At 44.9% G+C, this 72089-nt stretch overlaps 1 protein-coding gene across 1 annotated transcript; it reads right to left on the reverse strand.

Moving 5' to 3' along the window:
* Nucleotides 1–2255: 2255 nt before the first annotated feature.
* On the reverse strand, nucleotides 2256–18896 carry Siah2 (siah E3 ubiquitin protein ligase 2). The gene is made up of 2 exons (XM_051157199.1): nucleotides 18353–18896; nucleotides 2256–3679 (listed from the first exon to the last, which is right to left on the reverse strand). Exons 1-2 carry the CDS (start codon nucleotides 18773–18775, stop codon nucleotides 3122–3124), a joined length of 981 nt encoding a protein of 326 aa, XP_051013156.1. The 5' UTR covers nucleotides 18776–18896; the 3' UTR covers nucleotides 2256–3121.
* Between the last annotated feature and the right edge of the window lie 53193 nt (nucleotides 18897–72089).

The raw sequence follows: 72089 nt of genomic DNA on the forward strand, positions 1-72089 counted from the left end.
CACTGCAGAGATGATTTCCGCAGAGTCAGCTCTGAGGCACTGTTGTAAGGAAGTTAGCTGTGTGCTGCTCACACACCCCTGGCTGTTCTTCACCTGGACACACTGGCTGGGCCTGAGATTTGAGAATCCTAGCTAGTTGCTGGCTGAGGAGCTTCTCGGGTGTTTCTGTCATTCCTACTGGGAAGCTAGCTTCTAAGTCCTAAAACCACACAGCCCGGTTCCTCCCCAGTGACGATGATGGTGCTAATAGGGCAACTCCTGTTCTCAAGGTTGGTTTCTTAAAACAAAACAAAACAAAACAAAACAAACCAAAAAACCAGACTGAAATATTTTCTTCTAGACTCCTTTGAGAAATTTGCTACAAATGGATTGGAATATCACACAACCCTCCCTAGGCCAGATCCACCACTCCAATCAGCCAGGTTTTAATCAAGGGCAGGACAAAGAAAAAAAAAATCTTACATTAAAAACAAAAAACAAAAAACAAAAAAACTAACAGCCAATAGATCACACGATGCCTTTTTGGCAATTATTCTACATACTGTTTAAAACTGTACTGGCAGTTGGAATTACGTAAGAACCAATTTTGACTTACATCTTTTTCACTGTTTTCACTTCCTCTTGAAAATCAAATCTGGGGATTCTCAGGTTATTGTTGTTGTTGTTGTTGTTTTCTGTCAGAAAAATACCATTTCAGGAAAGCCAGAGGGTAAAGGTCATGATTAGTGATCTCCAGTCCAGTCAGGTTATGGGCCCTTCTAACTGGAAGAGCTCAGCTGTGCTGTCTGTGGGTTTACTGACCTTCCTTAAACCCTACACTAGGGCCTGGTGATTTAGAGCACCTGAACTCCACGCCGCCGCTCCTGTCACTAGCCATCTTGGCTACTCCTCTTTACCTCTTTTGCAGATCTGAACTGTGCTTTTAAAAGGCAGTGTTTCTACCCTGTCCTCCTTTCAGGTCTTCTTTGTAGCTCTTTCCCTGCAGTGTGGATTCCAGGTAGAGTCCTGACTTCAGGTGTAACAGGAAGGGTTAGCTAGGAAGCAATGCTGCCGGGCTCAGATCCTTTATACTCACACTGCCTGGGTACCATGGGACCACCTGAGAGCAGATGGGTCCTCACCTGCTCCTGGACGCTGGCTCACTTCCACCAGTGTGACGTGTGATGTAGTTAGTGCCAACAGTGGTTCTTCTTCACTTGCAAAATGTATTGTGAGTACCTAATTTTGTACATAACAAGTCTTTTTTTTTTCCTTTGAAGAATAGCCTAGGATTTACCTTAGCAATGGGTTAGTTAGGGTTTCTATTGTTTTAATAAAACACTGTATCCAAAGGCATCTTGAGGAGCCAAGGGTTTACTTTTCTGCTTCCACACCAGAGCCCATCACTGAAGGAAGTCAGGGAAGTAATTCAAGCATGGCAGAAACCTGGAAACAGGGAAGGGCTGATGAAGAGGCCACAGAGGAGTGACTCTTATTGGCTTGCTCACACACCTTACGGCACCCAGGGGTGGAACCGCCCATGATCTGGGCCCTCCCACAGCATCATCTGTTGTGTGCATTTTCTCAGTTGAGCGTCCCTCTTTCAAAATGACTCTAGCTTGTGTCAAGTTGGCATAAAACTAGCCATCACAGGATGTCCTTACTTGCCAGAATTCTGTTACATAGCTTAGCATGTGTCTCACAGAGACTGAAGACAAAGCCATCACTTCCAATGGCTGTGATGTTAGCTTAACCACTTCACTGAGGGGACACTGAATTCTCTAACCAAGTTCAGGGCCAACCTGAATTCTTTGATTTCTTCGGGCTTGGAAGGGGAGAGTGTGGCACCATGAATGGGCCTCAAGATTTCTGGTCTCGAACTGTGCCTCTTGTTTTTTATTGTGGAAAATGGGAGGAGTGTTTTTGCAGGTGACAGCTGGCAGCCAGACAGCAAACCGTCCTGGAGATGAGATTTGCACCACTAATGACAACTCATAGCATAGACAGGGGTTTAGACACAAAGTTTGCCCCCAACCTTGGACAAGGGATTTGTCCTCATGGAGGCACAGTGGACGTACCAGCTTAGAGGTAGTAGTGTAGGTTTTATTCCATCCGTATACAGTAGATGCTCTGTAGATATGTATGACTCAAGCAGGAAAATAAAGCGTAACATTCATTTTTTTTGGAAAAAATTTTATTAAAAAATTAAAGTGAGTGTGGAGGTGGGGAAAGAAAAAAACAAAACAAAACAAAAAAACAAAACAAAACAAAAAAAACCAAACCCACACAACTGACACATGCTTTTAGAATAGCAAGCATGTGACACTGGTTATAGAGTTTTCCCAGCTACTGATCTAGTCTTTCACATCAGTCACAGTCAAGGAGGGCTTCCAAGGGAAGCTATATGTAAACAGGTCATCCATACTATGGTGAGCAAGAACTATGTGAGAACCCCCAACTCTCTGAAAGCCTGAGAGCGACCACACCTCAGGAGTGCGTCCACATGGAGTTAAGAGTTCTGGTTTGGATGTGGTGTGTACAGAGGTTGTGGGAGGAAAACAGTAGAGACCAACATTGTCAGCAGAGGATGGCCTTAAAGCACCTTTAGATCCTGGACCCTTTGCCACAATTCAAGCCAGCGATCCTCATACTGAGAAGATGAGGCTGGTCAGCTTTAAAGGTTCTCTAAAGCTCTGTGCTGGAGAGGAGTGCTACAGGTGAGTCTGTGTAAACTGGTCAGCCACTTGGCCTTGGCCTGAAAGGTAGTAAAGCAATCCCTGCCTCTTAAATATAAAGGGGATCTCATGAAAGCCATGGCGCTTTTGTGAGCTCAGGATGAGGCAGGTGGGAGGCAGCCCTGAGGAATCTGTCAAGAGCTGTTTCAGGAAGTAAATAGAATAGAGTTGATTTGAGAACACAAAACAACTTCCGAATTACTAACAGGCCAACCCCACTTCTAACAGTTCAATGAACTTTCTTTCATCAGTGCCAGACAGGAAGCTGCCGTTCAAACAAAATATAGGACAGTTGCGGGTCCTGACTTGGGAAGACGTACTGAATAAAACGTATTAAAAAAAACTTTATTAAACATAGAGCACTATGCCCAAATAACTTCCCAGGGTTACGAAAGCCTCCTGGAGCCTTACTGACAGCATGTGGATATTGTGACATTGATTCCAAGGTTCCCGTTATCTGCAAAGAGATGTGCTATGGCTGTGTCAAAAACAAGGCAGTCACTGTTCATGATGGCCGCAGCCACGCCATCGTGAATGGAGCGGGGTGTGGCCTCCCAGGTCAGTCTCCGCCGGTTCCCGTTCAACTCCAGTCTGTAGGCAAAGTTCTCAGCTTGCTTGCGGGTGCCGATGAGGAGGACGATGGCGAAGAACTGCTGGTGACCTTCGTACTTCTCCTGCTTCTCAAGGACCAGCATGAAGTGGTGGCCGAAGCAGGACTGCATCATCACCCAGTCCACAGCCCCTGGCAGGTTAATGTCTGTGGCTAGAAAGACAATGTCCTCTCCCTGGAGGGTAGTGATACTCTTGTGTGCATGCATGAGATGGGACATCACGGCTTCCAGGGACCCCTGCCACTTGCAGGAGGCACCAGGACAGGGACAGGAATAGGGACGGTATTCACAGATGTCTTCGTGCTCCGGTTTTTCCGTATGGTGGAGAGTCAGGGAACAGCCCGTGGTAGCATACTGCAGAGAGAGAGAAAGGAACATGCTGCGTCATGGCGTCTTCTCGAAACCTCCTCCTCCTCCATGCCAACATCTATGCATACCCACCCACACAAGCTTCCTGGGCTCAACTTCTATCTTTATCTAAGCTACTTTTGTTCAAGGAGAGTTGACTATTTAATCAATTTCTACTCGCTGTCAATAGCATCGTGCCTAAAGTCCCTACAACGGTAAAGGATGAGAATTAACATTCTTTTAAGAATGTCAAACAAGCAGAACTACTGAGAGTACATGGCCCCTTTCTCATTTTCGATAACCCCGACTCCTTTTAAGAATTCAACTACTTGGAAGTGGGGTGGGCAAGGAATCCTGCATTACCCCTAGGCTTCTCCTGCGAACAGATGACTTGGGTGATAGCACAGTCTCGCCCCACTCCTTCCTGACTTAGAATGATGGAGGTCATCCAGTGGAGAAGGGTCCCTTGTGGCTCCGTGTTCTCAACCACTAGCATGGCCAAGCATGGGTGGAGGAGGCTGGAAGGGGGGAGCAGGCTTGCTGTCTCCTTTGTACCTACTGCCCTGCAAGTGCTGTGCCTACAAGTTTTTGTTTTGTTTTTAAAGAAATCACATTTAAGACTAGTCAAGGTGAAGGGCACCTACTCTCTCCTTAAAGCCCACTAGGTTTCCCTGAAATCACTGACCCCCTCCCAGCCCCGTGGTCAAGAGCACATCTCTTCCTGATGAGGTTGGCTCGGTCCTCCTTCCAGGCTGGGAATGGGGCAGCTGGATCAACCTGTAAACACTCTGCCCTTCAGATACTCCTTATTCGCATAGGAACAACATATTTATTTTCCTTCCTATTCAAGACACTCTTAGTAGAGACATCCTGTCTGTCATGACAGAAGGCCAACTTCATAAGAACAGCAATGATCTTTCTAGTTGCTAGCGAGAGGATCAGTCCACAACAGATACCTACCCCGTGCTCTGCACTGTGGTCACAGAAAGAAGCAGCAGCAACCATTCTTTAGGTAAGAGGAGGAGTTAGCCTCCAATCCTTGGAGCACAGCACAGCAGAGCGACTGTGTAGCTTGCTGCACTGACTCTCCAGTCCTCCCTTGAAGGGACTGCACCAGGCCATCTTTCTAAGATGCTAACAGGGAAAAAAAGCAAAACCACTAGCGAACTCGCAGTTGGTTCTGCTTCTCCTTAGCCTGACTTAGACGCCCCTTATCAAATTAGCACAGGTCCATTTCCATTCCTTACAGAATGTCTTTCTAGCAACCGTGTGTTGTGTGTGTGATCTCCACACAGGACACCAAGCTGACGTCTCTGAGAGGATACAGAAGCCAAGACAACAACAGATTCTCCCCATGGGGAACTCAAAGACACTGGAAGAAATATAGCACACGGGAGTGGGGCATGGGGGTGTGTGTCTGTGCGCCATTGCTATGGAGGGTGAGACAGAAAGCTTCTGTGCTTCAGGCTCTCCCTAAAACACACAGAACTCTTTCAAAACAAAACAAAACAAGAAAACAAACAAACAACAACAAACAAGCAAAAATTAGCTCATGCGTCCACCACCTTGGGTGAAGTATCTCTGTTTCTGGTTTGCTGAAAGGAACTGCTTGTTCACATTTCAGAACAGTGGACTAATTTTAAAAGTTCAGTTAAAAAAAAAAAGTCTTGGTCAGAAAGAGAATTAGAGTTACCCATTTCTATTTACATTCTATGTGCTCAACTTTTCAAAGCCTTATAAACAAGTCCCTGTGAACTGTTTTAAATCCGGGGTGTGGGCAGGACACGGAGCCTCCTGGTGGCCTCCTGTGGACAGTGGGTGAGGCACTTCAGCCCAGAGTTTGTAAAGCACACAGAAAGACAACAAAAATAGCAAGATCTTCTTCTAGCCTGGCTCAGTGTTTGGACCAGAAGCCGGCTTCAGAATGGGCTGCTGACCTTAGCTGCCAGGGTGAAGCCCAGGAAGGAGACAAAGTTTGGCACAGAGCATCCTGAAGAGCATCTCCTGAGCCTCTCCCCACAGCCTCAGACCACTCTACCTCCCACAGCCAACACCCACAGGGAGTGTTTCCACCCTAGCGCAGCTGGGAACTTGCCCTGCTCAGGCAGCAGTATTTACGTGCTTTTACTTGGTTTTCACACGTACAACTCAGGGTAGCTCCCCAAGTCACCCAGAGAGAAGAGGCATCTCCTTACAGCTGCATGGACAGTGGCTTTCTGAAGAGAAACTGCTATAGCCTCTACTAACTTAAACACGCTTTTAAAGCCTTGGGCGTTTTATTCTGTTTCCTCTAATCCAGCTGAACTTCAAGATCAATCTGTTTCTCTCATTTTACCCTTGTGGTAGTTTAGGATCACTGAGGCCATTTCTATGGTAACTGGATTAAAGACGATCTCTAAGAAAACACTCAAACTTTGTTTTTGTGGTGTCTGCGTAAGTTGCGTCACCCCGCTGTCTGGCTTATCCATGCTGTAGTGGCTGCCCACTCCACACAGTCACGGCTCAATGATCTAGCGCCATTTGAAACAAACGATTCTCTTCCTGATATTTGGGGTGAGAGGGCTTCTGTTTACAGGCCTGGTTCTTTCCTGTACCCAAGTGTTGCTGAGAGGGGCCCCAAGGCTCCTTTGCAGAGAGGCTCCTGTGTCCTGGGACACACCCACAGCTATAAATGAGATTTCTCCTTTGGGAAAGATGTGCTCATTTCCCCCAAAGGACGGGGGTTATTTTTAAGTAAACCTCTCTAAAGAAGGGGGGAGGGAGGAAGAGGAGAACATAGAGATGGGGGGTGGGGAGGAGAAGAGATGAGAGAGGACCAGTGGGGAGGAGTGAAGGAGAAACAAATGCGGACATCAGGCCTAGGACATCTTTGTAGCATCTGTCAGGTGCTGCCATGCAAAGGTTTTGTGCAAATACGCTCTGCCATTGAAAGGCTGTGTGTAACCTGCGGCTTTGTGTTTAAGTCTTTGCAGAAAGCAGTAAATATTTCCCATTCTTTTCCAGGCAAGAAGTGTACAGGCTGTATTTAGGGTGGAATTTAGGCAGGGTTTCCCTTTTTGGCACAGAAACCCTTTCATATACAAATACAGAACATGTTCATACACAAATACATATAATGAGAAACCATGACATATTGAACACTAGACATTTATTTACCTATAAACAGTAACACTATTTGTTTATAAAATGAGCCTATAAGCTAAATACTCTTCTTCTCAGCCAGACTGCCAATGAAGGCTGGATGCTGAAGAAGGTTTAGACCTACTCGTTGAATCTGTTTCACTACATTTGACTCTGTGTAATTGCAGTGTGACACATTGAACAACGACAATCAGGCATCACCGACAACTGAGGTGCCAGGAGCTCCATGGCAGAAGTCGGTTCCTCTGGGGCGCCACGAGGTAACTGCCCTGCCTCCACCTGCTTACCTCCAAGGAAACAGCTCAAACTCATTAGCCGACTACCTGCCAGTGTCTCAAATGAGAATGTTTCAAACAAATACAAACTAAACCATAACCGATAGTCTACTGTTGGATGTGAATCAAATCCACGAAATGACCCTTTTTAGAGTAAGCACAAGGAAAAAAGCATGGTGCTCCAACGTGAATAAGCTGCAGTGATCACAAAAGGCACAATGACTCTGCAAAGGCCATTTCTAGGACAGCCACTGAGCGAGCTGCATGCACTGCAGACTGGAGCCCAGCCTCTGCTGTCTTATTTCCTGATTCCGGGAGAAGATGTCCTAGATTTTAAGAGAGACACAAGGAGAGACTTGGGAGTCAGGCAGGGTGCCTGCAGCTTACATTTAAATGTCTAACAATATAGGTCTGAGTTGAAAAAGCATAATGAAAACACACACGAGGAAGAAGGAACTAGCGACTCTAGATAAAGGCCATTAGGAATGTTTCCTTTTTACACTAATACTGCAACCTTTCACACCAATACAGCAACTGTTTTCTATGCTTAAACCGTGTCAAAATTTAAAATGTAGGAAGGAATCCAGAAGAGATGTTCCCATGTTTACATTTTAAGGGATAAAGGTTTCTAATGAGTTGGTTGAATAAATTGAACTTTCTCTTAGTGTTTTCCTAGCATACAACATCTATGTGGAAATAAAGCAAAGTCACTCATTTCTCTTTTCTTCAAGGTTCAGTTGGACTCATTGTGGTGAAACAACATAGTTTTGCAATGAAGAGATAAACTGTTATAAAACCACCAGCACCCCCACCACAACACTGCTTCTTTGGTCCTCATAAATGACAAGCATTCACTGTCACTTACTGATCCTTCCGAGGCTGGAAGTCCCTGCTGGTTTGTGGCCTGCTTTGCCATTTCTGGCCACTCCAGTTGCATCATCACCAGACAAGTCTGATCCATTCTAAGACCCCATCTAAAAGGTGAGTTCCAGGAATGAAATCAGCCCAGTCCACCATTTTCTCTCACAGGCCCCAGTGAAGTGTGTGAGTTCAGCAGGAGGGACCTGTAAGTTATGAGCGACCAGCAGATATGCAGGGAATACCCAGCTGCTGTCCGTCTTCTCAACACTCTTCAGAGCTGAACCCATTATAGCATGGTAAGCCCAGCATGGCCAAGAGGCCTTAGGCTTACCAAGCTGGTAACCCATACTGGAGACTGGACGAGGGCCCCGTCCACATGAGGCAAATGACATACTCTCAAAGTACATGTCTAACCTCAAAATCACCATTTTAAAAAACACAGAAGATGTCTAGGGCCTGGAGAGACAATGCAGTGGTTAAAAGCACTGGTTGCCGTTCCAGAGGACCCAGGCTCAAGCTCCAGCACACAACTTACAACTGTCTGTAACACAGTTTTAGGGGGATCTGGCACCCTCATACAGACATAGAAACAAAACAAGGTGGCGCACGCCTTTAATCCCAGCACTTGGGAGGCAGAGGCAGGCGGATCGCTGTGAGTTCGAAGCCAGCCTGGTCTACAAAGTGAGTCCAAGACAGCCAAGGCTACACAGAGAAACCCTGTCTCAAAAAAAAAAAAAAAAAAAAAAAAAAAAAAAGAATAAATCATTAAAACATTTTCGACCTTAAAAACAAAAGAAATCTTCTAGCAATTCAAACTAGGGGTGTGTGTATGTATGTGTGTGTATGTGTGTGTATATGTGTGAGATTAAAATGTGATCATAGATTACTGCTCATCTTTTTATAGGCCTAATCATTTTGTTTAAGTTCTGACTTTACTGGTTCTATTACCTGCTCCTCGCCTACCTGGTACTCATTGATAAATGAATAAATATTAAGTTTATTTTAGATGATGGACAGTCTCCCACCTTGTTGATTTTAACTCCAATTGGAAATCTTACTGTAGGTTTTAGTATTAAAGAGGGATTCAGTAGTTTTGGATCATGTAAAAAAATGTTCATATTTTTCAATGTCATAATTATAGGTTTCTTCTATCATTTTTGGTAAAGATGTTTCACATATTTTGTTTATATAAAGGACTAGAGTAGGTGTTTATAACTCTTCTGAAATGTCCCACAGACTAGAAACAACAGTGCTGCTGTCCTTCTGATGGCTGTATGCCGCTCTTGAACTAGATTTATAACCACGGGTGGAGTTATCTGTGTTTAGAACGCCAGTCCTTGGGCCCCGTTTGACCCTGAGCCTGTTAATATGATTAACAGTGAAAGAGTGTGTACTTGTCGAGTTCACCCTTGAACAGAAGGATAAAGTGCAGTTGTCCAGCCTGTGTCTGGTTAGATCCTCCTCTGAATATCCCTGCATGCTCCCATGTAACTCCAATGGTAAATTCCTCCCCTCCCCTCCCAAGGCAGGGTGAAGCCATGATTATCAACTAGTACGGCAGTAATGGCTTCACAGACAATAAATGAGAAGACTCTATTACTCAACCCCAGAACTGCCACACAGTGCCATCAAACACTAGTGAGCCTGATACACTGATAATGTGACAAAGCTCATTTAGAGGAAGACCGTTCTCATTAAAATCTTGGGTTCACAAATCTCTCCTTTGTTCCTGAGACAAAACAGATCACACGCTACAGATAGTTTTCTTAGTAAGTGGTGTGTTGGTGGGAGATTTGGGGGGGGGGTTGGTAATTACTATCTCAGAGATCTGAGAACATTCTGTGTTGGAGGCAGGGAATGTGTGGCCTTGCACATGTGGACATGTGGTCAGCCACAGTCCGGTTTTAATCTCAGAAACTTTGAGCAAACGTTGACTCCTGACCATCTTGTTTCCCACCTGCCCACAGGAAGAGTTAGTGAACAAGTGCACACTGTCACTGGGAACGGCTGGGCGAGATCCTTTTGGTGCGGACTAAAGTACTCGAACAGACCGCCAGAGGCAAAGGCTTTCTGCCATGCTGGGAGCAACCCACCCAGCCCCTTTCAGTGCCAGGTTCCCACTTGCACAGTTCTACTGACAGCACGGGCAGGCCTGGAACTGTGACTCTCCCTTACCAGTCTTCTATAGTCTAAGAGAGCAGATTCGTCAGACAAGGAGCTAAAATACAAGGTGCCCAGGATATCTCCAGGCATTAAAATAAATAAATAAATAAATAAATAAATAAATAAATATATATACATATATATTTATATACACACATATATATGTGTGTGTGTGTGTGTGTGTATTTATACCTCCTTCCAGAATTATCTGTTGCTTAACTGAAGCTCAAATTTAACTAGGCATTCTGAATTCGATCTGGCAACCTTGGAAGAGGACCCTTCTGTTAGCACAGCCATCCCTCCCAAAGCCAGCGCTTTAGTCTGCAGTGGAGCCAGGCAGAGTGAATGGAAGACAAGACAGGTGGTTGTAAGAAAAAGCCACCGCTTCAGACCCGAGTCTGTGTTGTCTGGACCAACAAATCCAAGCGTATGCGTATCTTATGAGGCATGCTAATTGCGTCTTGTTTTCTTCTCAAAGAGGTTAGGAGGACAACAGCAGGCAGCACACCTGTGAGGCACCAAAGAGGAAGCAAGCAGCTGGCCTCCCTGGAGTCCACAGGTGCAAAGTGCAGCCCACACCCCTGGTGACTCCTCTTTGTTCCTCTGTTTCAGGAGGGCACTGCTGCTCTGCTAGCCTGTCTGTCTACTCCAGGAGGGAGAATGCAGACAATGGCAGGTGAGGCAAACAGGCAAGTCACTGAAAGGAAAGGACCTGGGGTGCAGGAGGATGTCAGACGTGACTGAGGTGACTAAAATTAAGTGGGTCATGAGCACCAACCAGCTCAGGTCTGAGTTCACAGGAGGGAGCGCTGAGTCACCAGCAACACTAAGGCTGTAAAGGATGACACCACTGATGGCGATGACAGAAGAGATGGAACTGCAAACACATTTCAAGGTCTAGACTACTTTGGCTTTACCAACAAAGACTTGACCCTTTCTCATGTACTACATGAGAAACCCTAGAAACAGCATCTTTAGGAAATGGTCATCTTATGCCCATGGACTCGGGTTAGTAGTAATTAAAAAACATCATAACAAGGAAAGGAAAGTAAAAATGACTACTAAGAAGAGCCCAACTGAACAGTTCTGGTGCTGTTAGGGAATGGCAGTGCGATGCAGCCAGCGCACGTGACCTCAAAGGGTATTTATCAGTAGATCGGAAAAGCCAAGAAACAGCATGAAAACCTGCATTCTCATTTGTGTTGCCTCTTCTTGTTGGAGGAAGGTATGAGTGAAAGAAACCATTATGTTACAGGCATGTTTGCAAGGAAATTTACAGAATGGTATCATGGTTATTTTTTACCAGGGGGAAACTATTGGGCATTTTGATTTTATATCATTTTCTGTTCAGTTGTACATTTGAAAGGAAGGAGCACTGTTTCCCCGATAATAAAAATGCAGATGAAAGTTATAACATAAAATGTGTAAAATGAGATATGTAAACTAAATATATATATATATATATATATATATATATATATATATACTTAAAAGTGATGCCTAACCAAACCAGGCTTTAAAAGATTAGAGATCTTGTGAACAGTGCCACATAAGTAGGAAGGCCTTATCTTTCTCAACTAAACAAGGAAGGAAGGAGAGAAAGAAAAATAGATTACAGAAATTAGAAAAATGAAAAAAGTCTCATTCCATGATCTAATGTCAGGGCCATGTTACCTGCCTTTAGGAAGCCCGTTGATGGGCGGACACCATCAGGAGAAAGTGAAAGAATCTGTGGGAGAAAATGATTCTTTAATTTTTTTTTTCTTTCTCACGTTTATACCAGCCTGCAGTAACACTCCACCCATCCTTTGCTTCCATTGAGCATCTGACTGTGCGTGTATTTAGTGCCATGGCAGGCCTCGGTGCTTTGCATGAATTATTACCACCAACTCCCAACATCACCTTATTTCACAAATGAGCCACCATGGAGGGGCTTAGGGCAGTCACCAGTCATCCACAGTGGGATGGAGTGAAGACGTAAACCAGGTTTGATTAGGGCCTATTGTTAAAGCTATCACAGCCAGGGAGCTCGGCTGTAGGAGGGACCAAAGATAGCGCCTTTGTTCACTCCAAGTTTTAGAGCGGCACAAACCCACATTTTGCCATGGGAATACTGTCCATTCTATCTCTATGGCAACTTTTAATCCCACAGATGCACACAGTCTAAAAAGTCATTGCATAAAAATCTTTACCAAGCTGGAAGTGAGTAGTAAAAACTGATACCTGGCCAACTGTCAAGGAGCCAGAAGGAAGAGGTGACTGATGCAAAGTTAACGGAGTACTACTAGGTCATTTTCAGGAGCTCCAATAAGACCCGGAAAGAACCGTTAGTATGAAGACACAGGTGCAGAATGGAAGCTCATTCGAATATCCCAGGGATAATCGCATCTCACCAGCAGTACCTGGTGGTGGTGGGCGCTGGCATTCAGGTGAGCAAATGCACAGCCATCTTGTGCCTTTCTGAAGTGAAGGCCTTACAAATTGGAATAATAAGTGCTACTTAGCCTGGCCTTCATACGGTCACACCAGCATGACATTTTGCACAGGGCTTACAGGAAAGAGCTGTGAGGAACAAGGACAGACTCCAGTTCAATCTCAAGCTGCCACTGCAGAGGCCAGATTTGCCATAGCTTCCGGTTGGCCTCTAGGCTGGCTGTAGTGACAGTTTACTCCAGTTCCAGATCATGGCGACCCTGGTAAAATTCTTTGGTTGGCTCCATTAGAATCAACATTAAACTTTAGCACAGCTATGCAATATTCTAGCACTTCAGTTTTATTGGACATTCAAAAGCTGTACTGTCAATCTTGTTCTTTAAAGTACTGAGCCTTGGAGTAATGGGCCTGGGTTCTCATTCTTTGTGTGTAATTGTAAGGCTCTGAGACCACCTGGTCAATTGCAGGCAGTTGTAAAGGCTGCAGAGACGGCTTCCAAAGGCATTGACTCATGGGAGAATTTTTGAGATTGAGAAGAAATGTTTGAAACTATTTTTGCTAATGGGCTTCTGAGTCCCAGCACAGTACCCCCTGGCCTCTATGGTCCTTTTAATTGGACGTCAAGGTACCCACTATTTTAACAGATTAATTGACTTGGTGAAGTTCATGGCTAGACCACAGCCAGGACTTCCGAGAACCCAGCTCTTCTCCCCTCTCCCTAGAGATTTTGTTCCCATGACCACTTACCAGGTTCTAGAATTTTAGGGTAGGGGGAAAAAAAAATCTCTGGTGTAATCATTTAGCCCTAGCCCTGCTTCTAAAGACCCAGACGTCCAAAAAAACATACCACTTTGTACAAAGTCAAATATCTAATCACTGCGGCAACAATTACAGTCTGTGGGTGACCAGACTGAATACCCCTTAGAAAATAAAGATTAAAAGAACCTAAGTTACAAAATCACTGCTAGGGCCCTCAGCATTCCAGATCAGGTATGCAGAGAATGAAGGAAGAGAGGCTGGGCTCAGTAAACACTGCCTAAAACAGAACCAATCAAAGGCGGTCTGTTTCCAAGCAGCAGGAATTTGGCCCGTGGATATGGATAGTTTGGCCCGTAGTGCTGGCTTTACATTTGACTTGGCCAAAGTTGAGAGAAAGAGGGAGAGGGAGAGGGATCAGGGGTTGAGATCCGACATCCAAGTCCAGTTTCTAGTTTCTCCCCCTTTTTTGTCCTATGAATACCTGGCATGGCTGCCTCCACATTCCCTGCTCTCAGGCAAGAGCAAAGGATGCCCTCTTTGGGTTTGTTTTGTGATACAGGGTCAGACTATGCTGCTGCCTGCCACTGGGCTCAGGTGACCCAGCTCAGTTTAGAGCTGCCCTCTTTGTAGGGGCGTGGGGCCTGAGCTCCCCAGCCTTGCTGCTTCTACAGCAGTTCCCAACCCGGGGGTCGAAAGACCCTTTCACAGGGGTCATCTAAGAGCACTAGAAAACATGAGTATTTATGTTATGATTAAAAGTGGCAAATCAATAATTTTAGCGTTGAGGCCGCAACATAAGGAACAGATTAAAGGGTCGCGCAGTGGGTCAGGTCGGAGAGTTAGGGAGGTTGAAAACCACTGCTCCCCAGGCTTCCTGAGCCTCAGAGGCTATGTGTGCCAGCTTCCTTTCCTCCTGGCGCTCTAGTCCCTGGGAGTGTTTTAAAAGTTTGTTTCAATTGGACTATCCCTTTAAAGAGTCAACTATGTTGCCTGACTTTATTTATTCATTTATTTATTACGAAGCAACATTCTTACAATCTAACCTCAGAAAAGACATATCTAGTGGAGGCTTTCAATTTCAGTGATGATATGCAGCCCTATTACAGGAACTTTCAAAGAAGACAAGTAAAGAATGGAAAACATGTCATATAATAATACAAGCAGACCAGAGAGGTTTACTTATTTCTTACGGTTGTGGAGAGAAACTCGGGAATGATGATACAAAACACTCTCGAGGGACCAGTGAGATGGCTAAGGGATGTCACTCAGCAGGTAGAGGCACCTGCTACCAATCTGATGACCTGAGTTTGATGCTCTGCCACCAAGCATGACCCAGGTGATGAGGGGAGAGAACTGACTCCCACAAGCTGTCCCACAACACACCAAAGTGTGCCCCACACATGTGCAAACACATACAACAAATAAAAGTACATTAGAAATAGACTATCGAGTGGTGAACTATGTGTTGTTGCCATGTCAACCTTCACATGGCTGTCTACACCTGCTCTCACTGAGCTCCAGGACAGGCTGCCTAAAGCTCTCAGCTATACATGAAGAAGGGACCGAAAACACCCCAAGTGAGCAATATTTTGATAAAAATCCTTAAAGGGGAAAAAAAATCTGAATTAATTCATATAGTCTCCTATACCAAAAGCATAGTAACACTTCAACATTTAATTATGTGGCCTCACACTTTACATAAGGTACCTATTTGTCAACACTTTCATTCTTTATAATCCAATAGTCCAAAGCTGTGTTGAGACAGTGTCATCTGACACACTCCTCCAGTAAGATGGCTTTGTTACTAGTGTCAGCCTTGAATTATAACTTGGAAGCTCGGAATCTAATTTCTGATTCAAAATTCCCATGTAGGAAGGTGTATACCAAAGATGTGTGCCTGACTGTGTGAAAGTTGGTAAGTTAAATCATTCCTCCACCCCCCCCACCCCCCCCCCCCAAGTTTCTCTGTGTAGTTCTTGCTGTCCTGGTCTCAGTTTGTAGACTAGGCTGGCCTCGAACTCAGAGATCTGCCTGCTTCTACCTCCCTGAGTGCTGGGATTCCAGGTGTGGGCTGCCGCACCCGGCTTGGCAAGTTAATTAACACTAATATGTCTACAGACGTGAGGTTTTTCACCTGAAGACAAGTCAAACTAATAAGTGCTGCCTCCTGCAAGTTAGTTGAGACAAAGAAGAAATGCAATACATTTCACACAGCCTCCCTATTTTCCATGGAATGGAAATTGACTTCCTTAGAAGTAGCCTGGTGCTTCATTTATAGATGAGGAACTCAAGGCTCTCTCTGCCCTACTAGGGCCCACACTAGGTGGTCTCTCTCAGATATATGGAGAGAGCCAGGCAACTCCTGAGACTCTGGGCACTGAATACCAACACTATTCCTGCATGATTTAGCTCACGGAAAGACGAGTAGGTGGGGACAGTGACAAAGCAGTCCCCAGGAATTCTAGGAGCCTCAAACTACACAAGCTAAAAAAAGCCAGGTACACAGACCTCCCTTTCCAATTGGACATAGGCCTTATTTTTTAATATTTCTCATCTCCAATGAGTTGTTTTGGTTGCTGCAGGAAGAACACATCCATATTTGGCTTACCCAAACCAAGTGGCTGAGCTGCACTGCTTATCAGATGTAAGAGGTGCACACTCCAGGTTTATAAACTTCATGAATATGCACACACAAAAGTAACCCTAACATCTACTGTAAGCTTGCTTCCTGATCTGTGTGATGGCTTGGCTCAACTGCATTCTTACAAAATAGATTTCTAAGGAAAGTATTCACACGTGTACTCTTATTTGCAGATGATATAATATATAACAACTGACCCAAAAAATTCCACCAGGAAAGTGCTACACCTTGTTTATATAAACAGTTTCACCAAAGTAACTGGATACAAAATTAGCTCACAGAAATCAGTAGCCTTCCTATACACAAATGGCAGACTGGATAAAGAAAATGTGGTACATTTACACAATGGAGTATTACTTAGTCATTAAGAAGAAAGAAATTTGCAAGTAAATGGAACTAGGAAAAAAGCACCCTGAGTGACCCATAAGGGATGGAGGGCACACACACAGACACACGGCATGGACAGGGCCTGTAGGGCTCTGCAAAGGGCCTTCTGTGTACATTACAGCTTCCAGTTTAGTGTTTTTATGGGATTCCTGAATGTAAGAACAAGTGAGTCTCTGAGTCTTGTGCCTTCTTCCGGGCCCTTTTACTTCTGTTTGTTTGGTCCAATTCTTCATGAGTTTGGCAGTCTTTTATCTTATTATTATAAGGAGCTTTTTCTTTTCTAATGAGAGACAGAAAGAGAACGGATGAGGATGGGAGGTGGAAAGGGAGTGGGAGGAGCAGAGGGAGGGGAAACTAATCAGGATGTATTATAGGAGGGGGAAAAAAAAATCTATTTTCAATAAAAGGAGAAAAAAGCCATGGGAATATTTTATCCAAATTGCAGAGGTGCAAGCACTTGAACTGAGTGAATTAGTAAGCATTATGGGGGTGGGGGGGGGGGGGAAAGAGGCTAAAGGCAAGCAATTTAATAAGGTGACCATATAGCCTAAACCCTCATTCAAACCCTCATTTAAATCAGCTATTTTAGCAGGATTTGTGGCTGGGCAGAAGACCAAATTAAGTCACTCATTTTACTGAGTTGACTCTGAAGCCTAAAATTAAAATCTCCAGTGAACTATTTTTAATTTAAAACAGCTCTTGCCCTAAAAACTAATCATTATGCAAAGATATGCAAGACAACTTAAACAGTCGCAGGTAGAACAAGTACTCTTATTAAAAAAAAAATCTCAGAAGTATTATTTCCACATATAAGCTCAGAAAATGGAACTCCTTGGTACAGGTCTAGATTATAAAGAGGTATATAAATGAGACTGCGAGGATTTTCTTTTTTTAAATAAAGGGATTGATTCAGTGTAGGTAACAGGATGTTACAGCAAGCACAACTGCACAATGTAATCCTATCAGTCAAGTTTCAATGTGAAACAGGTGAGGATGTGAAAAGCTAGTTGTTAGGGAAAAACCCCCCAAAACCAAAACGAAAAAGAAAACCCCAAACCCATTATCTCTGTGTGGGTCTCTCACAGCTTTCAGACATTAATGATTCTATATTAAGCTGTAAACACAGGTCCTAAACACAAACCGGTGGAGACCCGAGACAAAGTCCATGAACTTGGACTTTCGCTTGTGGTTTGCTCTCAACGCCCCCTCCCCCACCCCGAGAACACAGGTAACTTTTAAATAAAATGCTAGCACCGAAGAACACTAATTAATAAAGCTCCTGGGTGTGAGTTCCTCACACTTACTAAAATACAAACAAAAAACAAAACAGCAGACACAACTTCAGAGTCCTTCCCAAACCCTGGGAAGCTGAGAGGAGAAGGCGTGGCTTGCAGGGTTTTCACTGTACCCTAGTAAAGCACGCAGCTTCCCCTCTGTAGCTCCATTTCCCAAGAGCTTCCAGATATAAGGTGCTGGGTCCAGGAGGAATTCAAGATCACTCCTGCCGGAAACTAGTGCTGGAAACTGTCCGTTTCCCTCCTCCACAATCCCCACGGCCAGCTTCCCTGTCCACGTTTTACTTTAAGCTGTCCAGACCTACAGAGCACACGCCTGCAGTGGACGCGGGCGGCACTAGGGTTGGGAGAGCCGCGATGCTTCTAGGCGTCAGTAAGTGACAACTTATCTAGAGCCTGTGCTCTAGCAAACATCAACCCTGAGCTAGTTCCCAAAATGGACAGGTGGGCATGGAAACAATGGGGAAGGTATACACGCACACGCGTGCGCGCGCACGAGAGAGAGAGAGAGAGAGAGAGAGAGAGAGAGAGAGAGAGAGAGAGAGAGAGAGATACATACAGACAGACAGACAGACAGACACAGAGAGAGACAGAGACAGAGAGACCTACAGAAACAGTGATGTGCGTGATGTGCCATTCGCCTCTCAGAGCTTTCGAGTGCGCTGGAAGACACCGGAACTCTGGAAGGTCGCTTGACAGATTTGCGGGTGGTCGCTGGACTTACCTTACAGGGGAACAGAACTGCCGAGGCCACCTTCTCCATAGCCAGGTTCCTGATGCTGGGCGTTAAGGCGCCCCTGCACGTCGGGCAGCAGCTCAACTTCTGGCGGCATTGGTTACACACCAGGTGCCCGGCCTGGCACTGCAGAATGGGGGGCAGGACATAGTCAAAGCAGACCGGGCACTCGAAGAGCGAGGTCAGCTCGTGGTGCTGCGGGGACACCGGGCCGGCCCCGCCGCCGGCCCCGGGGGCTGAGATCACCGCTGCCGCGGCGGGCACCGCGGACGAGCCGGGGCCCGCAGCCGAGATGGTGGCGGCGGCCGGGGGCGCAGCCGAGGACGGAGCGTGCGGGGTTTGAGGCGGCGGCGGTGGCTGCTTGCTGCAGGGTTTGTTAGCGCTGGGGCCGGTGGAGGACGGGCGGCTCATCGCGCTCCGAGCCCACCATGGACCTGCGGCGTCTGCCTGCCGCGGGGCCGCCCAGGTTAAGGCGGTGCGCGCCCCGCGGGTGGCCGGCTCCGGGACAACGCCACGGCGCCCAGCCCGGGGACCCGGCGCGGACCCGACCGGCACCGGGGCGGGGAGGCGCGGGAGACCGGACCACGCCGATCCTCTCCGCGGCGCCCGAAGTGGGTCGACGCTCTCGGGGGCTCGCAGCCGTGCGGTGCCCTCCTCCGGCGGTGTTCTGGTGCGCAAGAGAGTCCTGGCCCACCCGCTTCAGGAGCGGCAGCTGACGCAAGCCCCGGGGGCGCGCGCGGACGTGACGCTAAGACACGTGTACGGCCGACCCGGCGCGCTGGGACTGGCAGAGCCACCCGGGCGGCCCGCGCAGCTCCACCCGGACCAGCTGGCAGCGTCGGAGCGGTTTCCTGCTGAGCCACAGAATCGTTCTTGTCGCCTCCGCGGGGTGTCGCTTTCTCGGCGGTTGCAGAAGCCGGCAGCCTAGGAAGAAGTCGTAGCTAAAGTCCTCTGACCCTTCCCACAGGAGCTACGCCAACCAGCACCCGGCCAGAAGAGCAACTGCTGGAGGGGCGGGGGCGTGGATCGAGCGCGAGTGCGCCGGGGGGCGGGGCAGGGGCGGGGCTCGGAATCTCCACGTTTCTCTTGGAGTTGAGTCATTGATACGCGGGAGAAGCCTGCGAACCAGCTGCTCGGCGGGTAGCCTGCCACGCGGGGGCGGGGTGGGGTCGGGACCGGGAGATGGGTAGGAGCAGCGCGAAGGCCTCCGGCGAGGGCCCGGCAGTTAAGTGAGCTGTCCTGTGGTCCTGCCTCGAAGGCTAGGAGGTAAACTCGGTTTTCCTTCGAAGGTCCACTGTCGAAAGCTGCTTGGAATTAATTGTTCGCCTCCGATTTAGAGAACCTGGCTGGACCTCTTGGGCATCTCTGGCTGGCTGGAGAATGAAAATCTCCAAGGAATACCAGAAATGTGGCTTGGGTTTGTGAGGCCCAGAATGACATGAGACCCTCTAGTACCGGAGTCCTTAATGCCTAGTCCAGGTCCAAGCCTCAGGCTATGAAGCTTACCTGGGGCTTGATGAGGAAGGAAATGGGTGAGCTCAACTTTCAGCTTGGCAGGATTGATGTTGGATTCCTCCTGAGTCATCCCTGTACATCTGGACATGTGGAAGGTCTCATAGATGTAGACTCAGGTAATAAAGGACACCTATGGGGGCTGGAAAGATGCCTCAACACGCTGCCCTTAGAGTACTAGACTTTGGTTTCCAGCACCTGCAACTGCCTATAACCGCAGCTCCAAGGGATCTGATGCCGTCTGATATCAGGACACATACACACGCGCTCGTGCGTGCGTGCGTGCGTACAGACACAGATGCTCATAGATAAAAATAAAACGTAAGGCGGGGCATCTACAGCCTACCTTCTCCCTCTAGTAAATAAGAGAGCTCTACAAGGGTTCCCCTAGTCTCAATAAAGCTGCTTTCCTGGCACTCAATATGTGGGACCCACAGACGTTAAGAGAGGTCCTGAGAGCCTGGAGTGAACCGCGCATTTTAATATACTGGATACATCCTGCTCATAATTGCTTGGGCAAAAGCTTTATGCTTGAACTGATAACACTGGAACTGGTAAGGCGAGAAGGATGTTCTTTGTAGAAGAAACAGATCAGTCAGGGCATCCTGAAAATAGTGCCCCTGTGATTTTGATCCAGTTCCTTTTATGTTCCTGATTTAGTTTGTATGTGATTGTCTGTGTGCACATATGGAGGTCAGAGGACAGGTTCGTGGGAGGCAGCTCTCTCAAGTTGTCAGGCGTGGTGGCAGGCGCCACTACTCTGCTGAGCCACTTTCTTGACACCAATTTCCTACTCTGTAAATGTGAATTTAAACAATTTGTGGGTAAAGGAATTTCCTGTTTGTTATTCTTGTAGAACCCTCATCTAAGCACCTTGTAACTGTTAGCTGCAGTCTAAAATACAGTGAATATTATTAACATTCGTGAAAAGTCAGTGAATAGGATCTGTCCAAGAAACATGCCACTCAAAAGAAAACGTTAGATTTATAAAGATCGGGTGGGCTATCTAAAGCTGTAGAGAGAAACTTGTTAGGTGTAAATGTGAATTAGTCACCCAGCAAATACCCCCTAGCATTTGTGTGTGCCAGCTGTCTGGGCTCTGAAAAAAAAAAAAAAAAAAAAAAAAAAAAAGGTTCTTACTAGGTTTACATTCTAGGAAGGAAGCAAGGCCTGTAAAACCACTGGTTGGAAAGAAGCTCAGAAGTGTAGGGGTTGGGCCAGGCATAGGGGTTACAGGACTGTAGTCTCGGCTTCCTGGGAGGCTGAGTGAGAAGGATGCCGAGTTCATGGCCTACCTGAGCTACAGAGTGACTTGAAGCCCAGCAAGGGCAGCTGGGTGATACTGACCTCAATTGTAAAGAAAGGCCAGGGGTGTGGCTAGCTAGCGGCCTGGGGCCTGTCTGCCTTATGCAAGGCCTTAGGCTCAATTCCTAGTAGTGCAAAAGGGGAAAAACAATGTAGAGTGGGCATAGGGTGAAAAGACAATGTGGATGCATCACCAGTGGACTGGAGCTGGTGTGTGTAATGGGAGTGTTGGCGCCTGAGGCTAGCATACAAACAGCAGCCAAATGAATAAGGCATTTGCTTGGAATCACTGTGGATTTTCTTTCTTTTTTAAGTTTTGCAGTATACGGAACTTGCACTTCTAGACTGGTGCTGTGAAAACTGCGAAATAACTGATATTTTTTGAGCCCCCATGATGTGGACAAAGGCTTTGTAGACTCCGCAGGCACCTTATAGGGTGGATACTGTGGCTACAGCTGAGGAATCAGGGACCTAGGAGTTTAGTTTGCTCAGCTTCACACACCCGGGAAGGCTGTCGTGAAGGGCTGCCTTGTGTGGGCCCGTCATCACTGCCTCTCAGCTGGTCTGGAAAGAAGAGGCACACATTATGTTTATTCACTTTTCACATCTGCTGGGGACAAAGAATGTAAGAGCAATGGCAGTAGATAAAAGCACCCACAGTCTCACCTTTGTTGGAAAATTGTTATATTATTTTCCACTCAAATTAGAACCTTAGTGGTTGGAAATTTATGACAGACTGCATTCCCTTGTCCCTGTCCTCTGTCAGAGACTCTTCATTTCTCAGAGGGTGCTAACGCAGAAGTGGCCTCTTTGCCTTGGCCATACTGACAAGTCTGACCAGGCCCTGATAATTTAAAATGAAGTGTGGTTTCAGAGACTGCTGAGAGGGAAAAAAAATTGAAAAACCAAAACAACAACAACAACAACAAAACAGGAAAAGCAATTCTCTGCTAAGAGGATTTAGTTTCTAAAACTACAGCTGACCTATTAACTCTTACCCTGGCAGATGAATCACCTGGTCCAGAGCATCGTTTTCATCTAAACCAGGGCACTCCTGATTAAATGGAACAGGGTAATTACAAACAAAAGCAAAGAAATCTGTGTGCAGCTGCTGACAGTGGAGAAGGGGCCGGCCTGACAGCATCCTTCCATGCTGCTAGACTGGGCTTTCCAGGCTCAGTGCTCCTCCCTAAGGGGCTTGAATAAGAGGCGGCCTTTTCATTTTGTGAGCCTGAGCTCCTCTCTTATGTAGAGAACATTTAGCTCAGAGCTTCCACTTTGTGAATATTCGATGTGCACTGTGTGCGGAATTGACTTGTTTTGAGATTCATTTGCCCTGGGGAACTGTTGGTGTTCCTGGGCCTGGGCTTAATGGGTGACCTTGCTGGCCTCAGAGAGAGGGGGTGGGCCCTTTTTTAATCTCTTGGCCGGTGATTCATTTTCCATATCTGGATGGGAGGCTAACCTCCTCCCACCCACTGACCTGCTAAGCAAGAGACTTCTCTTTATCCATCTCCTGTTCTGTGCTTTTTTTTTTTAATGATTAAAAAAACGTTGTACGCATATGGGTGTTTTGCCTGTTTGTGTGTCTGTGTGTGCCTAGTGCCAGAAGAGGAGGGTATAGGTTCCCCTTGAACTAGGGTTACAGAGGCTTCTGAGTAGCATGTGGGTGCTGGAAACTGAACCCAGAATTCCTGGAAGAGCAGCCAGTTGTTTTTGTTTTTTGTTTGGTTGGTCTTCTTCTTCTTCTTCTTCTTCTTCTTCTTCTTCTTCTTCTTCTTCTTCTTCTTCTTCTTCTTCTCCTTCTTCTTCTTCTCCTTCTTCTTCTTCTCCTTCTTCTTCTTCTTCTTCTTCTTCTTCTTCTTCTTCTTTTCCATGGCTCCAGTGGACATCTCCTTTATATGCATTTTTGTACATATTTTTATTATAATTTATTTACATCTCAATTGTTCTCCCCTTGCTTGTATCTTCCTGTTCCCACCCTTCCTCCCTTTCCCACTCTATACCCCTCCCTTAGACCTCTGACTGGTGTGACCCTCCTCCCCCTCCATCTGACCAAAGCCTATCGGGTCTCATCTGGATAGCCTGCATCCCCTTCCTCTGTGTTCCCACAGGGCCTCTCCGCCTAGGGGCAGTGATCAAATCAAGGGCACCAGAGTTCGTGTCAGAGGCAGTCCCTGCTCTCTTCTCCCCTTCTCCATGTGGAGAGTGAGCTGTCCATTGGCTACATCTGAACAGGGGGTCTAGGTTCTCTGCTTGCAATGTCCTTGGTTGGTGCAACAGTTTGTGCAGGACCCCCTGGGTGCAGATCCACCAGCCTTCATAGTCTCCTTGTGGGGCTTCTGACACCTGCCCCACTCCTTGCATCCTCCATCTCTTTTGTACAACTCACAGCTCTTAACCAAGAGTCCGGCTTTGAGTCTTAGTATCTGTCTCGATCCCCTGTTGGGTGGAGTCTCTCAAAGGACATCTATGTTGGACTAACATCCACTTATATGTAAGTATATACCATGTGTGTCTTTCTGAGTCTGGGTTACCTCACTCAGGATGATCATCTCTAGTTCCATCCATTCGCCTGTGAATTTCAAGATTTCCTTGTTTTTGATAGCTGAATAGTAAGTATCCCATTGTGTAAATGTACCATAGTTTCTTTATCCATTCTTCAGTTGAGGGACATCTAGGTTGTTTCCAGTTTCTGGCTATTATGAATAAAGCTGCTATGAACACAGTTGAGTAACTGTTCTTGTATGGTGGAGCATCTTTCAGGTGTATGCCCAGGAGTAGTATAGCTGGGTCTTGAGGGAGCACTATTCCCAATTTTCTGAGAAAGAGCCAGATCGATTTCCAAAGTGGTTGTACAAGTTCGCACTCCCAACCAGCTATGGAGGAGTGTTCCCCACCAGCGTGTGCCGTCACTTGAGTTTTTGTCTTAGCCATTCTGATGGGTATAAGATGGCATCTCAGAGTCATTTTGATTTGCATTTCCCTAATGACTAAGGACGTTGATAGTCCTCTGTTGAGAATTCTCTGTATAGCTCTGTACCCCATTTTTAAATTGGGATATTTGGTTTGGTGGCATTTAATTTCTTGAGTTCATGATATATTTTGGATATTAGCCCTTTGTCGGACAGCCAGTGGTCTTTCTTGAGCCTCCTTGTGCATTTATGCTGGAGATTGACTGAGTAATTCTTGCCTTAAACTCTCAGAGTAAGTCTGTAACTAGCCTGGTAGGAATAAGGATATTTGAATTTCTGTCTCCCCTGTTGCCTGTCGGACTTTGGCCTGGGAATCTCATGCTATAAAAAGAAGGCCGAAGCCTGGTGCCAGCCAGACTCGGACACCTGAGAGTTCACACACTTACAAGACAGCTTGTTAAATCACATTTCAGGAGAGGCCAGAGCAGAGACAGTCATGGGTCAGGGATAGACACAATCATACCTGGGCTGCAGTTATTTAGTTAAGCATGCCTTGGTCCTGTACTTGAACCTAAACCTCTTGTCAGGAACCCCAAGATGGGCTTGGACGTGGTGGGGGTCACTGGATCTCTTTGCTGTGACAGCACTGAGTGAATCTGTTTTCTCTGCTTTGTACTATTTGCCCTTTTAATTGGCTTATTGAGGGTAAGTGGCCAAGTGCCTGGCTGGTTGGGAACGCCAGAGCACAGGCTTTGGCACTAATAACTCTGCTAACAAATCTTATTTAAAACAACTATAACAGCAAACACTCAACATCTCTCTGGGTGAGCCCCTAATCTTACCTTGTCTGCTGAGCACAGTGAGAAATGCTATAGTAGGAAAACGAGTGGGCCCTTATTTCTACAACTCACAAATGGTGTGGTTTTGCAAACTGGGCATCTTCTATAGTTAGGCAAATAGTTTGCATCTGCAGAGCAGGACCTGGGAGGTCTTTACAATTCAGGTCTAGAAATGACTATGGTTTGTTTTAGAGCTTGACATTTTCTGATCAGGGGAAAGTTTATGGGAAATTTGGTGATGACTATGAGACCCTACCCCCAGCCCCACCCCTGTCACCATGTTGGGTTTAGAAAGTACTTCTGTTTCGCTGGGTACTTTTTTTTTTTTTTCTTCTTCTGGTCTTGGTTTTTCAAGACAGGGTTTCTCATTGTAGCCTTGGCTGTCCTGGACTTCCTTTGTAGACCAGGATGGCCTTGATCTCACAGCAATCGACCTGCCTCCCCGCCTCCCAAACTGCTGGGATTAAAGACGTGCTCCACCATGCCTGGCTCTGTGGGGAATTTCTAAATGCTTAAAACACTCCAGCTTCTTCTGAGTGGCCATGGGTCATCCAAAGTGCATCTTGATCAAGCAATGTGGATTTACTTCTTTGAATTGGACATAGTAATATTTGTCTGTTTGCTTGCTTGGTTTGCTAGGGCCTTGCTAGGTAGCATAGATTGCCCTGCAACTGGCAATCTTCCCCACTGTTCCTCAAGAATTGGGATTACAGGTGTGAACACTGTAAGTGTTACAGCTCCGGGGTGGTGGCGGGGAAGGTATCCTGGCGGCTGGTGGCCAAGGACTACCACAAAGTCACACCACACATCAAACCTCCCACAGATTTATTGGGAAAGACACAAGAGAGTGGCTGCCTCTGCCTGGGTGAGAAGAACCCAGGCAGCAAAGAACGGAGCTGGAGGTGGGCTTTATATAGGGTTTCTTCGTGATGGAGTTTTCCAGGGTGGAGATGGGTGAGATTTCATGTCCTGCACTTGGGGCGAGCCCAGGGCTTGGTGGGATTTCAGGCTCACGGTCTGGTGAGTTTTTGAGTTTGAGGATCGGTAGGTTTTTGAGCTCAGGGATGTAAGTGAAGCCTGGCTCTTTTTGCATTGTCTCATCCCCATGCTTAGCTCATGTTTCTCTAGGACTTTACAAATTTTAATTCTTTGATTCATCACGGCGTCTTTTCTAAATCAGAGGTTTCTAATGAGGCACAGAGATTGCCAGTTTACTTATAGGAAGTTGCCTTGGAGATGATTCCCATTGGTTCCCAGTAGCCACTCCTCCTGGGAGTGTCCCTGTGTAAGATTGTCCTTTTAGTTAGGACAAATTTTGCTTTCAATGACTAGAATAACAATAAAACGCCACTTCTGAGATGATGTTACAGAAAGGACTATGATTTCTTTTTTTTTTTTTTTTTTCTGTCTGTGTCTCTCAAAGTCAGCCCCACTGCTACTTCAAAATACTATAAATTAGGTGCCACAAAGCAAGAAGCATTTATTTCTCACAGTTGTGTAGGACTGGGAAGTCCAAATCAAGGCATACAGGTTAAGGGTCAGTGAGGTCTGGCAGTTCCCCTCCCCCACTGTCTTTATGCTCTGAGACAGGAAGCATGCTCTCTGGGCATTCTTCATTATGTAAGCTCTGATATGACATCATCTAATATTAATGTGGCATCATACTAGGGGCTCTGCTGTTGGGAGTATGCAAAAATTAGGTCCCCACTATTCTCTGAGCATTGTTTGTAGGTGCAACCCACTACTATCTTAACCATAACTACCCAAAGTGCCTCAAGGCCAGCAGCTGACGTCTCTGATCACCAGCTATTGAGCACCCCTGCCATCTGTGAGTGAGTTTGGGAGTGGATTCACCCACAATCTGAGCCCTGTGGCTACTGTAGCTCTGACTAACTATTGATTGCACTTGTGAGACCAGGAGCCAAGAGCCCAGGTGAGCTGAACTTGAGGCCAAGCCTGTTTACTATTTTCAACCACCATTCCCAGATAAATTGTTACACAGAAGTGTGTAATACACCTGTCCAAAATCACAGAGTCTGCATGTAAAAATAAACATGTAATGCAAAGCTTATACTTTGCCCCAATAAATGATTTTTATTTTCTATGTAATTATGTGAGAGAAAAGCTATGATTACAATTTGATGAATATTGTCTATAGTTATAAACACAGAACCTGACTACAAATTCACTAGAGTTCTTTTTACTAAAAGGTAATTTTCAGAGACTTATCTTTCTCTTAGGTATATGAATGGTTTAAATAATCTGTACTACCTGTATGTCTGCTTCCTGGGAAGTTCTGAAGAGGACATCAGATTTTCTGGAACTAGAGTCTGGGTGCTGATAGCCACCATGTGGGTGCTAGGAACTCAACCCAGGTCCTCTGCAAGAGCAACAAGTATTCATAACTACTGAGCCATCTCTCTAGCTCCTAATATTTATATTTCAAATGGTAATTGTATTTTTCAAATGGTAGATGTGATTGAATGCAGTCATCGTTTAGCTTGGAAACAGTTTCAATGTTTATCAACAGAAAAATGAACTAAGGGCAAGAGAAATGCATCCTAGAAAATCTTGTGCAATTTGTAAAAGGTTTCTAAAACTAATTGTTACATGAAGAGAAATCTCCAAACCCCAAATATTTCTAATTATGTAAAAAGAACCACACAAAACCAAAGCGCAGTCTCATCATGAGAACATGGAAAGGTCTGAAAGACAGAGAAGGATGGCACAGAGTGAGTAAGCGTGGATGGGGTTTTTTACCTTCTGTTTCTATGTTTCTGTAATTTCTCTTTTTTTGAAATGAGAATTTATGAATGTGTTTTTATGTTTCTACAAAAAGATGACCTTGCTTTTCTGGAATCATTTAGTGTAGGGTTTATTTAGCTGCAGGATTGGTATCAAAATGGTGATGCGACATCAGCCAGCCAGAAGAGGTGGAACTTGCACCGCCATGGTCTTCAGATATGACTTGCTAAAATCTTTAGATTTTATTTGTGTGTGTGTGTGTGTGTGTGTGTGTGTGTGTGTGTGTGTGTGTGTGTGTAGATACTCACAGAGGTCAGTAGAGAATAATCAGATACCCAGAACTAGAGTGTACTACCTAATGTGGATATGTGGATGCTGGGAAGTGAACTAGGGTCCCCTGGAAGAGCAGCAAGTGCTCTTAACTGCTCAACCATCTCTCCAGTACCTGAAATTGGTGCTTTAACAAGAGTAATTCAGGGACACTGAGATATCTCAGTACGTAAAACACTTGCTGAACAAGTGTGAAATTCAGAGCTCAATACCCAGAACCCACTTAAAGGTAGAAGACCACCACCAGCACCTCCTCCTCCTCCACCACCACCACCACCACTACCACCTTCTCCATCACCACCACCACCTTCTCCACCATCACCCACAACAACAACAAAACCAACAAAATTACAATTCAAAGTCAGAATGACAGTAAAACTTAGGAAAAAGAGAGGTGGGAGAGGAGGGAAGATAGAGGGAAGAGGAGGAGTGTGCTAAGATGGCTTAGGGGTCCAAGAAAGGCTTCCTGAGTCAAGCAGAAAATCAGCCCCAGGCAGAGATTGAACTGTAAGCCAAGTTGGTTCGTCTGGGTGTCCTCAGTGGAGACATTTCTAAAAGGTAGAGAAACTTGTGCATGTATCTTTCTCCCAAAGTTCCGAGGGCCCCGCAAATATACTGTTTTTCTCCATATTCTTGGATTTAGTGCATGGCTCAGCTACTGCCTCTGTATTCCTGCTGGGACTCTGGAGCTGTCCTTTCTCCCTCCAGCCCAGGCTAGCCTTGCCTCTGTATCATCCTGAACATGGGGCACTGCCCACAATCCTGGCTATACTGGGCTCTTCCTGCACAAGTGACTGGTGCTCTGCTTCTCACCACCTTCCCTGGCTTCTTTATCAATTCCAGAACCACACACAACCCCAGGGAATGCAAAACAGGTGCCGTGTGTTCTAGTTGAAATACAGTTTGTTCCATCTGAAGCTCTGGTTGAAGATCCATTGTCACTACAGCAGTGTTAGTGGTGGTGGTGGGGGGGGCTGCTTCAGGAGGTGATTGGGTCCTTAAAAGGGATTGATAGTCTTCTCGGGAGCTAGAGGCAGTTTCAGTAAAATCTGTCCCTTGTGTTTTTCCTCTTTCCCAGAGTCTGCAGTCTTTCTGCTTCTCCATACACGAAGCCTTCCTCGAACACTGAGCAGATTCTTGTACCAGGCTCTTAGATCCATTGGTTTTCCGACTGAGGAACCAAAATCAACTTTCATTCCTTATGAATCACCTTGTCTCAGGAGCAGTCAGTCAGCCATTGGCAACTATAGGAAATTGGTTTCAAGATGCCCTCCCAACCCCACACCCAAATCCACGCTCAAGTGTCACATATAAATGAGCAGTGTTTTCATATAACCCATGTCTGTGGATTACTTTAAATGCCTAATGTAGTAAAATGCTGTGCTGTTCGCACAGTGTGACTGTTCTACACAAGGAATAATGACCATCGATGCATTTTCAGTATAGATGCTTTCCCCTCAAGTATTTTCTTGTAGGTGCAGAAGGCTGACTGTATTCCATTATAGCAGTGTGTAAAGAACTCTGCAGCCGGGAATAGTGAGACACATGCACATGTACTGTGTATGAAAATAGACGTTTTCTTTGTGCTGGTCTTGAGTGAGTCAGGTCTGCTGTATCTTTTTTGGTTTGCACAACATGGAACTCGTTTCAGGCAGATCTGGGGATGTCTTACCTGGAAAAGCAGGGAAGGCAGTGCCAGCAGGTCTATGAACCTAGAAACAGGTGCCTGGAAGCTTCCAGAAGTAGGCAGCTAATGCTCTCCAATTCCTTCTCATGAATAATTTACTGCAGTCTTTCTCTCTCTGCAGACTGGTTCTTGCTGGTTCCCAGGACACAGGGTCAAAAGCAGGTAGCCTAGTTTTCGAGTTACAGCTTTTACAGCTCAGGAAGGACAAGACATCTCAGGTCTTAGATGCAGGTTCAAGTCTCAGGAGAGACCGTTTGCTTGGCCAGGCTAGATCAGATGACTGTTCCCAGTACAGTCAGCTAAGGCTGGGCAGACGGGCTCTCTGTGCAAATATGACTATTGGTTCCATGTTGGTAGATTAAAAAAAGGAAAAAAATCAAATGAGGGAAAGTTAGGGCTGGTCTCATGCTCCAACAGTTGTCCTTTGTATTTTAAGAACAGCTCCTCAGCCCTGGGCCAATTAAGTGGTGAGCTGCGGTTAGTACAAATAAATATGAAATGTGTGTGTGTGTGTGTGTGTGTGTGTGTGTGTGTGTGTGTGTGTGTGTGTGTCTGTAAGTAGTTCTATAATTTAACATAGAAATATTGACATGGTTTTAAAGGAACATATAGTTTTGAGTTTCGTTGGCATGTGTAGTTCAAAAGATGATGAAGAGGTTCATAAAAAGAATGAGTGAAGGCAGTTGAGGCTGCTCAGGGTCCATACAGTTTTGAGTGGTGGGAACTGAGATTAGGTGGTTAGGTTGGTTCCTTGTGAGAAAATGCCTGACAAAAGCAACCGAAAGGAAAGAGCTCATTGAGGTGGGATGGTGGGGTGTCTCAGAGTAATGTTGACACAGAGGGAAAAAGAGCTAAGAAGGGTATAACCAACTCATGAAGTACCTGGGGCCCTTGATCCAGCCATGCCTAAAGCTATTGAATTACCCCCCAATTTTAAAAAATCAATCATGTTATCAAATATTGTTGAGAAAGATAGTTTTCCACTACCAAGAAGAGACTTGATACCCTATGAGCATATACAGGGGGAGGAGGTCCTCCTCAGTCACAGTCATAGGGGAGGGAGTAGGGGGAAAGTGGGAGGGAGGGAGGAATGGGAGGATACAAGGGATGGGATAACAATTGAGATGTAATATGAATAAATCAATAAAATATATTTTAAAAAAGATAGTTTTCCATGGCTTCCTCCTGCTCTTGTTCATGCTGTCGGACAAGAACACAGGCCCATCCCTACTCTTTTGCTTGAGCCATTTCACACACCTGGTGAGCAGTTGTGAGGAATAAAATGGCTTCTTCCTCCAGGACAAAAAGCAAGCTTACTTTTTTGTTTTGAAATATACTGCTTTGTACGTTTTTAAAAATTAAAAATAAAGTTATTTTAATACAGTGCATTCTGATCATGGTTTCACCTCCCTCGTCTCCTCCCAGATCCTCTCCACCTAAGCAGACTTCCTCACTGCTTGCTGTATATGCAAAATGAGATGGGTTTCATAAGCTAAGCCTGCTGCAACGAAGACTAAGGAAGTTGCAACGAAGACAACCGTGTGAACATGTCCATCTGGGCCATGTTATTTCATCTGGGCCATGTTATTTCATCTTGCAAGACTCAGCATGGCCCAAAATGAAAGCTGATGCCAGGCTGCATGTGTCATGAATATAGCGAGGTCATTGGTCATTGGCCATTGGTCATTGATCAGGATCTGCTACCAGCACCAGTAAAACAATTACAGACTTGCTGGTTTGCTTTAAGTGTGGTGTAATTAAACACCAGATCGGGCACCCTTCACCTATTTTTGTTTATATTTTCTAAGATTTATTTCGCGTGTATGAGTGTTTTGCCTGTATGTATGTGCACCAAGTGTATGCCTGCTGCCTTTGAAAATTAGAGTTAGGGGTCAGACTTCTGGAACTGGAGTCCTGGATGGTTGTGAGACGCCCTGTAGGTGCTCTGAACTGAAACGGGCTCTCTGCAAGATCAACATGTGCTCTTAACGGCTGAGCCAACTTTCTAGCACTCATTTTTGTTTCTTAGGCAGTGAGGAGTTGAAGTCCTTTTGCTTACAACAGAGACATTCTAACAAATGAGTCATTGATCAGGATCTGCTACCAGCACCAGTAAAACAATTACAGACTTGCTGGTTTGCTTTAAGTGTGGTGTAATTAAACACCAGATCGGGCACCCTTCACCTATTTTTGTTTATATTTTCTAAGATTTATTTCGCGTGTATGAGTGTTTTGCCTGTATGTATGTGCACCAAGTGTATGCCTGCTGCCTTTGAAAATTAGAGTTAGGGGTCAGACTTCTGGAACTGGAGTCCTGGATGGTTGTGAGACGCCCTGTAGGTGCTCTGAACTGAAACGGGCTCTCTGCAAGATCAACATGTGCTCTTAACGGCTGAGCCAACTTTCTAGCACTCATTTTTGTTTCTTAGGCAGTGAGGAGTTGAAGTCCTTTTGCTTACAACAGAGACATTCTAACAAATGATCTCCCTTATCCACTGAGAGAGTGCAGGTGAAAACACCCACGATAGCTTCTCAAGAGCACTTGACCTCATAGTGGATTGTTTTACTAAATAGCTGCATCGAGGCTTAATGGATGTACGACTCCCCAGTCATATTTAAAGTGTACAGTCTGGTCAGTTTGACACCAGTGACACAATCAAGTTGATAAAGAAATTGCATTTTAATCATAGTTATTTTTTATTTTTAAGACAGGGTCTCATTAGGTCAGGCTAGCCTCAAACCGAGAGAAATACATCTGCATCTGTTTCCTGGATGTTGGGATTAAAGGTGTGCCAACACACCTGACATTTTTAACCTTTTATAACAGAACCGTTCATGCCAACACACTGGTAGAGGAAACCAAGTGCTCACACCCCCTCTACCACCACATCAACATTCAGCCAGTTTTCTTTAATTTACCACTTTCCTACACTTTAATTTTGCTGGAATATTTTAAAGTAAATTCCATATGCAACATTATTTTACATGTAAATACTTAAGCCTATATCTTCAAAAAATTGTTTTTTTACTTCAATGTGACTATAGTAGTAGTAACAGCTCAAAAGAACAAAAATAAACCCTACTATCTCTTTCTTTTTTAAGGCAGTCTCTGGCATTGGCTGTAAAAACGTCTTCCATTGTTTTAACACATCAAGGTTCAAGCAAAGCCTGCCGATTGCATCTGATTGATAAGTCCCTTAAGAGTCTTTTCATCAGCTCCTGGAGAGGTGGCTCATTGGTTAGAGCATTTGCTGCTACTGCAGAGGACTCCGGTTTGGTTCTCAGACTCTACATGGTGGCTCACGATCACTCATAATTCCAGTTTCTGGAGATCCAGTACCCTTCAGGGCACCAGATGTATGCCTGCCACATGCACTTCCACATATTCTCAGTAGATCTTTTTTTTAAAAAAGGAGCATCTTTTAATTTGTTAACATTTTCTCCCTTTAAGTCTCCCTTACCATTTCCCCCTGTGGTACTGGGGATTGAACTCAGGGGCCTTGAGCCTGCTGGGCTTGCATTCTATCTGTAAGATATATCCTCACCCCCTTTTAATCAATTTATCTTAAATAAAATGTATCTATGTAACCCAGAGTGGCTTCATCGTTTCATTTTAGTCTCCTATGCTTGAGATTATAAATGTGCGTCCCTTTCTCTGTGCTGGTGTTCACTGGGTCTCTTCTTGGCGGGAACTCTTCTGGGGTGATGTGGACTTGTTGCATCATGTCTGGAGGTGTATAGTACCCTGTTGCCCTTGGATTACGATGATAAGATTGCTCGCTCACTACTGAGGATGAGAAAGGCAGCGCCTTCTGGGCACTCCAGGCAAAATGTTGATGTTCTGTCCTGAGGAGCAGCGCCATCAAAGAACATCCACCGTCAGGCAAAGTTACTCTGTGTGTGTGATGGGCGAGACACAAAGCAATGCCAAGCACACACAGAAACCACTGTTGCAGCTGTAAATCCCTATCGTGCCGTCACGGGTGGCTGCTGCTTCTCCATAATCTACAGCTTTAGCTCCATTTAATCCCTTCTGCCTTTCAGGTGGTGGCGCACACCTTTAATCCCAGCACTCGGGAGGCAGAGGCAGGTGGAGCTCTGTGAGTTCCAGCCCAGCCTGGTCTGCAAAGAGAGTTTCAGGCTACATAGGAATCCTGTCGCAAGGGGGAAAAAGATTTTAAAGTAGGGACACAACTCAGTGTAGTTAGGTAGAGGGAGAATTACATAGGTGGTAGCCATCTCTGACCCTTATAAAACTGGATGTATACTCCAGTTCCTGAAGCCGCTTTACAATAGTCCTAAGCCCATTAGTTAGTTGTTTCAGTTTTCTAAGGGTGTTCTGAAATGAAAACTATGCCACAAAGTGGGAGGGTTAAGCAGTAGTCTCTTAGTGTCCTATGGTTCTAGATGATAGAATCCCAAGGTAGAAGCTGTGTCCTGCTGAGGGCTGGGAAGCACCCTGACCACCAGCTTCTGATAGTTTGAAGTCTGCCCCTCGGTTTGCAATAATTCTTTATTCCCATCTCCCCCTTATGGTCACATGGCATTCACCTTGCATCTGCTTTCTCTAAGTTTGCCCTTTTATGAGAACACCAGTCATACTGGATTGAAACCCTCCTGAATGGCCTCATCAAAACTAGACTACCTCTGTAAAGATCTCATATTCAAGTCCTATATTCTGAAGTACTGGTTGGTAGAACTTCAACAAATGCCTTTATGGGGGACATAATTCCATCCCTAATTTATAACCATTAGAATCTTTGTAATTGATGTCCGTAGCCACCATTCTGAAGGCAAGTGATACTTGCTATCTTTCTACAGAGATTTTGTCTTTAAAGTGAGTCTTCAATCAGTTTCCTGCACTCATATAAACAATTGTGGTGTATGAACTTTTCCTAGGGAGATATACACAAATGTCTTTTCCTATTAGAGGATACCACTGACAGATAAAGTAATAATTCTACTCAAGTCCAGCTTGGTGAATCAGTGGGCTTATTTGGATTCCTTAAGGGAGGAGCATAGGCGAGGGACCGCTCACAGGGCCAAAACAAACGCATCACTAGAGTCCCACGCCAGCCCCGATGATAACTTCCCCACAGTTGCAGAGAAGGAGTCCCCTTTTCATGGCTACCCTGTGCCCCTATATACTCTAAGATGATTCTCAAGACCTCATACAGCTGGGGTAGACTAGCTGAAACAGAGCTATAGATGGTGGTTGGTGTCAGCTGAGATCTTGGGGGAGAGTCTAATGAACCTTCTCAACACCTGCTTTCGGTGCCGGGGCTGAATGTCAACTGGCCCCTTCTTGGAGATGTCTTGCAAGTAATCATAGCTGCTTTTTAAGATGACAATGGTGACAGAGGAGACCAGAATTCCACAGTCCTTAAATCAACATGTCTTTAGGCTCATAAGGATAGTTTGATAATTTTAGGAACAGGTCCCAGATTTCCTCTCTGCAGAGGATCTCACTTTGTCTTGAGTGAAGGATTCATCTGAGTTTAATGTCTTAGCTGGAATAGAGGATTCAGTTAACTTCTGCCTCAATGTCAACCAACCAGAAGCCTGGAAATAAGGCTGGACTGACAATCTTTTCCAGCCAAACTCTGCACACCCTCTTTGTGAGGGGTTTTTAAATCTTCATATGATTCTGCAGGTAGAAGGACCCCAAACAGTGAGGTTCAGGGAGAGGACCAGGGATAAGAAATACAGAAGTCAGAGAGCTGGGTCCAAGAGGTTCTTGCATAAGCCGATGACTTATGCCAAACAAGTTTATTAAGCAGCCCAGGTCCTTACAGACCGGACCTTGCCAAATCTGCCCCTGGGCAAAGACGGAGAACAAGCATTCCTTTTGTCCTTTTCTTGGGGGTTCTGAGAAAACCTCGGACTGAGTTGCCTCCCAGCAGTTCATCAGGACAGTGAAGACTTGGGATATCTCTGAAACACAACAGTATTAACTTCACCAATAGCAGTCCATTTCTAGTCTCCATCATATTAAGTAACTACTCCTTAATGTTTAAAACAATTTCAAGTAATTGCCAGTGAAGGCCTGTTAATAATATTTATTATGATTAGGGTGCTTTGAAAGTAGCTGAAGCCCATGGTAGTCGTCTGTGGTGTGTGGTACTGGGATTACTTGCCGGCTTTGAGTTCTTGATTATGGCAACTTACTGTCCCTAGAGTACAGATTAGGACTTAACTAGCTCGCTTAGTTTATAGCACACTGTCAGAGCTGAAGTGTTTAAAAGTAAATTGCGGATGTTGCAACCAAGTCACACGTTCTCAGAGCACTTGGAAGAATACATAGTAACTACATGTATATCAGAATATAAAGATCAGGCATAAAGGTGTGTTGCCTTTATGTGCCATTCCATGACCTTGGACAAAGCATTTATGTTTTCTGGCTTTCAGTTTTGCTCTCTGTAAAATAAAGGTCCCTGTTAGGTGCTCCTTTAAGCTCGTGCCATCAGTTATAGAATTCAATTCCAAGACCTAGTATATTCATATTCATAAAACAAAATAATTCAAGGCAATTCATGATTGCATAAAGAAGTGGTCTGAGGGTGAAATTGGGCTGTCAGGAAAGACATTCTGAGAAGGTAAGGCATAATGAGTCACCAATAAATTATCCCCCCCCCCCCCCCCCCGTGTTTTGGGCATTTGGATATTATTTTTGGTAATTTTATTGACCTTTAGAATTTGTGATTAGTGAGGAGGTGGAATGTTAGTTTTGCTTGAAGTTGACAACTATTGCAATGTAGACGTGTGTGTTGGCTTCAAGTTCAGGTGTCCTACTAGTATATAGCTTTGTCCCCTTTCCAGTGAAAATTCTGTTAAAATGGCCATTTCCCACAGTAAACTCTGAGTAAAGGCAGCATATAACATTGTCTTTAGAAAGCAAAGCTTCTAAGTGGTGTGTGCGAGTGGTTCTGATGTGAAGTGTCCCCATGGGCTCGTGTACTGCACACTTAGTCCCCAGCTGGTGGTGCTCTCGAGAACACTGTGAACCTGTAGGAGGTGAGGCATTGCTTCAGGGAGTGGGCACTAGGTCACTCCCACTTCCTGTTCATTCTCAGCTTCCTGAGTGCAGATGCCATGTGACCAGCCAGCCTTCTGCTCTTGTCACCATGCCCCTCCCACCTTCTGACTCATCTTATCCTCCATGGACTCGGCATCCCCATGAACTGTGAGCTAACCAATGCTTATCCCTTAAATTGCTTTTGTCAGGACATTTTATCCCGGCAGTAATAAGGAAAACAACAACAACAACAACAAAAACAAAACAAAACAAAACAAAAAAAACCCAAAACTGAGACACTTTGATTGAAGTAGCATTCAAATCCCGAACACTGCCTGAAATACTATTTGGGTGAGCACCAGAGGCACATTTTCTGTGCTTCATTTGACAGCATATGCTTCATGATAGTTTCCGGATTTTCTGCTAGAGAAAGAATGTAACCACTTTCTTTGGTCTGGAAGGACAGCGAATGCTGAGAAAGAGAGGTAGGGAAACCAATTGACATGTTCCTAAGTGTTAAGCAAATGAAGTCAGCCATGAAGCCATTAACAGGACACAAGAAGGAAAGCCTGCAGCCATGAGAGACAACAGTTTGCCCCTGTGAGCCGTGCCAACTGCAGAAGTTCACTGACTCTTATAGTTTGTTCTCATGTAATGTTGGACATCCAAGATTATGTGTCATACTGAATATTTGTGATTAATTAAAATGTCCACTGTAAGATGAGCAGCAAATCAATCTGTTCAGTATGGGCATTTGGACATTATTATTATTATTATTATTATTATTATTATTATTATTATTATTATCATTATTATTATTATATTAAATAGGGACATTAGGCACATCTGAGAACGAAAGCAGGAAACCTGTAACCAAACATGGAGGGTTCTTCTCCTTGTGAGTGCAGTATCATTAATCACAACCAGAAGGTAAGTGAGTGGAGGGAGGTTCATTGCCCACAACATGTAAGGAGTCCCCTGAACTAATTCTAAAACTATTACACCCTCCCCACCCCACCCCTCCACCCCTGCCAAACAAATGCAGGGATTTTACTTGTGAAGGCTCCACAGATTCATACTAAAAATACATTGGGGTAAGGCATGTTCTCAAGTCATGTTTGGTTTAAGGTGTGGATTACAGAGCATGCTTAATAAGGTCTTGTTAATAGTTTTAAGAAGATGGCAGATACATTCCTGGATATAGAGGAATGTTAATCCAGAACATCGCTGTTCTGGCAGGAGATCACATCCAAAGACCTTCTAGGTCTCTGTGATCTGGCTGGAATACAAACACACCCTTAATCCAGGAGACAGAGGCAAACAGATCTGAGTTCAAGGCCAGTCTGGTATAGAGCAAGTATCAGGTAAAGAAAAGCTTAGGTCCAGGTGTGGTGGTACACACCTTTAAACCCAAATGAAGGTAAAGTTAGTTTGTAGAAGGAGGCGCCCATGTTTGCAAGTGATGTCTAATTGAATGGCAGAAAAGGTGACAAATCAGAGAAGGTTTGACAGACTAGGATACACCCAACTCTCGCGAGAAGAGAGAGGAAAGGGAAGCTACATCAGAGGCAGTTTTACAGAGAGAGGAGGCAGTTGTACCAGTCTGGTAATAGATAGGTTACAGAGAGAGAGAAAATTCAGGTGAAGACGGAACAGGCCAGAAAATGAGAAGCCAGATGATTAAAGCAGATTGCTGAGGTAGTTTGTGGCCAAGCAGAGCAATTCTGGGTTGAAAGAGAAGCCAGATTGAATAAGTCAGCTGGGAGAAGAGTTTGGGCCAGAACAGCAGAGCTGAACCAGGCAGGCCAGAGCTCAGAAAGAACAAGTCAGGGTGAGCTGATTAAGCTGTAAGTCTCAGAGGCTGAAAACGTCTAGGCCTAGGTTAGATTGTGTGGAGGCTAGAAGCTTCCAGGACTAGACCTAGGCCAGCAGAAGAAGGCAGTAAGCCTCCTAGACAGCAATTGAGCCAGGAAACTAAAAGTTACTTTTACACCTGGAGATGATTAGTTCAAGGTCATAGGACATATTGTGTGTAGTGATTTCCTGCAGATGGAAATATTTCCTCCTGTCAGGCGAAGGAGCACTTACAAGACTTAGAAAGTAAATAAAACAAGACCTAGGCAGCTGAGGCAGTAATCACAAGGCTCCTCCCCAGTGTTACATAATCAGTAACAACTGCCTGGGAAAGGATACCCTCCGACCTGTGGAACGGCCTGCAGGTGGGTTCTAGGGCTGCAGGTTTGGTGAGTCACCCCCCAAGCTGGAGTAGGTTGTAATGATGCAGCTGCCAAGTGATCCCTGATCCTAAAGTGACCCCTCACCGGCACTGTGTCAGTAACTCTAAAACTCAAGACTTCACTAAGCTAGACTTAAGTGGAATTATTCCATCAGTCTCCTGTCATCAGCCCGTGTGGCCTGAGTAGGCATTTGTTCCTATCTCCCCAAGGCAAAGTCACACAATGTAGCATAAGTTTAAAAGGTTAAAGTGGTGAGCAGAAACATGTCTAAGCATGCTTAGCTTGAGTTAGAAAGATGGCAGCAAGAATATTTGATGGGCGTGGCCATCTGTTTCCCAAAATGTTTTAGCTGATATCTTGAAGCATCGTTAATAAAGGGTTCTTGCCTCACTTAGCTGCTAGCAAAACCTCTTGCAGGGATGTAAGATTGTATAGTTATTTGAGATTTTTGGCTCTTATTTCCCTTATAAATGAGTAGCTGAGGATATTTTCAGCCATCCAACAGGAGTGTTGTGTCAAGTGAGAAAAAAATGGTTTATAAGGTGTGCAAATACATTTAATTAAGTTTGGTTCTTATGTGTATTCTTTCCTGAAAGCCTTTACACCACTGGTGATAAAGGTCAAATCCAGCCCACAAATCCCTTTTTATGGCAGCCTTTGTCTGAAGTGTCAGCATTCGCCCTTGAGCTGAGGCCCTGAGCTGCTCAGCTGGTCCCTGTGTGCTGTTTTCTGCCTTGCTCTCTGGCTGACCCCTGAGACATCCACATGTATGGGGTGGGGGGCAGGATGCAGGAAATTCAGTTGACCCTCAATACTAAGTGCTGTGTTCCCAATCTTCTTGTATCAGACTCTGTTCTGTGGTGAGAACTTGACAGTACTGAGTCTAGAGAGTCCACAGATACATGGGTGTATACCGGAAGGACTGCAGCCAGGCAACGGGGCAACTGGACTCCAGCATCTCTCTCTGGTGCTTTCCATGATACTTAGCAACCTCTTGCTTGTCTTGCTGGTCCCCAGGATTCTGTTGCACATTCTGGCTTTCCAACTGTACACTGTGCTAAAACTGTGATACAGAAGTCCAGCACACAGTGTTTACTCTGCCAAGTAGTAATGAAAAAGCTGTGTTTTGGTGGCTCAGTTATATTTCCTCGAGAAACAGCCGTGGGAAGCAGTTTTCCTGTGGCCTGTTGGTAGGCAGTGTGGAAGTGAGTTAAATGACCATGAAGCTGTGCACAAACACCAGATCATGGGTTTCACAAAATGTAGTGAGTCCTTGGTGGACCTTAACATCTCCAAGCCTGGGAGACTATTGCCTAAGTAGTTATGTTATAGGCAGTGTATGGCTCTTAGAATAGAATGTGCAATTTGTCCTTTGAATTCTAAGGAGGGAAGTGTGTTTTGACTTACAGTTTTCTGTGAAGGCTTGCCCTTGGAGTCAAAAGTAAATTCTGACACTCGCTTACTCACTTCAAAGGATGAGGGCCACAGTTAGGAAGACGCCTGCTTTGGAGAGACCTTCCCACAACTCCAGTAGTGTTGCTTCTGTCACCTACCACTAAGCATCTCTATGGCAACTTATCTATTGTTTTGGTCAGACTGCTAGGGAAAAGTGTGTGCAGGTGTCTTTCCCTCTTGTTTCAGGGACTCTCCTTTTTAGCAGACTGGTCTGTAGCTGGTAAGATGAGTGAGTGATCTTAAAAGCTTGGAGCAGGATATTGTAAATGGTTAGAACTGAGTGGATTTGAAGTACTTCTAGTGACTAGGAGTGACCCACATCTGCACTATTAAAGGGGGGGGGGCAAGAAATTCTTATTCTTGTGATTAGAAGGAGAGCCATGGAATGTCATCCAGGCTCTCCTTACCCTTTGGAAGCCAGCTGGCAGGCAGGATGCTCAAGCAGACCTGGCGAGGGGATGAAAGTGTAGTCTCAGCTTGCTTGAAGCTTTCAGGGGTCGGCAAGAACAGAGCAATGTCCACAATAATTCTGAAATGTCTTTTGCCATTGTTTTACTGTTGACATTTACATGCAATACCTTCCAGCAAAACTGCCCGAGCCCAACACAAAGCGTGGCAGACACGAGCCTGCATCACCCTCACCTGCTGCTGTGAAGCCAGGGAGGAGCAAACACCAGGTGTTTCGTTGGCATCCTTGTCAAGCTGGCTTATTAGGCTGTGCCCACTGCCAAGTGCACTTCTGCTTTCTACAGCACAGCAATGCTACAGAGGACAAGCACCAGCCTCCTCCTCAGTCTTGAGCTGAAAATGACTTACCCTTCAGAACACCGTTTTACTTGAGATAATGACTGGCAAACTATGACTATTCAGATGCGAGCATTTTGTTGATTTTTTTTTTTTAAATGAAGTGATGCCGCATCAGGGAAACCAACTGCCATTTGTTACTAATGGCAAAAATTTATGCTTACCAACAAAATTTAGAATTTTAGAAAGCTTATATTCACCTCATAAGATGGACAGCTTTCCAATGCATACTTTTCTGACTGTATTTGTGCTGCCATTAGAGAGTGCAGTTGAAGGGTAACTGCATAAGGAAGTATACGATGATTTGGAAGGTCTGCTTAAGTTGGTTTGGTTTAAACCCAAACCTAAATAATGTAGTGCGTGGTATTATGGGTATCCATTCATGCTGCAAGGAAGAGGATTTTAATGTAACGGAGTTTTAAAAATTCATCAATATAGTGCAAGTAGCATTTAGGAAGCTATCAATAGCTGAGTCTGAGTGTAGTATGTGAGTAAAATAGCCAGTGATCTGTTGGTATTAGAACACTACTCTCTGGTTTGTGTTTGTTGGAGGCTGGGTTTCCTTCATCTACTTCAACCAAAACAACATGCCATGAAATTAACTGATTAAACCATACAATGAGTGTATATTATATATATACAAATGTAATATAGATATTACATATTTATATTTATTATATATTTTATATATTATCACATACTATTTTATTTACATATTTATATATAATATATATTATACAAATATAAATATTTATATAAACAAATAAATGTTATTATTTATTTATATGACATATAATTATATATATTGTATAAATATATAAATATATAAATGACTGATCAGCTATGCCAATTCCAGGATACCCAGGAGCCAATGACTGAGGGGTAAGTCCACTGGCCACAGTACAAATTGGCCTTAAGGGTCAAGAGGAGAGATGTCAACTAAACCTGTGTGTTGCCAGCCTTCAACAAATCACTTGTACAAGAATCTCCCCTTCTTTGAACAAAGGGAAGGGAGAAGCCAGATGTGGAGGCACACTCTTGTGATCCCAACATTTAGGAGATTGAGGCAGGAAGATCTCCAATTTGAGGCCAGCCTGTGCTACATAGCAAGTGTAGTGATGAGGAGAATATTAGGGGATAGATAACAGGAAGTAGTGGTGGGTTTCGTCTACCTCCTATACCGCAACACTGGTTGGTTGTATGAGCTGGAAGGTTGGGCAGCTCGTTGCTTTCATATCTCCCTACCAGCTCAAGAAAAATAAAAGTACATTTACATTACATTAAAGTGCATTGTATTTAAGCCTGATCTTGCCCAGCCTTTCGTGTTTATCATAAGGACCCCAGTACCATCCCCAAAGTAAAAGAGTTACATTGACTAGCTTGGGAGTCAGGAACAGCGGCCCTTTGTTTGAGCGTTTGAGCGTTGATTCCTTGTACACATCGCAGCAGCTCTCTGTGTCGGGGCACTGTTCCTGTTTTGGGCCTGTGCATCTTATTATCTGTGAAAATAAAGCTTGTCTTTGGAGGAGTGAGCCTCCCAGTGACAGGAACACGTTGTTTGTAACATGTGGAACACATCAGGTTTATTTGCTGTTAAATGACGCAGTTCTGCTGGGTTTAGTGACCATTCATGGCATGCACACCGTGTGCTGGGATGGCGGGACCTGGGAGATGATTTGGTCACAGCCTCCCTCTCCAGGGTTAAGGCCGACAGAGTGGCCTTGGTTTTTTTCTTTTAGTGTTATTTTTGGAGTGCTGAGGGTGAATGTGGAGTTTCGCGTGTGCTGAGCAAACAGTCACAACTTCTGTGTCTGTATGCAGAGACACTGGGGGTTACTGTTATGGGTAACAATGCTCATCAAGTTCTCTTTTGAGGGAAGAAATAAGGATTGACTTCAACTTGGGTGTCTAAAGACGACATCAGAGCGACAGAAAACTAATGGCTGCTGTTTGCATTTGTCATTTCCTTTCACCCGATTATACTATGTGAGTGCTAAAGTGTAAAGTCCTTGCACATGGACTAACTTACATAGTCCTTGCAGCGTCTCGGGAGAGGCACACTATATACGTACACAGAGGTAAACTGACGTGTATGAATTCACATGAAAATGTGGGTTTTCATTTTTCATAAAGAGTTGTGTACTGCTCAGTTTGGGGTAGAGCAGAAACAGAGGGAGAAAGAGGAACCGGTGGGGCAGGGGGCTAAAAGTGGCTGCATTCTGTCTTGGCTTTCTCTGAGTTTTGCCAAGAACAATTAACATAATCATCTTGATTTGGAAGAGTTTTAATGTCTGCCAGTAATCTTTTATTGTCTTCTAATGGCCTTTCCTGGGCCTCTTCCAACTCCATCAATTTATTGGCATTTTGTCTGAATCAATAGCAGGAGGAAGGCTCTCCCTTCAGTGTGCAAGCCAACAATAGTTTACTTGGTATCAAAGATGAAGAGTTATAGTGGTATAGAATGGAAAGATGGGATTTTGGCTCCATCTTATTTTCCTCTTAGCCTGGAGATGCTGTGATATAAAAGCAGAGATGAGATGGGAGCATCCCACAAATATGCACTATTGTCCAATGTTTTATAATTGTGTCTTTCCTTCTTTCTGCCACTGTTTATTATTAGACACGTTGCCAGGCACTTGGAGAAGGGCAGCACAGACACAAAGCCTGTGCTTTGTGGGATGCCATTCAAGCAACAGTGAAGTTCAAAGTGAGACACCCATTGTTGTCCTGGTCCCATCCTCCCCCTGCCCTTAAATGGCACCAGGCCACTAAAATAGTGGTAGGTTATTCTTCCTTCCCAGAATGCACCTGAGTGTGCCTTCCTTCTTCCTAGAATGCACCAGAGTTCCTTTCCTGCCTTTCCCAAAGTGTACCTGGATATACATCCCAGCTGAGACAATTCTCCTGGCCAACTAAATCCTGCTGCCTAGATCCTGCCTCTCCTCGTTGGATCTATAAAATTGTAATGCCCACATTGGCCACTACTGTCTCTGCCCTGTCCACAGGCAGTCCAATTGTTTCTCTGGGATAATAAATTTCCTTTGTGCTGAGTGCTTGCTGTCCCAGTGTGTTTTGTGCTGACGCTGCAGTCTTCATTGGTTCGTTGACTCAGATCAGTCTACAGGACGCCGACCTAGTTCCCACCCTTTCTGGACCATGCAGCGCTTGTTCTCTTCATTCCACATTGGCTGGGGGTTCCCCTTATCAGTGGTTCTAAACACTCCCCAGGACATTGCGTGACTGCTGTTGATCATCTGGCATCTCAGCTCGTCTTGTAGGATGGGGAGAATGCATCTGGCCACAATGGACTCCTCCAGATGACCTTTTAGGCATATTGTGTTTGGGCTCGGGGGTGGGGCAGTGTGTAAGTGTTCCAGCTCTGTTCCAGCAGGGGGAAGGTTTTCCCAATGCAAATGCAATAACTCTACTCCAGGAAAAGGCTCCCCCAATGCATGTGTTACAGCTCTACTGGGAAAGGTATCCTGGTGATCTGGAGCCAAGGAATACACGAAGTCACACTGCACAACAAACCTGACACAAGAGACCTATTGGAAGAAAAACCCCATGAGGATGGCTGCCACTGCTTGGGTCAGAAGCAGCGGGAACTGAGAAGAAGGCAAGGTTCCCATAGTGTTTCCTAGGTGACAGGAGCTTTCCAGAGTGGCCTGGAATTTGTGGAATTCTGTCGCCTGATCTTGAAGCTCAGGGATTGGTCGTGTGTCTTGACACTGGTTCAGGCTTGGGGTCAAGTCAGTGTCAAGGTGTTTTTGTTTGGCCCCCTTTCCCTAGGTTCCTTCCCTATTGATCATCTAGATTAATCCTGAAATCTGGATTGGCCTCATATTGCCTCCTCAAAGTCCGGTTGACAGGCATTAGATTTTTTTCCCTGGACATCCTCCTGCTGAAACAATTGTGGGGATACCCCCTCTTTCCATGACTTCCTCCTTGAGGTGCAGGAGCCCCTTCCTTGGGACTACTTGACTGCCTCAGAGGCACACCTTTGACTTCAAATGTGGCCCCTCATCACCTCTATGGGTGGGAACTGCCCACTCCATCCCAACTGTTTCATCTCTGGGATGCTTCTCCAAGAATCTCAAGAGATTCCCACTCGACATTCAACCCTCTGGATTGGTGCATCTTAGCACTCCACAATGGCCCTTCTACCCTAGGTAATCAAACCAAATGGCCGCCTCATGGCTCCCACCCCAATGTTATTTGGGACTTTTACAACTTCAGTGAGTGCACAGAAGAATGAAAGGAGCTCTCCCGCCCCTGTGTCTCCACCTTTCCCTACCTCTACTCCAAGATTTCTCTTTGTACTTTCTGTTCCCTGTCTCATGCCTTGCTGGCTATCAAACCCTCCACTTCCTTATACCCCAAACCTTCCACCTTTGGTCTCACCGATGAACCTCTACCCTACTCCATTCTCTTCCTCATCAGGCACCTTTCCTTGAATCTCCTGCTTCCTCCACTATCCCCTTTCCCCCATCAGCTTGTAGTTCACCAGGGTTAGAAGTATTGTCCTCTGCATCCTTGGTCCCCACTTCCCCCTTTCCTCCTCTTCTGCTCAATCCAGTCAACCCCTACTAAGCCTCCCCCACATACTCACTCATGCAGAACTCCTTCACATACACACACAGCCTCAGTCTTTCCCCTTAGAGAGGTGGTGGTAATCCAGAGCCCCACTCGTGTCCACTCCCATTTGCCTTTAGCGAACTTTCCCAGTTGAAAGACACCTGGGGTCTTTCACTTTACCAAGGTGGGGTGGTCCGCCTTCACCAAAGAGTTTTGGCATCTTACCCAGGCATATGACCTTAGCTTTCATGGCATTTATGCCATTCTTACTACTAACAACCTCCTGCCCGAGGAGCACAGATGTGTCTGATGAAATGCTCAAGACTGTGAGGACCAGATCCACTAAATTGATAACACCTACTGTACTGGTACCTCAGTGGTTTCCCAACACAGACCCTAAATAGGATGATAATGACAAGGACCTCCACAGAGCCAGGATCACTTTGTCACTTGTCTCCTTTCTAGACTCAGGGGAGATGCCCTCAAGCACATTAGTTTTTTTTTTTTTTTTTTTTTTAAATACAGGACATAACCCAGGATAGGTTCAAAAACCTTTCCCAGTTTCTTCAGAGCCCCACTAAGGCCTTGCTACAACACACAAATCTTGACCCTGTCACCCTCAATAGCCAACAACTCCTCATGATTTACTTGTCTGTCTCATCTTATCCAGAAATGAGAGTCAAACTGGACCTTGGATCACTAACACCTCAGGCCAACATCTTGGCCCTGCCATTAAGGTATTCCATTGTTGGGATGAGAGTAGCCAAAGACACAACTCCTAGCCAAGGCTCTCCAATCACCTTCTGGTCGTACCCACAAAAGAGTGTTGGATTAACACCAAAAGGAGATGTTGGGTCACACCAAGGAGAGCTGCCAGGTCCTATCTTTAAGTGTGGTAAAGAAGGTCGCTGGGCCCAAGCTTGCCCAAACTCTCACTGGTCTACCCAGCCCAGCTGCAAATGCAGACAGGAGGGCCTTTGGGCTTCAGATTGCCTGGGGGTGTTCCTCCTCTAGGGTTATATGATCCCACTTTAGCCACTCCCTAAACATGCTTTGTGGTGGAAGACTGATGGGCCCCAGGTTTTTCTATTGACCTGACCAAACCCACACTAATACCCAAGCAAGAGCATAGGGTCTCACTTTTGGTATCCCGTCGCCTCACCGCCTTCCTTCTGGATACAGGAGCTGCTATTTTAGTCCTGAGGGAATATTGGGATCCTCCCTTTCGTTCCCCTCCTTTGTAATTGGGGCCCATGACCAGTTCCTTATCATCCCCTCATGTCCAGCTCTCCTCCTTGGCCAAGACATCCTCTCCAAGGTAGGCATGACTTTTACTTTTTACCCTAGGGATTTTTCCACAAACACTTTTGCACCTCTCCTCCTCCTTTAGCGATTGTTGCCTCCATTTGCTCCCATTCTTCCTTACCCTCAACTTCTCCTATTCTCTTACCTCTGTCTGTCATAGTTGCCAAGGTATGAGACACTGCTTCTCCCACTTTGGCCTTCCACCACAAGGCAGTTACCATCAAACTGCAAAACCCTTCTGCCTACAGTCCCAGACCACAGTACCCCTAACACTATCCAGCCTCTTTGGCCTCAAACTCATCACCAAGACCCTCCTCTGAAGAAGTCTTCTAAGTCCCACATCCTCCCCTTCAACACTCCCATCCTGGCTGCAAAAACACCAGATAACTCTTTCTACATGGTCCAAGACCTATTCCTTATTACTTCCACTATTATTATTCTACATTCATGTGGCATGTCTGTAATTCAGCCAGATCCCATAGACCAAGTCTTTGGATGTGATCCCTTGCTAAAGTAGCCACGTTGCTGGATCAAAATTCCTCTATTCTACATACTTCTCCATCCTGGACCTTAAGGGTCTCTCTCTATTTCTCTCTCTCTCTCTCTCTCTCTCTCTCTCTCTCTCTCTCTCTCTCTCTCTCTCTCTCTCTCTCTCCTCTCTCTTTTGTTGTGCCAGGAGACCCCTACTCTCAAGACAACTTTGCCTTCATGTGGACAGATCTAGACACTCAACAGTCCCAACAAGTCACCTGGACTATCCTCCCCAAGTGCTTTAGGGATACCCCTCATCTATTCAGCCAGGTCCTCTCTGCCATCCTAGCCCTTCTCCTGCCTTTCCATTCCCACCTCCTTCAGTTGACCTCCTCTGAAGTCCCTCCCTCTCCAGTAGCAAGACTGACACAGATACACTCTGCAATGTCCTAGGCTCCCAAAGATACCGTGTTTCCACCTCCAAGGTTCAACTTGTCTGTACCCAAGGTACCTGAGATTCTAATTGACACTGTCAATTAGACCTGAGACTCACAACTGTCTCACCTTTGATTGCCTTTCTCATGCCCACTCCATCCCCTTGCCCTCTCCCAAGTGTGAATTTCTGTCTTTCGCGGGGCTAGCTAATTTTCTCTGTTCCTGGATTCCGGGATACTCCATTCTCATGCACCCTCGTTATCAATCACCTTCAGGCTTTCCTAGTGAGCCTCCCCATCCACAAACCCTTTTTAAAAACTTAAACAGACTCTCCTACCACTGCTCTGCACTGCCCCCCCCCCAACCTCTTTAGGTCATTTTCTCAGTATGCTATGGTGAACCAGGGCTTTGCTTTTGATCTTCTGGGCCATTTTGGGGGGGAGGGACTCCATTTCTCTCCATTTGTCCAAATCTATGGACACACTACCCATTGTTGCCACCCACATCTTTGGGCTTTTGGCATGCCTTCCTTTCTTACAATTGAATCAGGTAAACTAACTGAAGAAGCTCTTCTTGCTGTTCACTCCCATCACCCTGTTCACAGCTCCTCACATGTAAAGGACTCCATTCTCTCCCCGCTCCCATATTCTATCCCTCCCAACTTTCCTCATTGAAACCTCTTTCTTTTGAAACCTGCCCCCTTAAACTCTGCCACCCTCCTCCCTCTCCCACAACTCTCCTCCAGACCCCTCCACTCCTGCACTGAGACCCTCAAGGAACTCCTACCATATCCATCACATACACAAGAAGGCCTACTACCTACCCCAGACCTCAGCTTTTACACAGGTGACAGCTTTCCCTTTCATACGACATCACATTGTCGGTGATGCCATCATCTCTGACAACTGCATCACTGAGGCAGCCCCTCTTCCTTTTTACACCACCAATCAATAAGCGGAACTACTTGCCCTTGCCAGACAGAACTTTTCACCCCTCCAAAGTTGCTTTTCTAACAGTCTACACAGGCTTTGAATATACCTTCCATATCACACCCAGCCATATGGGCAACACAAAAGGAAATTCAGCAACCAATTCTTCCCACATCCTTAACCTACTCCAAGCCACCCTCTTACCTGCCAGGATTGGCTTGGTCCATTGGAAGGCCCACCAAACTGCCACCAAAGGATACAGTCGGGCCAATATAGCAGCGGGCCGGGCTGCTCTTTCCCACCTTTCACCTCCTTCCATTTCCCAACTTCAAGCATCCCTGATTGAAGGCCTCAACAATAACTCTTGTCTGGACAGGGAACATACCTCAAACGGAGACATAATCTGATACCTATAACAGCCTTTTCATCCAAATACCATATCCCTCCTACCCTCCCTCCAAACCCACCTAGCTTTCCTATGTGATCTGGCCCATACTTGGGAAATCTGCCAAGGAGCCAATCCTTCCCTTGTGTCTTCCAACTTTCCCCACACACCAAGTACAGAGTTATACTTAGATGTGGCAGGCACTTTGATTTTTTACAGATGCCCACTGTCAGTGCTTCACATGCCCCCTGGTCTACCTTGATACCTTTTCTGGCTGGGCTAAGGCATTCCCTATAAACAACAGAAGGATAACAGCCATAATGTACCTTTTAGTATCCAATATTATCTCTTGATTTGCAATGCCCTCCTCACTCTGATCCACTAATGGCCCTGAATTCACCTCACATATCACCTTGGCCCTTACCCAAGCTTTACAGATTCCACTACCAATCTTCTGGAAAGGTAAAGTGCACCAATAGAATGTTTAAAACAACCTTTCCTTTGAACTATACTTAGACGGAGCCAAAGTCCTCCCCCGCCCCCCAGCACTCCTCTGCCTCTGAACAATGCCCTGAAGACCACGTGATTCGTCTTCTTTTGAACTCATGTTTGAGTGACCCTTTCTCACCTCAGGTTTGGACCTGTCTCCCCATCCCATACCTCATAAATGCTTACCCCATTTCTTGTAATTTCATCACTCATCTGGACATATTCTGACCATCTTCTCCCCAGGGCACTCGGGGACCCTCCAGTTTGCCCTTTCCAACCAGGAGAGAAGGTACTTTTAGCCCTTCTTACCATCCATCCATCCATCCATCCATCCTTGCTCTTGGAACCTAGGTGGCAAGGTCCTCATACTGCAGTGCTCACTACTCCAACCACAGTCACTCTGAGAAATTCCATTCTGCGTCCACGGAAACCATCTTAAAGCCTTTATTTTGTCCCCTTTCCCATACCATCCCTCTGCCTCAACCCATGTTCTCATCATCCCTCTCCAGGCCTTGCTCCCTCAGGATTACCCACTCGTGGCTACCTCCTATTCCCAAACGAGATGGTCTTTCCCCATCTTCTCACATTGCTGCCTCTTCTCCACTCACATAATTGCCAGTGCATCTGGCAGTCCCAAGTAGAGGAATCTTTCATTGACCAAAAGGATTTTATTTAAATTACCTGTTGGGCCTCCTGTGCCAAGACTAGGTGCAGTGTCCCAGTTAGGATACTTAACCATCCCTGCCCCCTTTTTTAGCAATCAACCAAACTTAATCACCTTATACATGTTTCACCTTCAACTAGACTTCCAGGGACTGCCTTACCTACCCCAACTATGGGGGTTATCCCTATTATTCCTGTAAAAAAATCACTGGGCAAGAGGTACCAGAATCCTACCAGGAGCATCTCTATTAGGGACCAGCTCCTCCAGGCCACAAAAGGCAATGTCCTCTAAATATACATCGATAATCCATGGGAGGACAGATGGGTCACATGGGTTCAGGGATAGCTTTATGGCTCTTCATCCACACCCCCTGGCATGACTCATATCATCTGCCAGCTGGTCCCTCTGACTTGTGTAAGTGAGGCCTGCCCCCTGGGTTCAGGATGTACCCAGACACTAAATCCTTATCATGAAGGAGATTTGCTACCTTAGAATGGCAAGAGTGTGGGGTGCTGTGAAGGCAGACAGCAAGCAGCAGCAACAGCAAGCAAACAATTATTTTTGCTTGTTTTCTCAGGAGTGGGATTTTAAGGAGAAAAAGGGGGAGTCTGTGTTAGGATGAGTTGGTAAGTACTGATTGGACTGATCAGCCAAATAAAAATATTCGATTGGTGGAACTTGGTGTTTTGTCTCAGGAATGAGTCTGTGGCCAAATAAGGGGATGGGCCTTAGGGGCTAACTTTAGGAATGTAATCTAATGGTTTTTAGAGAGGTGGGAGGAGGGGATGGGAGAGAAGTGCAAGACCTGTCAGTGCCATGTTTGCCATGCTCGGGCCTGTTAGAGCTTTTCAACTAGGTGTCTAGGTCTCCTCAGACATCAGGCACTCTGAGCATGTGCTACAGACACAATCAAACTGCACCCAACCCTGCCACCTACCTGTGGATGCTCTGACTCCCAGGGTTTGCACATCACTAAGATCCAAACCATCTAGCAAACCCTCTCCCTCCTTAACTTTATGAGCCCCTCTCTCAACACCTTGTTTTCCTTGCACCTCCTCCTTTCAGTGCCCTCCCCCAGCCTAGGTTCCTATTGCTGCCTCTGCCCTCACCCAGACTGCCCTGTCTACTTCCCCACACACCTGGCTCCCCTCCACCCTTTAGCCCTACCCCTAAGCCTGAGCCCTCCCCCAACTTTCCCACACCAGTCTCAAAATTTTGCTATCTTCCTCCCTACTACCTGACCCTTCTTGGCCATCCCTGCCTTCGAAATGTTCCAATCTCTGCTCCTACCTGCACACCCCAGAGAAAGCTATTCCAGTGCAGTGAAACCTCTCTAATCGCATTACCCCCATACGACTGGCCCTTGCTTCTTTATAGCAGTCATTTCCCAGCTAACCTTGTATAGACAGTCCAAATTCCCCTGGATTCTTCTGAGAACTTGCTTTCCTAGGGCACTCTTTCCACCAGTCACTGTAGGAGTCAGACTGGCCACTGCTCTGACAGGCACAGCCATGGCCAGTGTCACTCTTGGATATACATTTGGTCCTCACTGCCTAAGACTTTGAATCCAAATTGCAAGCCATCCTGAAATTCCACAGCTGGGTCTTTGACTTCCCTCCAGCCACCTTACCTTTGGCCTCCTTACCTCCCTGCCCGAATCACCTTACAAAACCACCGTGCTCTAGGCTTACCAACAGCAGAAAAAAGGTGGCACCTGCCTATTCTTTGGGGAAGAATGCTGCTATTATAGCAACGAATCACCTGGTTTCGGGAAATGTCCTTAAGTTAACAACTGCATAAAAGAACGGCTCCTGGTTCTGGGTCATCAAGTTGGTTCCATCACCTTTGTGCTGCTTCTAGGCTCCCTTATCATCATTGCTTTCCTACAAGGCTTTGCTCCCATCTTCTTTAGTTGCCTTACTTCCTTTGTCTCCAAACAAATTTACTAGATAACCGAACTTTTAGCCAGCTTCTCCCCAGGGACTACCAACCCCCAGCCTTCAGCCATGACTTCATATCCACACCTGAGGCTTGAAAAGCTTGCCTGGGCCTACAGTGAATTCTCAGATAATCTTTAGGGGAAGATTGATGGGTCCTGGACAAAAATGATCTCTAGATGGCCATTAGAGACCTGTGATTCCAAGGAGCCTTTCAACTCCTGGACCCAGACCTTATACTGTTTTCCAGCTTTCCTTACTATCCTACTTTTTGCCTGAATATATTAGCCCCATCCCCTTGACTGACTGTGCCCCATGTCAGCAGGAGGGAGTCAGATGGAGAATTCCAAAATCCCCAAATTTCATCTGCGAACAACAAGAGGTGTTGATCCCGCCCCATCCTCCCCTGCCCTTTAGTAGTACCTGGCCACAAAAATGGTGGCAGGATTTTTTTCTCATTTTCAGAATGCACTTGAGTACATTTCCCTGCCTTTCCCAAAGTATACCTGAGTATACATTCCAACTGCAATAATTCTCCTGTCCAATTGATTCCTAGACTCTGCTGTGCTTTTACTCCTCCCACTTCCTGCTTCCCCTTTTTGGCTCCACAAAAATTGGTGCCCAGTACCCATGACAGCTGCTGCTACCTCTGCCAGATCCAGAGGCAGCCCTCTTGTCCCTTTGGTGTAATAAATCTCTGTGCTGAGTGTCTGGTGTCTGGATGTGTTTTGTGCTGGCTCCAAGTTCTTCATGCGACTTTTAGTTGGGAGATGGTTTTCTTGGAGAGGAGAGGTTCAAAATGGGAACTGAAAAGGGATTGGGGGTTGGGTCAGAGTGAAAGGTGTCCTTGGAAAAGCAAAGGCTACACACAGACGCCATACAATGAGAATGATACACTTAAACAACTGAAAGAGCTTGAGAGGGGGAAAAAGGTGGAGGTAAGGTTCAAGTTCATCATTTACACTTTACAAAAGTGTATGGGATTCATTTTTATGCAGAACTGTCAGCAGGTGTATTAGCTACTTGTCTTGTTGCCATGACAAAATCCTCCAGATCAAGGCAACTTAAGGGAAGAAGGCTTTGTGTTTTTTTTTTTTTTTTCCACTATGGTTTAAATCTGTCATGGTGGTGAAGGCATGGCAGTAAGAACTTGAGGCAGCTGGTTACATTGCACATGTAGCCAGGGAGAGATGAATGCCTGTGGTCAGTCAGCTTTCTCCTTTTTATGCAGTCCTGGATGTCAACCTGTGAAATGGTGGGCCACATAATAGAGTGGCCCTTCAAACCTCAAATTAACCTTATGGAGACAACCCCACACAGACTGTCCATGATGATTACATATCAGTTCAAGTTGACAATCCAGATACACCACAACAGCAGACAAAAGCAGTATTCAGCATGACCAGAATCATATTTGAAAGGGCTTGCTCTGACTGCCACATGGAGAACAGATTGGAGATGTTTTTGGGGGGATGGTCTTATGCATTGTGCATTCAGATGGCTGATTTCCATGCCCTGAAATCTGGTTGCGGTATGGATGTGGGCATTGTCATGATCATTGAAGAATCTCCTGTCTCAATTTTGTGTAAAAATCACTCGCCAATTATCTCTAATTGGTTAATAAATAAGCTTATTAAATTATAACAGAAGGCAGGACTTCCGGGCCCAGTCAGAGAGAGAAGGAAGAGGAAGGGAGAGAGAGACAGAGAAGGAAGGTCACTGTGAGGAGTTTGCCATGTGGAAAAAGATGGAGCTGGAGTAGCCAGGGCAAGACTGAGATGGCATGTAACAGGCACATGGCTAGGAAGTAACCAGACTAGCATAGATGGGTCAGAATAGATCAGCAATGCCCAGTTATAGTGCTTATAGCTTGTTGAATAAATCTAATAAGTCTCTGGGTCAATTATTTGGGAGCTAGGGTGGGTATTAGAAAAGTCTCCTACTAACACCCTAATCCAACAGAGATGGGAAAGACCAGAGAAGAGAAAGCAATTAGGAAGCCTTTGTACCAGTCCATAGGAGAAAAGAGAGTTGCTTTAACCAAGTTGTTGCAAAGGGGATAGAAGCACATCAGTATATTTCAGAAGTACATCTTAATGGACTGACCTTGGGGAGTGCTAAGTCAAATGGGTGCCACACCTGGTGATGCTGAATGACTTTGGTACTCAAAGATGCACCTGAAGTTGATGTGCCAAGTAGATGCCCATTGTGAGCTGAATTGTATTCCCATAGCTGTAGCAAATGAGTCCTCTCTCTCTCTCTCTCTCTCTCTCTCTCTCTCTCTCTCTCTCTCTCTCTCTCTCTCTCCCTCCCTCCCTCCCTCCCTCCCTCCATCATTCCCTCCCACTCTCCCTCTCTCCCTCCTTCCCTCCCTCCACCCTCCTAATTCTTGGATATGTGGGAGATATTCAGTCAGGTGTATGCAGGGGTCTATAGAGAAGAAGCCCTGACTGCATAGATATAAGTGACATTCTAAGAGATTGAGGTTACCTATTTATCTATCATCATCATCATCATCATCATCTATGTATCTATCTTTCTATCATCTATGTTATCCATCATCGATCTGTCTGTCTATCTATCTATCTATCAATTCTTCTATCTAGTTTTAAAAACTGAGACCCTTGAACAAGCCTCAAATCCATTCTAGATTAGGGAAAGATTCACTATTCAAGTGAGGGAAAAATTGTGGAGTCCAGACTTGAAAACCTAACAGGGATATGTCCTCAGCACTGGGCTATGTCCTCAGCACCGGTCAAATGGCCCTTTTTCAAGAGGAGCTTGAGCTGAGACCAGGTCCACATTAAGGGAAGTGGGCTGTGGGATGATTGGGACAAGAACTACCTCAGGATGTTTCTTTTTATGAGTGTTGAGATCAGCCTGTGCTCTGTATTAAGTTACTATGCAGTCCTGCCCCTGGCTTCTGTGGCCTCCACCAGGTTTCCTGGTCTCTGCAGCTCAACTCTGACCTGCAGCTGACTCGCAGCAGCAGTTCCTCTGGGAGACTGAGTTGTTAGTAATTAAGACTGGAATAAAAGGATCTATGTTTGCCTTTGCCAGAGCTACGCCTGCTACCAGTGAAACCCCTGTGCCTTGTGAATTTATCATTACTCAATGAATTCTAATGTTGTTGAACAACACAGACATGTTATCTGTGTGTCTGACATAACACACTCATGACAGACAGCATAAGAAGGCATCTTGGAGGAGAGGAGTTGAAAGAGAACACTCTGGCATGTCTTTTTCTTAGAAAATAGAGCTATGGGCAGAATGTCCTACCACAGATTTGATGAGTGCGGTCTGTCTCCTCCAATACTGCTCAGCATGGAAGGAATGCAGACCCTGCCAAGGGCCAGGTCATTGTCTAACCGAAAACTCTGATGATTAAAACAGTCTTATTTGTACAGCAGAGGAATCTGGGGACTACGAATCAGTCAGGGTTCAGTACAAAGCTACAGAACTTAGAAGTGCCCCAGGCAAGACTTAAGTCTAGAATCCTTAAAGCCTTAGCCCATTGACCCCAACACACTGCCCTCCTAGACCTGGAGTGGGCTGAGTGAGTGGGTGCCTTAGGCATGTTCATAATCTGTCCATCCTTCAGATCTATAGGTTTTTAAATTTATTTTTCATTTTGTTTGTTGAAGGTGGTTGAGCTCAGTATGGCAGAGAAAGAGCAAAAAGGACCCCTTATTCCCAAATCTGCAGTCATTGCAACACAGCCAGGGGCCTGAGGCTTGTGACCCCTCCTTCTTGAGAAGCCGCTGCCTGGTCACCTCTGCAACCCCCCAGTCTATGTAGGGATTGGAAGGGGTGTTCCCTCGCCCTCCTTGTTCGAAAGGAACTTCAAAGCCATTTATGTATTAGCCAACTAGACACTCAGTAGAAAGCCACCCCCACCTTGCCAGAGGGATGACTTTCATCTGAGATGTGCTTTTCTGCATTTCAGAAATACTCAGAGGTGAGGAGCATTTGCAGCCTATCCAAAAACTTTACAGGAAAGTCATAGAAAGTTCTGTGTCATGACCTGCCCCTCCTCCATGCTTCCTTGGAAGTTTTAGTGTCTCTGTGAGAGTTTAGCTTCATAGATGAGTGTCCTGAGCCACCGGCTGGTTGAATCATCCCCAAGTCAGGTCTGGGCATATAGGGTCTTCGTTTCCCATGGGGTATCAGAGGATAGACCTGACTTGTTTTATGAATGTGGTGAGTCATTGCTAAACTTGTGCAATGCCTCACTCTCTAAGGATCCATCAAAAGCTTCCATAATTTTACTTGTACGAATGACTCATGATTTGTCAAACCTCAGGCCTTTTATCATGGGAAATACTGAAAATATGTTAGCAATATTAGATGAATGTATGGATGGGAATTAATTAAAAATAGAAATAAATAGGTGATTTTAAAACATAACAGAAGTATTACTAAAGGGGTAGTAAAGTGAGAAAATAATAAAATGGAGGAAAACAGAAACAAGAAAAAAGATGAAGTTTTGGAGCAGTTTCCTTCTGGGACCTCAAGACCTAGTGACCGCCAGGGGTGGGGGGGGGTCAGTTGATCCTGTGACTCTGGTCCTTCCAGCTGTTTGTTCTGGGCCTTGGCTTGTGTCTGACAAGCATCTGGTTCCACCTGAGCTGTCTCCACCTTCAGAGCTTTCATCTGTGTACAGGGTCCTCTGATGGCCACACCTAGCTTTGCAGTCTGCCGACTGGGCACTCTCCAGATGGTACCTTCTATCTTGGGCAGATGTAGTGGGGGTATAGGACACAATGGCAGTGCTGACATCCAGAAAGCTGGATGGTCTGGTTGTTGTACTTTTAGACCCTCTAGTTATAATCACTCGGCTGGAGGAAGGTGGCTGTGATGCCCAGTGCAGCTTCACAGTTCTTAGATTCGACAGCAGTAAAAGACAGACATGTGGCTCCACAGGTCAATCCACACACTGGGCCTCCTGTCAAGGCATACATATCAGATCCCAGAGTTATTCTCAGCAGATGCATCTGCTCCTAGGCACCAAGGGTAGGATTGTCTTTCATGTGCACTTCGCTGATGGAGCAGAACTTTCTTGTAACTTGCACCCAGCCTCCCTGCTCTCTGTTATTGCCTCCTTGGGACATTCCTCACCTTGGGGCTATAGCATGCTAAATTCAAGCTCCTAGACCCATGGTCACTATACTCAAGTCCCGGGGCAGCTCAGTTTTGAATTATAGCTTCTCTCTCAAGATGCTGCCCAGCTACTACCCTGCAGTCCTATAGAGTGACACATGGAATTTCTCTATGCTGTTGACCCATCCATCAGAAGGATCACTGTGTCATCTAAACCTGCACCTGGCTCTGGGGATTGGGAGGGCCTGGGCTCATCCTGAGGTTAAGGCTGCCAGACTGTTTTAGCAGGGTCACCTGCCTTGCATTTTAGATGTGGCTTTGCTCATGGGCCCCCAGGAGATGCAGGGCAGGAGCAATGCTCAGCTTACTTCTTTTCAATGTGTTGCCATTCTTTTCTTAGTAGTTTTCAGGTGTTCTCTCACTATTTCTGTGAACGTTCAAAAAGCCCTTATATTTTGTCTCTTTGTAATAGAGTGAATTTCTTCTTCCACCAACTGGGTCACATGGAGCCAGTTCCTAGTCTGCCCTCTAAACTCTGAGTTATTTGTTCAATTATTTATTTATATCCATGTGGACTCATGCATGTTTACTGTTTTATTGGAGTCAAAGTAAAATACTACTTTATTATTTTATTGGGCTTCAATTCTCTATAAAAAATTACATACGAGATCTTCACACACACACACGATGTATGAAAGAGTGGGTTTTCAGACTTTGATCTGATCTGAAAGATTGCATTTTACAAGCAGCTTTTGACTCTATTTTGAGTGCTAACACAGAGGCATGATGTTTCAGTGCCTTGTTGGGAACATAAGCAATATCATCTGCTCAGCACCGAGCACAGGGCATAGTCTGAAAATCCTTATTCCTAAAAGTAGAAAAGGTGCAACCATATACATATTGGGACAATATGAGCGCACCAGACCGAGGAATGGGACCACAGAGCTACCTGGACCCATTAAGGAAGAGGACCTCAACCCTGGGGGTGGTGATGACCTCTATCCATCTCCTGAAACAGTATGTGCATTAAGGTACCAACAGGCAGAGAACTCCCAAGCGTCCCAAGGGCTTCAGTTTGGCATCATCTGCACTCTTGATGTGGCCAACTTGAGTTGCTGCCTGTTTACACACCAACTGTCTGCCAGACCTAGCTTTGCCCTTTCCACTGTAACTCAGTACTTCACGTCTACAGTGGTCTCAATCCTGGAGCTCTGCTCAACTCTGATTCTGCAATGGGCCTGTGGCAGACCCCCAGCATGTTCTTTACCCAGCTCCTGCGGAGATGACCTTTGCACATCTCTCAGGTTTCTGCCTGCCCAATTAAGCCTCCCTGGAATTCTGCTGCAGTCTAGTTAACCCTTTATCGCCGTCCTGAACCCTACGTCTGCATCTCTGACACAGCCCACTCTTGACAATGGATAATTGCCATCTGCATGTTTCCTTTGATTAGATCTTTGCTCATATTGTCCCCTTTTAGACACTAGGAGTCACTCTGCTTTTGGAATCAATCTGGCTCTTAAGGTCAGTTTTTAGCGTGTGTATGGGATCGGGAATCTGGGAATCCCAGGGCTGGCTCTCTTCAGTAGTCCTTTCCCAGAAGGTCAGTCCACCCAGTTCCTGAGTCACCTCTGACTGAGGCAGGGTGGGATCTGGAAGCAGACTCTGCAGTTGACCTAGGTGTGGCCCAGTCAGCACCATTTGCCCTGGCTTTCAGCGCCTCTCCCTCTCTTGCCTAATGCTTTGTGAAATGGATGACACCAGCCACAGACTCACGTATCTCAGAGTTTGGTGTGAGCACACTCTGGTTTCAAGGTTTATCCCATTTAATGAAAACTGGAGCAAGGAGGGCTGTGGATGGTGAGCATGTCGATGCTTCCTTGACTGCAGTGGCACTATATTGGCCGAAATGTTTGACTTTTGTTTTTATTTATGTGTATGCTTGTATGTGTCTATGCATACATACTCTCTCTCTCTCTCTCTCTCTCTCTCTCTCTCTCTCTCTCTCTCTCTCTCTCTCTCTCTCTCTCTCTGTGTGTGTGTGTGTGTGTGTGTGTGTGTGTACCCAAGGAGGTCAGAAGAGGGTGTTGGATTACCTGAAGCTGGAGTTACAGGCAGTTTTGAGGCATCCGGTGGTGTGGGTGCTGGGAACTGAACTCCAGTCCCCTGAAAGAGCAGGAAGCTCTCGTAAAGGCTTAAGCCATATCTCCAGTCATCATCTCCATTGCTATACTCAAGGCTTTGGAACCTGAGTTTATGATCAAAGGCGAAAGCTGATTCATCAAAAAATCCTGGTTGTCCTGTCACGTGACAAAGGTTTGCTCATGTCCTTTGTGTTTACCTTCCTCTGTTAATTTCTCTCCTTCTTTCTGAAGCTGACCCGAAAGTAGAGGCACGTTCTTTGCTAAGATAATGAGCACACATCAGTCACCAAATGTTCTGTCAAGCCATTAGATCAAAGATGTCTCATCTGGTGCCACCTCAGGCAGTGGCACCACTAGGGGTCAGGCTATGTCCTGATAAAGGAGGGACTGTTACTGGAGAAAAGAGGGGCAGAGATGGATGCCACTCCAGGCCAGAGCACCACCACCTATGCAGGCACCCTAAGGTTTCTGTATTTATTTTTTTCTTTTCTGGCTTAAATAATAATCCTGCACAGTGAATCAGAGTCTGTTTGCCGGTCATTTTTTTGCTACAGTTCTCTTTCTGCTAATTTGAGCTATCATTAATCTCTGACTTATCAACCATGTAGTCTGGCCTTTCCTAGCGGGTAGAGGATGTAGATATTTCTGTCTTCTCCCTGTGTTCCACACTGTTTTATTCAATTGAGTCTTGGATAAGATGAAACAGAGTCAAAGAAAGAGAGGACTGGAGAGGAAGGGAAGGCGGAAGAGAAAGAAGGTCCCGTGTCCCTTCCTGAGAAGGAGGAAAATGAAAGGACTTCCCCTGCTCCTATCAAAGAGCCCAACACCTTGGTGCCCCGTCCCCAAGCTTTTCCACTTCAAGTTTGGAGAAACAACAGGCTATACCTGGGATATGGCTCCTCTGTGCTCTTGTGCCCATGACACATGACACTGATCGCTCGCTCTCTCTCTCTCTCTTTCTCTCAAGTCATCATCAGCTGCGCTCTTCAACCCAGACTCCAACAGTCACCATAAGTTTGTCACCATTTCAGATTAGGAATGTCTAGATGTCAAACCCATTGCATACTGAACTGGATAGTTATCTCTCCTGCTTCTGTGGTAGGGTTAATGGTTTGTAACTTAGCAATCCCTAGGGGGTCCTGAGGGTCCTGAACCTGTCTTAACATAAGGCTGAGGTGTAATTATGCAATGACTGAAGCTGGTAATAGCTACAGGAGGTTTAGCTGGTCATTTCAAACCCTCCATTTTTTATCCTGTCACGACGATAGAGTTTGGCCAATTCCTAAGATACAAATTAAAGCTCATTAACAAGTTAAATAAATGACCTTATAACACTCAAAATTTCAAAATTGGAAATGCTTTCCCTGAGTGGCAAAAGTTAGACTCACAATACACAACCCATGCAGTTTGGTGAAACCGGCCTCCTCACACATTGTAGCTCAGACTCAGTTATTGCTGCCGTGGGAACAAGAGTATAACAGCATCTGCTGAAATGAAAGAAGTGTGTAATTATTTCCTCTCTTCCCTTTCCACCTTAGAAACCTTCCCTCTCACCCCCATTGATCTCTTTCAAATTTATGGCCTCTTTTTCCTTTAATTGTTGATATGTCAATATCAATATCAATGTGTGTGTGTTCCTAAATGTATAAATACAACCTAACAAGTTTGTATAATATCATGTGTGTGTGTGTGTGTGTGTGTGTGTGTGTGTGTGTGTGTGTGTGTGTGTGTATCTTCAGGATGACCACTGGCTTTGGACAACCTATTGGTTTAGTGCGCTCTTCCCTGAGGAAGACTATTTCTCTCACTCTCAGCATTCCTTAGTTGCCTGTAATTCTTTGTGTACGCTTGAGCCCTTATGACTTTGCACAATTATTTTAGAGACAAAATGAAAGCGACGCATGATTGAATGCCCATCAGTAGTATATCTTTTGATGTAAAACATAATTTGGCATAATTAAAAATTTAATTTCAATTCAGGTGAATTAGATCTATATGAATCATTCTAGAAGATATCTATAGTCATTTTCATGGCACGAGGAGAGTAAATTATAGTGTTGAATGTAATGTAGGCATGTTTTTGTAAGAACATAATATTCTAGCTCTTTCTATAGGGAAAAATGCTTGTGTACAACAGGGTAAAGAAAACGGAGTACAACACTTACCAGACACTTGTCTCTTGGGAGTGTGGTAAAGAGGTCTGCATGTGTTGGCAGGGATAGGAATGTTAGTAATTTTTTTCTCTGATGTATTTTAAACATAAAGTGCAAGTTAATACATTTAGAACCTCATAATGCAGATTAAGAAACATGCTTCCTAACCTAAGACTTACCACCTTTGGCGGAGGTCTTGACACTGGTTAATATCCAAGCATAGGCTGTTCCCAGGCCTGCCGAGCCCTTGTGTTCCTCTCCCCACTCCCCCACTGCTGTCCAGGAAAATATATCACCAGCAGACCCCATTTCTGCTCCTTGCATTTGATGCCCCCACCTTGCCCTTCTCTCTCCATCAAATAACCAAGCTAAGTGAATAAAGCTATTAATTGTAGCCAAATCCTCTGTGTTCATCCCCAGGCAGTTTTCTTTTGGTAAATAAGTTCTTTTCCATGGCTGGGTTAGCTAGTGAATGGCAATTCTTAGAGTCAAAGGACTAAGGAGGTGACTGAGGATTTATTAATTTTCTCATTGTCCAGCCCAGACATCTCCTTGATCTGACAGTTTTTCTGAAGCTGGCATTTGATTTCATTTCTTACTTGTCATAAAAGCTATTGTATCCTTGGGTTTATAAAAATACACAATATAACCGGTGACCTTCTTTTTGTACTGCATGCTCTCCAGTGGCTTCACGGAACTTGCACTGTTTAATATGGGGTTTGCTATGCCTTCATTGGAGCCTTTTGAATAGTTCATTGTGCAATGGAATGCAATGCTGATTGGCTTCTTTCTTTTTATTTTGGTGGAATTACTTTTTTCTTGACTTTTTTTCCCCTCCCTTCGGTCAACTGTTTGGAAATGTAGAAGCACAAAGTATGTGTCTGGGCCTGAACAAACTATGAGGTCTTTTTAAATTAAATTTAAAATTTTTTTACATATACATTTATATTGTTACACAAATATACAATAAACTACCTACATCAAAAAGAACCATGAAAACAATCAGGAATTATATAAATGTTACATTCATGGTGTTTTGAGTTTTCTGGCTGACAGAATAATAAAGACCTCAAGACTAACTCCTAATCCCAGACACCCGTGAGTGCCTTACTCGACAAAAGGAAACGCAGGAATGACCCATGAGAAGGCTTGAGATGAGAGCCCTTCACTGCTGGGGTGGGCCCACACTCCTTACTGGAAAGCAGAGGCCCTTTCCCGAGGGCAGTAAGAAGTATGAACAATGGTGAGACACTGCCAGCTTTGAGCTGAGAAGGAAGGGCTGCAGGCTACTTCAGAATCCAGGGAAGGGAAGGGAAGGGAAGGGAGGGGAGGGGAGGGAAGGGAAAGGAAGGGGAGGGGAGGAGAGGGGAAGGGAAGGGAACAGAAGGGGAGGGAAGGGAACGGAAGGGGAGGGGAGGGAAGGGAAGGGAAGGGGAGGGGAGGGGAGGGAAGGGGAAGGGAAGGGAGGAGAAGAGGGAGGGGAGGGGAGGGAAGGGGAAGGGAAGGGAGGAGAGGGGAAGGGAACAGGAGGGGAGGGGAGGGAAGGGAAGGGGAGGGGAGGGAAGGGAAGGGAAGGGAAGAGGAGGGAAGGGAAGGGGAGGGAAGGGAAGGGGAGGGAAGGGAAGGGAAGGGGAGGGAAGGGAAGGGGAGGGAAGGGAGGAGAGGGGAAGGGAAGGGAACAGGAGGGAAGGGAAGGAAAATTGAGGGGAGGGAAAGGAAAGGAACGGATTCTCTCATGAGCCTTCAGAAGAACCTCAGCACTGCCCACATCTTGATCACAGGGCTGTGAGACCTGTGCTGGACTTTCAAAGTCAGAGTGAAGCAAATGTGCGCCGGTGAGGGGTGTGGCCCTACTCCTCACTTCCCTCTACTCATGCTTCCTTCCTGTCCAAGATGTTATCAGCAGTGCCTGGGAGAAGTCGGCTTCCTTGATTACAGCCAGAGGAAGAGAAGGGAACCTTTCTTTCAACTGTGAAAAGAGGCATTTTCTGAAGTCTGACTAGGCCAAATTAGACTGCTCACCTCTGGACCAGCTCTGGGAAGTCCACCTGGGGATTCCTAAGGCCGATCTTTCCAGGAAATGAATATGACTGTGATGTGCTGTCCACAGAGAGGAAAGGCATCCAAGAGAAGGCTGAGCAATAAAACCAGAGCCTTCACTGTTCCACACCTAGCTCACTCCTGCCCTCAAAGGGTTTTGAGGTGAAATAACACATTTCAATATGATCTAAACCAGTTCACTTGGGTTTTCTATTGCTTGCTGCTAAAATAACCTCTTATCCATGACCTCTGGGAGCAACATAACTGCCTGTTTGTTCACTGCACCTCCCTGAGGCCTGCAAGCCTTTCCACTTACACCTTTTGAGCGTGACTATATCTGGACAGAGATGGCATTCCTTTCAAGAGCTCTTTCTCAGGTCTGGGGCCAGCAACACACCACAGGCCAGTTCTCTCCTCACTCGCAACCCCCTGGACAGGGTTACTAATTAAACTTGGCACTTTTTTTTTTTTTTTTTTTTTTTTTTTTTGGCCAAGTCACTTGTGTTCTTGCAATGCTCATTTCATGCTCCAGGCAGCCCTGACTGATGGGGAGGAACTAGCAGAGTGGCAGGCCTCATTTGCTCCACTGCAGCACTAGCTAGCATCCTCTCTCCAGTCTGTATTTCATAGCGGGAAAAAGGCCACCGAAGCAAGCTACTCTAGAGACTAGGCTGGACGGGAACTCATAGAGATCCACCTGCCTCCGCGTCCTGAGCGCTGGCCTTAAAGGTGTGTGCCATCACTCCCGGCAGCTGTTTTCTTACAGTAGCCCCAATAGACTGAGAGAGCATCCCTATAACTTTGACCTGATAATTCAAGAAACTCACAAATTCCTTCCTAACCCCAATAGTGAAGACTGGCTACAAAGAGTACGGATGCATGTCCCACTCTGGAGTTTCTGTCTACATCAAGACTTCTACTATGGCTTCACATGGAAATGGCTGAGGCATTTGGGAGATATTTGTGGTCACAGATGAGAACGCAGGTCATAAGGAAACAAAAGGCAGAACCTAGTGCCATCAGCTAGCTCACTGGGTAAGGAAATAGCTGAGGGCTTACATCTGGCCTCTGTGGCCAATTGCAGACCCCGTGTGGTAGTGTACCTGGCTTCTGGCTGTTTCCTATTAGACAAGGAGTGTTAGCTCCAGGCCTGCGCTGCAGTGAGCCAATCGAGACAGGGACACTGGCTCGCTCAGAGAAGGGCATATGGCCATAGGAAATTAACCTACTTCTGTTGCCTTCTTATGGAAATGGTGTGTCTAAGGACTGACAAGAGTAAAATATGGCCACTTGCAAGTTAGAATTTTGTAAATAGGAGAAATGCTTGCATTTATGAAAATAGCTTCCTAGGAATTTGATTTTTTAAAAAATGAAAGTGGAAACTCGTTTCACAGCAATGTATTATTTTTGTTTGTGGAAAAACTAAAAACAAAACAAAACAACAACAACAACAACAAAAACCAAGGTCTTTCCTAATATGTAGCCCTGGCTGGCTATATAGTAACTCATTATATAGACCAAGATGGCTTTAAGGGAAATTAGACTGACTGTGGGCTTCACAACATCATCTGGATAATTAAGGGCTGCTGCTGAACTGACAGGCACAGGCATGAAGGGTCTATAGATGGCAATCTCTGTTATTAGAAGATGTGTTGAAATCTTCAGGCTGGCCTCTGCAGATCCTGCTCTTTTAGTTCATAAAGACAAATACAAGCAAAGGTCAACATTGGTGCCCTGAGCGGGAACAGAAATGAGGGCTCCGTGCCTTATTCCTCAATTTCCTAAATGTTTGAGGATTTTCATATAAACTTAAACAACTGGGTCCCCTTTGCAAACTCACAGTGTGTGTTCAGTAAGTGTTACATAAACTAAATGGAATCAGAACCAGAGGTGAGCACCATAAAGTTATTGGTGTGTGTGATAGAGGCATCTTGCTCATCTTTCGTCCCTTGCTTAGAAAGCTCTTCAGGTGAAGGGTGGCTGCCTCACACAGATAATTCTCAACCATGAGCCAAGAGGCCGTGGGTTTTTGTTATGCATGGGAGCTAGGTGTGAGGCTTTGGGCAAATGGCTTGCCGACCCTCTTTTTGTTGTTGTTGTTCGGTTGTTTTTGTTTTGTTTGTTTGTTTTTTGTGACAGTGTTTCTCTGTGTAGCCTTGACTGTCCTGGACTTGTTTTGTAGACCAGGCTAGCTTTGAACTCGCAGTGATCTGCCTGCCTCTGTCTCCCAAGTGCTGGGATTAAAGGCATGTGCCACCATCACCCGGCCTGGCTTTCCTACTCTGATATGGGGATAACTCTGTCTCTTTATATTTCATGAAATTTTTCTATGAAAGAAATTTGAGAATGGCTATGTGGACACCTAGTTTGTAGACACTACAGGACTTTCCACTGTGCCCTGCTGCAGTTCAGAATCTGAGACCTGCATCTTTTCATATCAGATATCTGATTTGTAACTCTGGTGTGCCACAGTTTGACTGGCAGTGAGCTTTTGTATCTTAGTGTCATCCAAAAGGAAGTGGACACCTTAGACTGATGAAACACTGTGGGTTGGCCTGGGCAAGTAAGTTTAATCCTTCACACCTTAGCCTTTCATTGTTTCACTAGGGATAAAAGTACTTTATACAGCTGTTATGACAATTAAAAAGGGGGCCAAGTGTGCAAAGTACTTAGTAAATGCTCAGTAGAAATAAGTGCACAAAAGCAATGCTGCCACATGGGTGTGGGCTGCTGGTACTTTGCCTGTAGTCTGTAGAGGTTTCATCTATGTAGTCCATTTTTGACACCCATTTCTTCTGTTTTTAGTATAAAATGATGGGCCTCATAATGACATTTTTATACATGTATGAAATTATATTTTGTTCTTATTCCATGCCCATTCCCCTGTACCATTCTCAATTTCTGTAGATCCCCTAAATACTCCTCTTGTCTTAGTTACTTTTCTGTTGTCGTGATAAAACACCATGACTAAAAGCAACTTGGAAAAGAAGGGGTTTGTTTTCTCTTCTTTTAATTTAATTAATTTATTCAGATAACATCTCAATTGTATCCTCCTGTTCCTCCTTCCTTCCCACTTTCACCCTATTCCCCTCCCCTATGTCTGTGACTGACGGGGACCTCCTCCCCCACCATATTGTCACAGCCTCTCAAGTCTCATCTTGGTAGCCTGCTTATTCTTTCTCTGAGTGCCACCAGGCCTCCCCACCAAGGGGAAGGGGTCAAATATTGGGCACCAGAGTTCATGTCAGAATCAGTCCCTGCTCTTCACTCAACTGTGGAGAATGTCCTGTCCATTGGCTAGATCTGAGTAGAAGTTCAATGTTTACTGCATGTATTGTCCTTGGTTGGTGCCATAGTTTGAGCAGAACCCCTGGGCCCAGATCTGCCCATCATGATGTTCATCTTGTAGGTTTCTAGGACTCTCTGGATCCTTCTATTTCCCCATTCTCTCATGCTTCTCTCACCTAGAGTCCCAATAGGATGTCCTCACATCTATCCCAATCTCCTGGTAAGTGAAGACTTTCATGGGACGTGGGTTTGTTTTATATTACACACGACATCATTGAAGGAAGTTAGGACAGGAACTCAACCAGGGCTGGATCCTAGAGCAGGAGGTGATGCAAAAGCTGTGGAGGAGTGCTGCTTAGTGGCTTGCTCAGTTTGTTTTCCTTATGGTATCATGACCACCAGCCCTGAGGTGGCACTGCCCACAGTGAGCTGGCCCTTCCCACATCCATCATCAATCAAGAAAATTCACCACAGGCTTGATCCAGGTGAATTTGGTGGGGGCATTTCCTCTTTTAAGGTTCCCTTTTCTGAAATGACTCTTGCTTGTGCAAGAGTAGATTAAAAAAAAAAAAAAAACAGAACAAATGAACAAACGAACAAACAAACAAAAACAGAATTGACAAAACAGTTGTTGACAAAACTCCCAGCACACCTCCCTTCTGCATTCCTGTCATATCTATTATATTGCTCTCTCTTCTTCACCTTGCTTCATGTTCTTTTCTCCGCTCATTGTTTCCACTCTACATTTATAACACACACACACACACACACACACACACACACACACACACACACACACACTTATGCACAATCTGGAGTCTATATATCTGCTAATATGTAGACTGATATCTAGACTGATTTCATTTGTTAGCGTTTATGAATAATTTGTTCCAAACAACAAACCAGTATGTGTAAGTGTCTTGGGGCATGTTGACTCTGGGGTATAAAAACACAGGAATGGTGGTTATTTTTATATTTATTTTAGATTTTCAAGGAACCTCTACTGACTTTTACACCGCCTACACCAGTTTACATCCCCTCCCCGCAGTGTAAAAGTGCCCCCTTGCCCACATCTTCATCAGTATTTGCTTACTGCCATGAGATAGAATCCCTTATTGATTTAATTTGCATCGCTCTGGTGTCTAATGATGCTGAACAAGTTTTTAAATGTTATTGGCTATTTACATTTTTTTTCTTTGGAGACTTGTCTATTTCATTCATCAGCCCATTTATTGATCAGATGATATGTTTTTCTAGAATTTAATCTTTCTACTTCTTAAATTCTGGAGATTAATCTCTTACCTGATGCACAGTTAATAAATACCTTTTTCATATTGTGTTTCTTCACTCTGTGACCTCATTTATCAATTCTTGGGCAATTCCAATGATATCGGAATCTTTTCCAGTGTCTTTGTTTATCTCTTTCTATTGAAGTGTTTTCTTCTAGTGAGTTCAATGGTTTGGGTCTTAGATCCATTTTTATTTGAATTTAAATTTTTTTACATATACATTTATATTATTATACATATATACAATATATTACCTATAGCAAGAAGAACCATGACACAATCAGGAATTATATAATTGTTACATTCTTAGTGTTTTGGCTATTTGTATTTGACAGTCTTGAAGAAGATATCTTTCCTATCTTGGTGAGTCTAAATTTCTGAATGTAAATCAATCTCCATCACACTTTGTCATTATCAACTTAAAACACCTAATCTAGACTTAAAAACATCTTAACCGCTAAACAACTAAGCTTCATTGTAAAACAAAGCTACCTGGTCTTCAACTCCATCAGAGACTTGAGAAGGTTAATTGATTTTTTTTTTAACTGGATGAAAGATAAACATCTACTTTGATTCTCCTATGGGTGACATCAACTTCCCAGCTCCATTTGTTGAAGGGACTCTTTTCCCCCCAATGAATGTTTTGACACTTTTGTCAGGAACTAGAGGCCGTAGCTTTGTGGACTTATCTTGGGCCCTCTATTTTTGTTCCATTGGCCTGAATGTCTGTTTTTGTGCCAGTGTCACATTATTTTGTTACTTTGGCCCCAGAGTATACTCTGAGATGATGTACTGCGATTGCCCCAGCATTTCTCTTCCTGATCAGAACTGTGATGGTTATTCTGGATCCTTTATGCTTCCATATGAATTTCAGGACTGTTCTATCTCTGTGAAGAATGCAGTTAGAATTTTGATGATGTTTATATTGAATCTTTAGATCTTTTTCAGCAATATAGTCATTTTTGAAATAGTATGTCAATCCATGAGCCTGGGAGGTCTTTCCCTCTAGTGTCTTCTGAGGTTTCTGTCACCTCCTTGGTTATGGTTGTTCCTAGTTTTTTTTTTTTTTTTTTTTTTTTTTCCCAAAGCTATTGTGAATGAAATTTCCCCACCCCGATTTCTCTGTCAGCATGTTCATTGCTGATATATTTAAAAGCTACTCTTTAATGTGTACAGATTTTATATTGTTCTCCATTGCTGAAAATGTTTATCAGGCTTAGAGTTTTCTGGTGGGGTTATTACATATATGATCATGATGCTTCTGCAATCATAGATGTTTTGACTGCTTCTCCCCCTCCTCTTGACCCCTCTTATTTTCTTCCCTTGTCTTATTACTCTAAAGCTTCAAGCACTAAGTTGAATAAGAATGGTTATGGGGGGGGGGGCCTCTTTCATTCCTAATTTTATAGAAAATGCTTTCATGTTTTTCTCTTACTTAGTGTAATGTTGACTATTGGTTTGTTGTATGTAACCTTTACGAAGTTGAAAATGTTTCTTCTCTATTTAGTTTCTTCAGAGCTGCTGAACATTAATAGTCTTTTTTGCATCTATTGAAAAAAATTGTATGATCTCCCTACCTGAATCCATTCATGTGTTGTATTATATTTATTGATTTGCATATGTGGGACTAATTTTGCATCTCTGGGATGACTGGCTTGGATATGATGCATGTACTTCTACATGTTTTGTTGAATAAAATTTGATAGGATTTTAAGGTCTTTATTCAGCTATGCTCATTGTTGAGGTTTGTCTATGGTTGGCTTTTCTGTTTTGTTAGCTAGATTTGGTATCAGGATAGCCCTGGCCTTGTGGAATGAACCTGGTAATGTGCCTTCTCCCCCATTTTGTGGAACAGCATGAGCAGCACCAATGTTAGAGCTTCTTACATAATTTGGTAGAGTTCAGCAGTGAGTCCTGGGCTTTCTTTGTGAGGCACATTTACTATTGCTTCACTCTCATTGCTTGTTCCAAATCTATTTAAGTTACTTGTCTCTTCATTCAATAGTGGTGGGTCTTATGTGTCTAGAAATTCATCCGTTTCCTGCAAAGTTTCCAGTATTTTGGTGTATAAGTTATCCATTTATTCCATAATTGTTTCCATCTGCTATGACCTCACTTTTGCACCTAATTTTATTAATTAGGGTCTTCTCTCTTTTTTTGTAGTTACTTTGGGTATGAGTTTGATCATATTGTTTATCTGTGTTTGTTTGAATGAACCAATATCTTGTTCCTTTAGTGACTGTTTCCTTCATTTCTGCCTCAAGTTTATTCTTTTTGTTGCCTACTGCACTAGACTTTGCCTTGTTTTTTGTCTTTTCAAGGCCTCACCTGCATTGTGAGGTTATTTGAGAGGTTTTTAAAAAAAAAACAATTTACTCTTGGAACTGTCTTATCCATCTCTCAAGGTCATGCATGGTACCTCTGTGATTTCTTATTGTCTAATTCTGGAAAATTCTTTATTGACTCACTGGCCATTCAAGAGTGTGCAGTTCAGTCTCCAGATGGTTGTTAAGTTTCTCTTGGCTGACCTCTAGTTTCATTACACTATCATATGATAAATTATTTCATTTCTTTTGAATTTTCTAGAACTTGCTTTTTGGCCTAGAATGTAGTTTGATCTAGGGAAGGTTTAATGGGATGCTGATGAGATGTCCTGTAGAGTCTTTTAGGTCCATTTGATCTGTGGTATAATGCTAAACTAACTTCCTCCCTTCCTTTGTTCTCCCTCTTCTCCCCTCCCTTCTGCACTGTCTTTTTCAGATGGGTAGGGAATGAGGGGTGTTACTGAGAAAGGCTTTCACTGTGTGGCTGAGATGGCCTTGAGATTTCTGGTCTATCTGACTCTTTCCCACAAATGTTAGGATTATAAGCTTGCGCTATCACACCTGGCTGACTCTGAAGTTTGCTGAGTTAGTTTGAATAGCATATCTAAAGATAGAAGCATGGAACTGAAGAAAGGCCTGCTGCTGTGGTATGAGGGCCTATCAGGCCTTCTATGTCTAGTAGTGTTTGTTTTATGATTTGGGAAACCAGTGTTTGGTGCATATGCTTATAACTGCTGTGTCTTCTTGGTGAGTCATCCCCAGCCATTCCCTTCATTAATACGTGACAGCCTTCTTCTTCTTCTTCTTTTTTTTTTTTTTTTTTTTTTTTTTTTTGGTTTTTTGAGACAGGTTTTCTCTGTGTAGCCTTGGCCATCCTGGACTCACTTTGTAGACCAGGCTGGCCTCGAACTCACAGCGATCCACCTGCCTCTGCCTCCCGAGTGCTGGGATTCAAGGAGTGCGCCACCACGCCCGGCTGTGACAGCCTTCTTTATTCTAATGTTGGTTTGAACTTTACCTGATCATCTACCAGAAACAATAAGTTCTCTCTTAAGATGTTCCTCGGTGCTGCCCACCAACTCAAACTGTAAGATTGCAATGAGGTTCTTCTCCACTGCTGACAGAGGACAGTCACTATCTCACCAGGTTGTGCAGTCCATTTTGCGGCTTGTAAGAGCTGCAGGCTTGCCCTGAGGATCTCAGTCTTTTTCCACCTCATCTTTTTGAAGGAGCCTTTGTTCCTTTTCCTCCCTGTGGAAGCCATGGGCCAGGAGCTGTGCCTGGCATCCTTTTTGTGTGTCTCCCTTCTTTTCCTCTGCACTTTGCAGGTGCCCTATCATCCATTATCTTTGTGAC

The sequence above is a fragment of the Acomys russatus genome, chromosome 15 (genome assembly GCF_903995435.1).
Source record: "Acomys russatus chromosome 15, mAcoRus1.1, whole genome shotgun sequence".
NCBI lineage: Eukaryota > Metazoa > Chordata > Mammalia > Rodentia > Muridae > Acomys > Acomys russatus.

Excerpts from the sequence above, each read along its gene's own strand:
- Siah2 (XM_051157199.1), bottom strand. The coding sequence starts at position 18,775 with ATGAGCCGCCCGTCCTCCACCGGCCCCAGCGCTAACAAACCCTGCAGC. Across the intron at positions 3,680-18,352 it reads CAGTTCTGTTCCCCTGTAAG|TATGCTACCACGGGCTGTTC; the intron begins GTAAGTCCAGCG and ends CTCTCTCTGCAG.